General features: G+C 40.3%; 1 long non-coding RNA gene across 1 annotated transcript; it reads left to right on the top strand.

The window, feature by feature from the left end:
* The first annotated feature begins 26,840 nt into the window (after positions 1 to 26,840).
* On the top strand, positions 26,841 to 61,573 carry LOC124392647. Its single transcript, XR_006927187.1, has 3 exons — positions 26,841 to 26,948; positions 27,056 to 27,138; positions 61,488 to 61,573. It is a non-coding gene; the product is annotated as an uncharacterized LOC124392647 (long non-coding RNA).
* The last annotated feature ends 10,516 nt before the right edge of the window (positions 61,574 to 72,089 follow it).

Genomic DNA, 72,089 nt, shown 5'->3' with positions numbered 1-72,089 from the left:
CATGCACATTATCAACTTGTGCTGTTAATATCATGAACAGCAGCTACGCTAATTCCTCTCCACTGCTTCTCTTTCTCTCCCCATCCCGAGGCTTCCTGAGGTTTGGCCAGCTCCAGTCACGTCCCACCTCATGAAGATTATGGACTTTAAAGAAGTAGATGCCAAACTCGCAAACATCCTGAACCATCTAGAGAAGTACCAGTGCCAATTGGATCCCACTGCATGTGTGGAGTTTGACATTGGACTTCCTGGAGTGTTTAAAGGCTCTGGCATGGAAAAGCTGATACTGGATCTTTGATGATCACAAATGAGCTCAGTAGCTCCTATTTTATACCAAAGACTGTAGAAAGGACATTTACTTATAATCTTATACTCCAGCACTCATGTTAGTTCTCACTCTCCAGTGTTCTGTATTGTTGAAAGATTTATGATCAAACTCTTGATGTCACCCAAATGAGGATGGTTCCCCTTTTCAGTCTAGTTCCCCTCAAGGTTACTTCCTCATGACATCTAATGGAGTTTTTCCTTGCCACAGGCTTGCTCATCAGGGATAAATGCACACCATTCACCTTGACTGCTGATTTCTGTAAAGCTGCTTTGAGACAATGTCTGTTGTGAAAAGCGCTATTCAAATAAACTTGACTTGACTTGACATCTTAGCAAGTATATATATATATATATATATATATATATATATGTATTTTTTCACCAGGTTTGCACACACACTGCAGGAGGGATTTTGGCCCACTCCTCCACACAGATCTTCTCTAGATCAATCAGGTTTCTGGCCTGTCGCTGAGAAACACGGAGTTTGAGCTCCCTCCAAAGATTCTCTATTGGATTTAGGTCTGGAGACTGGCTAGGCCATGCCAGAACCTTGATATGCTTCTTACAGAGCTACTCCTTGGTTATCCTGGCTGTGTGCTTGTGGTCTGTCTGTCAGGAAGTTAGAGATCCATTGACACAGCGGCTGGCTGAGTCCCAGGACCTCCAATTTAGAGGTACGTGTGGATGGAATTATGGTGTTAAACTCTGAACTGTAGTCCACGAACAACATCTTTGCATAATTCCCGTTTCTTTGTTCCAGGTGGCTCATCGTGGTGTGGAGGAGATGAGCAATGGCGTCCTCAGTAGAGCGGTTCTGACGGTACGCAAACTGTAATGGGTCCAGTGTGTCTAGGGAAAGTATAATTCAAAGGAGAAGAGTAATCCTCGGAGACGGAGTCAGGAATCAAAACCAGCGGTGAAGGCTGGTGGTCGAGGATCCACGAGATCACCAGCATGACCTTCAAGAACCGATAGCATGTGACTCGAGAATGTGAGTTTATATAGTTGTATCCTTAACGAGGATCGGGAATCAAAGCCGGCAGCGGCAGAGCGAAGGCAGCGTGACAGCTACCGAGGGGGGGCGTGGCAGGTCGATCCCTGACAGATACAGATACAGATACACAATTAATATTAAATAAGTAATGGATGTCAAATGTGTAATTGCTCTCATGTCTGTGTTACCTTCTGGCTCTCTCTTTTAGTTATGCTGTGATAGATAGTCTTGCTAAAGTCCCTATTTGCATTCTGAACTTGCTCTTTTTCTCACTCTCTATTAACATTTACAGCATTTTCAAATGCCATTATCCAGAGTGACTCTATAACTGACCAAGTGAGGGTAAAAGCACTTCTTTGGTTGCACCAAGATTCGAACTCACAGCATTCCATACCACCTTAAACACTGAGCTACAACTTCGAATAAACAAGCCTCAGACTGACTCAAAAAAAAGAACCTAAACACAAACAGAGCTAACAGGATGCAGGAGGAAAAATTTTGAACTTACTATACTTTGGGAAAACAATGGTAACTTCTGGTGGGGAAAAACAGGAAACACTAGGTAAGTAAAAAACAAAAACCTAGAAACCGAGCCAGAACCCCCAACAAATCCTGACTGAGCCTCTCCCGTAATGTGTGGCTCCCGAAGTGCAAAAATTCGCTTCCGTGTGCCAAGGCGATTCATGAAGGATGTGCCACCATTTCCCGTGGGCCCTTCTGAGGAACGACGGCAATGAGGCCAGAGGGGGGTGCGATGATAGCAGCAACGCCAGATGGGAGCAACAACAACAACAAGCAACAACAACTATAGTTTACAGCTGTGAACAAAAAAAGCGGATCATCTGTCTCCATACCCCCCTGTCCTTTACATTTGCCTTAACTACCTGTTTCAAACAAACGACCTGCATGTCCTCCCGCACCACATTCATAAACCTCCTCCCTGATCCTCCTCTTTTCCTTTCTTCCTGGTGGCTTCCTCAGCATTCTTCTGCCCATATACCCAATGTCCCTCCTCTGCATATGTCCAAACCACCTCCCTTACCTTGTCTCTAAAACGTCCTACATGCGTGGTTCCTCTAATAAACTCTTATCTAATCCTGCCCATTGTCATCACTTCCAATAAAAATCAGCAACTTCAGCTCTGCTACCTCCAGCTCCACCTCCTGTCTTTTAGCAAATGCCACTGGTCTCATCATAGTGTTAAAAAAACCCTTCTATCACAAATCACTCCTGCTATTACTCTTTTCTACCCACTACACCCTGCCTGCACTCTTTTCTTTACTCCTTAAACACACTCTCCATTACTTTGCACTGTTGACCACCTTCTCCTCCTCTTTTCCCTGCAACCGCTTCACTCCACTGCCACATGTACTCACACATGTACTCTGTCTAACTCCTACTGACTTTCATTCTGTAGCTCACAGATGGTCACCTCTTCTTTTAGCCTGGCTTCCACTACTCTTTCTCATAACTTCATGGTGTGACTGATCAACTGTATCCCCCTGCAGGTCTGCACATCTCACTTATTCTTAAAGATTGGTAACAGCACACTCCTTCTCCATTCCTCAGGCATCCTTCCTCACCTTCCAGAATTTTTTTTTTAATAATCTGGTTAAAAACTCCACTCCTATCTCTCCTAAACATCTATACTCTTCCACTGGTATGTCATTTGGTTCTACCGAATTTCCACTCTTCATCCTCTTAATCGCTGCTCTCATTTCCTCCTCACTAATCCTATCCACTTCCTGCTTCTCCATCTCCACACCATCCAAACTTTTCTCTCTCTCATCTTCCACTGGTATGTCATTTGGTTCTACCGACTTTCCAGTCTTCATCCTCTTAATCGCTGCTCTCACTTCCTCCTTACTAATCCTATCCACTTCCTGCTTTACCATCTCCACACCATTTAATCTTTTCTCTCTCTCATTTTCCTCATTTATCATGAACAAGTTATGTATCATACTGATAATAATGTTTTGATACTAATCATACCTTCCTGGTATTTACTCTCTGGAATGCCCTCCTCACATCATGCTCCGAGACATGTTTACCTCTCTGGCTCTCTTAGTGTGCATGCTGTTTGTGCCGCTAGCGCTGCATCCACAGAGTAGCATCAATACCAACAGCATGCCATGCCTATGAGTCTGATGTTAAGGTTAGGCCACACAGCATAATTAAAGGCATTTTGGGCGGTGGCTGTAAGATAGATATATAGGGTATATAATATCCAGATTGACATAGAAATAAAGCAAATATAAGGATTGCGTAAAACAAAGTGTATACACCAACCAGGCATAACATTATGGCCACTGATCAGGCATAACATTATTATCAGCTGCACAATATTGTGTTGCTCCCCTTTTGCTGCCAAAACATTTCTGACCCGTGGCACATTAACAACATTTAGTTCTTCATCAATTTGAGCTACAGGAGCTGGTCTGTTGGATCACACGGACCAGCTCCTGTGATGATCTCACATGGGCATGACTTTATACAGTTGTGCCCATGTGACATCCTCTAGGCACGGCATCACTACTCTGAATGCAGAAAGACCTGGATTGGAAAACAAACTAGACATACAAAAAATACTTACAATACAATACCAGTGAAATGTCAAGGCAAGGCAGGAAGTCTGGGTGACACCCTCAGCAGAACATGAATGCAGAGCGATGTCCTCAGTGGAGAGTGGAGGCAGAGTAATGCCCTCAGCAATGTAGCAAGGCTTGGCGGCATCCCGAGCTAAGCACAGAGGCTGGCTGGCATCCTTAGCAGAGCAGGGAGGATGAGTGTCATCCGGGGGAGGTCTCGCAGGCATTGAGGGTGAGCAGAACCCTCAGGAGAGCAACATCCTCAGCAGAGAGTGGCGACAGAGCGAAGCCTTTAGCAAGGTCTTAAGGCTAGGCAGCAGAACTTGTGGGGTGCAGAGGCTGGGTGGCATCCACAGCAGAGCAGGGAGGCAGAGCAATGTCCTTAGCAGAGAGTGGAGGTGGAGCAATGCCCACAGCAAGGCAGGAAGGGCTGGCTGGCATTCCCAGTAAGGCACAAGGGCTGGGTGGCATGCTAGGAAGAACTTGGGAGGCTGGGTGGCATCCTCAGCAGAACTTTGCTGATAGGGTGGCCAAAAACTCTTTTTTCTGAGACAAAGGCTGAGTTGTTGGAGCAGCAGGCACTCTGGGACTTCCAAAAATTGAGGAAAGTGAGAGAAAACTGGGTGGCTAAGCCACGACAGCAAATCTGTACAATGAGCTACTGGATGGTTTTCCCAGAGCTGCTGATTGCTGCAAACCATGTTATCACTTTCCCAATCCTGAACCATGGTCATGGCGATTATGACTCAACAAGGGCATCTGCCAAATGTCACAAATGTAATGTAAATGTTCAATTTGCAGTCCAGTGTGACCAAATCTAACACAGTACAGGAACTGGAGCACAAAAATAAATCAGGGTGTCCACATTTTCTTAAAAAGTCTAAATTTCCCATTGTAAAAAAAAAAAACTTCTAGTTTTGCACATGGTACAAATCACGTGTCCTATAACGCCTACTAGTCTGTCAGGGATATTTTGCCAGCAATGATTCCCAACTCTGAAATTGCTTTTACATTTGCATATGGTTAAAAAAATATTGCATATATTGCCAGATTTGGACTGGCTTCAAACACAACCAAGTATACTGTCCAAGCCCACAAGAGCTGCAGTTTTGCAGATGATCCAGTCTTCTAAAAGTCACAATTTGGCCCTTGTCAAACTCACTCAAATCCTTACGCTTTCTCATTTCTATTGCTTCAAACACATCAACTTTGAGAACAAAATGTTCATTTGTTGCCTAATATATCCACCTATTAGAAGGTGACATTGTGAAGAGATAATCAGTGTTATTCAATTCACCGCTCATAATGTTATGCCTGGTCTCTGTATATTGGGGTATGTACATGCAGACCCAAAGACAGGCTTTAGGGTGGACCCAGGCCAAAATTACCCTAAACAAAAACAGGAAAGTAACCCACACCCAAAACAAATTCAGCCACACCCCCTACTACCATTGAACAAAGCAAAGTGTATACATATATTTACATATATTACAATAACACTGAGTATTTACAACCAACCATTTACATTTACATTTGTGGCATTTAGCAGATGCCTTGGTGCCAGAACAGAGAAGAGCCTTGAAGTATACTTCAAGTATACAGATTTCATCTGTGACGCTGCGGGTTGGTCCACCCCGCTGACCTTTGTCAGGTTCTATGGCCTCGACCTCGGAGCCACCCCGGGCTCCTCTGTCCTGCGTGCTGGTGCCGAGGCCCTCACTCTTTCGGCAGGGTCTGGTCAGTGTGGCGTGATTGGACACTCGTTCCCATAGCGTTTCGACGTAGCTCGAGTTCCTGAAGGGGAACATCTCAAGGTTACGAACGTAACCCTAGTTCCCCGAAGGAACGAGACGCTGCGTCTCTGTGCCACGTTTCCTGCATCCCTGCGGTGCTTACCTTCTCTCTTTGCAGAAGCTAATGTCGCTACCACCGCACAGCCATTTTGTAGCTTCCTGGTTTACGCGACGTCGCCTGTCTATGACGTCACGGCTTGCCTATTGGCTAGATTTCACACGTGGTTCAGAGCGTGGTCACGCAGGGGCGTTCCCATAGCGTTTCGACGCAGCGTCTCGTTCCTTCGGGGAACTAGGGTTACGTTCGTAACCTTGAGACGTTGTTCATCCATTTTCAGAATGGAAAAAAAAATCTCAGTTTACCATTAATTATGTTATTATTAATAATTAATGATATTTATCTACATCAGGGTCAAACTCAATTGCACAGGGGGCCAAAACTCAAAGCACTCAACTTAGGTTGCAGGCCGAACAGGATAAACATTTATTGAACACACTAAAACAATGTTTTTTGAACATAAATATGAATAAAAACAGACAGGTTTAAGTTTGTTTATTCCAGAATAAATAAACTTAAACTTTAAATAAATAGCTCTCCAAAAAAATATCTCATGTCCAAATTATACAAGTTAATATGAACTTGTACAATATAAACATGCTGCAAAAATAGATTTCTCCTCTGTTTTCACACCAGCTTCACTTTGTGATTTTGCTCTGGTTAAAAACATCTGCTGAAATGTCAGATTCATCTTTAACTCTTCTACTTTCTGTATCTGCTCTGCTCTGTGTTTACCGGCAGTGTCAGTAAACATCTACTCAGAATCCACTTTTCTCTTCATCACTGTGAGGGGCTGTTTCACAATAACTGTACAATAGAGTTAAATACATCAACAGAAGCTTCACTTGATTGACGCTGGAATGTTCCCAGGTAGTCTAGCGTTTGGTAAGGCAGCTGAAGCGCTGCATTATGGGATCTGTAGTTTGTGTTATCAGCGCTTCATATCGCCGGGACATTAATAACAATAATAATAGATCTTTATAAAATCATCTCGCAGGCCGGATATAATTGTACATCGGGCCGGATTTGACACTGAGTTTGACACCCCTGATCTATGTGAAGACACTGATCATGTTAATGATTTCTCACAATAATTATCAACAATGATTTAACAAGGTAGGCTTGCGGCTACTCATGTAGTCCTTGCGGGCGACCTGCCCACGGGCACCAAGTTGGTGACCCCTGATCTATGTGATATCAGTTTTCCTCAGTTGCGTTAGAGCGTTTCTCAGATCAGTAATGAATTTCTTAAAACTCCACAACATGACGCCATAAAAGCATTTCTTGCTTCTTTGATTGTGTAAAAGTGTCTGCTGTTTCCTACATTATCAGTTGTTTTTCCTGCTGATCTCGGCTGGCTGGATGGCGTGGTCCGGTACCGCTGGGTTCAGCCATGTCTTGGTGAAGCTTGCAGTCCCAAATGTCCCTCTGGAACTTGACCCTTGCCCTGATGTCGTCAAGCTTGTTTTCCAGAGACTGGGTGTTGGCTAACAGGGTAGGTAAGGGATGCCCTCAGCCTGTTTCTATGCTGGCTCGTTTCCCTTGCATCTGACCTCATTGGCGCCATTTTGAAAAGAAATTCTGCTGCATCCAGAGGTATTCTATACATCTGTGAGCTTCCAACTTTGTGTTTTTAGCTTGTAAAAGAACAACATATTTTTTAGAAAAGTCTATACATTTGTCCATATACTGTAAAACAGTATGCACTTGCATCTGCATCTGCTTATTTAATTATAAATTCACATATTGGTATTTTATTTTATAATATAATATATTGATCATATATGGCATATGAGGAGCTGTATTAGAAGTTGGATGTGGAAGTTGGACACTAAGGAAAGAGAAAAGGATTTGTACTTGCAGCTGGGAAGGATGTGCTGCAAGTTAGAGCAATAAAGGATGGAGATGGCAATGTGTTGACTAGTGAGGAGAGTGTGCTGAGAAGATGGAGGAAGTATTTTGAGCAACTGATGAACGAGGAAAATGAGAGATAGAGAAAGAAGTTTGATGGTATAGCGATGGTGGAGCAGGAAGTGGATAGGATTAGTAAGGAGGAAGTGAGAGCAGCGATTAAGAGGATAAAGAGTGAAAAGTCAGTTGGACCAGATGACATACTGGTAGAAGCATGGAGATGTTTAGGTGAGATGCAGTGGAGTTTTTAACAAGATTGTTTAACAGGATTTTGGAAGGTGAGAGGATGCCTAAAGAATGGAGAAGGAGTGTGCTGGTACCAATCTTTAAGAATAAGGGAGATGTGCAGACCTGCAGTAACTACAGGGGAATAAAGTTAATCAGTCACCATGAAGTTATTGGAAAGAGCAGTGGAAGCCAGGATGAGAGAAGAGGTGACCATCTGTAAGCTACAGAATGAAAGTCAGCTTGACCTTAGTGCTGCTTTTGACACCATTGCCTATAATATTTTTCTTTCTAGACAAGAAAATATTGTTGGAATAAAGGGAACGCAAGTTTGGTGTTCTGATAGGATCTGACTTAGACCCAATGCTTTTTTCTTGATATATCCTAGTAGGCAGAAGTGAAAAGTAATTAATAAAACTTACTTACGTTACATTACATTTGTGACATTTTGCAGATGCCCTTGTTGGGTCATCATCGCCATGACCATGGTTTAGGTTTGGGGAAGTGATTACATCAAAGAATGTGATTGCAGCAAAGAGTGGAGCACTACAAGGCACTCCTTTTAAAATCATTAGATCTTCAGTCTAATATTCAAGAACTGTGTAGACAGCTGTCCCTGAAACCCCAAGCTCCCCTGGGGACACTATCCAGAAACTCATTGTATGGCTTCCACCTGCCCCAGCACTGCTGTTGTGGCTTAGTCACCCAGTGCTTCCTCACTTACCTCACTATTTGGGAGGCCCAGAGTGCCTGCTGCTCCAACGACCCAGCCTTTGTCACAGAAATCAAACGAGTTTTTGACCACCCTATCAGCAAACCTTTTTTCCAGCCTCTAAGCCGCACCGGAGGCATCAACCAGCCTCCAAGTTCTGCTAAGGATGCCACCCAGTCTTTGTGCCTTGCTGAGGGCATCGCTTCACCTCCACACTCTGCTAAGGATGTTGCTCTGCCTCCCCGCTCTGCTGTGGATGCCAATGTATAAAGTCATGCCCATGTGACGCCGTCTAGGTGTGGCATCTTTTTAGCCCATGCCTGATTTCCCTTCATGATTTTGTTTCATTGTTCTGTAATAGTGTGGTAGACTGGATTTGCCTGGAATTGATATATGCTTTTTTTGTCTCTAAGGTTGCACTGTAACTTGTTAAGTGTGATTGGCAACTATGCTTCAGACCATCTCACAAGATCTCATGCCCTTTATCTTCATAATCATCAATGGGTCCTTAAAGTCAAGTCATGTCAAGTCAAGTTTATTTCTATTGCTCTTTTCACAACAGACATTGTCTCAAAGCAGCTTTACAGAATTTTAAAAGTTAAGGTGAATGGTGTGCATTTATCTCTGATGAGCAGCCATGGCAACTGTGGCAAGGAAAAACTCTCTTAGATGTTATGAGGAAGAAACCTTGAGAGGAACCAGACTCAAAAGCCCACCCCCATTTGGGTGACATCAAGAGTGTGATTATAGTCTTTAAACAATACAGAACACTGGAGAGTGAGAACTAACATGAGCACTGGAATAAAAGATTATGAGTGATGTTCTTTCTACAGTATTTTACTCATTAGTGTTTCTAAAACTAGGAGCTACTGAGGAACTCATAAAATAGCTCAACATTTGCAATCATCACAGATCTAACACCAGCTTCTCCATGCCAAAGCCTTTAAACACTCAAGGAGGTCCAATGTCCAAACTCCACATGAAGTGGGATCCAATTGCCACTGGTATGTCTCTAGATTGGTCGGGATCTTTGCGGAGTCGGCATCTACTTCTTTATATCCACAATCTTCATAAGAGGGACATAACTGGGGCTGGAGCAACCTCAGGATAAATCGGGATGGGTAGAGAAAGAAGCAGTGAAGAGAAATTAGCATAGCTGCTGTTTATGATATTAACAGCACAAGTTGATAATGTGCATTTGATCAGATGTTCTGGAGCACATGGTTATGATGTGAGACGTATGTTATGTGTAAACTTTGCTAAAAAAAAATATTTTTAATCTGCACTTAAACTGGGTAAGTGTGTCTGAGCCCCGAACATTGTCAGGAAGACTATTCCAAAGTTTAGGAGCTAAATGTGAGAATGCTCTACCACCTTTAGTGGACTTTGCTATTCTAGCAACTATTAGAAGTTTTGTAAGTAAGTAGCAGTAGTTTGTAGTCTATTCGAAACTTAACAGGAAGCCAGTGTAGGGATGAGAAGATTGGGGTTATATGGTCATATTTTCGCGACCTTGTGAGAACTCTGGCTGCTGCATTCTGGACAAACTGTAGCTTGTTTATTAATGATGCAGGACATCCACCTAGTAATGCATTACAGTAGTCCAGTCTGGAGGTCATGAATGCATGGTCAAACTTTTCTGCATCAGATTTAGATAACATGTTTCAAAATTACATATTAACCTGGATAGCTCTCCATTTAAGTCTACAAAATGTTAGACAGGTTAGACAATCAGACAGGTAGGATTTAAACCAGCTTAATGCCTGTCCCTGAATACCGATGTAATTTTGTAAACGATCTAGAAGAAGATCATGATATATAGTGTTGAATGCAGCACTAAGATCTAGTAAAACTAACAGAGAGCTGAGCCTTGGTCTGAAACTTAAACTAGGCCCCATCATAGCACAGAAACTGTTCTAGTTAAGATGAACTATTTTAACTAGAACAGTTTCTGTGCTATGATAGGGCCTAAATCCTGACTAAAACTCTTCAAAGATATTGTTCTCTTGTAAGTGGCAACATAACTGGGCAGCGACAATTTTTTCTAAAATCTTAGACATAAATGGGAGATTTGAAATGGGTCTGTAATTTGATAATGTGTTTGGATCCAAATTAGGTTTCGTAATGAGGGGCTTAATAACTGCTAACCTGAGGGGTTTAGGGACATGTCCTAAAGATAGTGAGGAGTTAATACTATTGAGAAGAGGCTCACCAGCTGTATGTAACACTTCTTTCAATAGTTTTGTTGGAATGGGATCTAACTGACATGTTGATTTAGCTTTGGTAATAACATCATACAGCTCTTCCTGTCCTGTACACGTAGCACTGTAGTTGTGGAGTTTTAGGTGAGATTGGTCTAATACTATAATTTTTTTCAGTGAAGAAATTCACTAAAATCCTCACTACTAAACTGTGGTGGAATACATTTTTTCAGATACCTGATTTGTTGTTAATTTAGCTGCTGTGCTGAAAAGGAACCTGGGATTGTTTTGGTTGTTTCCTACGAGTTTGCTCAGGTGCTCAGCTCTAGCAGCTTTTACCGCCTGTCTGTAGCTGAGAATACTGTCTTTATACGCAATTCTAAATCCATCCAATTTAGTTTTCCTCCATTTTTTTTTCCAGATTACAGGCTGTTCTCTTGAGGGCATGTGTATGACTATTATAACATGGTGCAGGTGCTAGTGAAGATAAGGTCTATGTTGTTAGCCATTTCATCAAGGAAACTGAGATAAATCAGGCAGGTTATTTATGAATCTGTCCTTAGTGGTCGGAACAATAGTCCTACCAGGTCGATAACATGGTGAAACACAGCTAATATCAAATAAAATAAAATAAAATTTTATTTGTCACATACACACAGATGTGGCGATGCCAACTTGTAATTTGTACCAACTACGCCAAATGTGGCGTTACCAACTAGTAATTTGTACCGACTACGCCACCTGGGGGCTATTTCCGGGACTGCCCTCAACCTTAAAGCACACAGGTTCGTCACGACTGGGTCAGGTATCAGACCAGAGTTGAGTGAATAACAACAAAAAGACAAACAACACTTCAGGGTGGGAGAAGGCCTGATGTCCTAAGCAGAGAGCACACAGGGTCCTAAGCAGAGAGAACACTCACACGTGCACACATGCACCACAGCAGACCACACCTCACTGTGAACACTGCACTGCAATCAGGTAAGGAACCCACCACCACAAGATGCTAATCTGCTGCCACTGGCCACCCCACTCCTGAAGGCAAAAGAAAAGACAGAAAAGTAATTTAAAACACATAAATTGAAACAAGCATCACATACAACAGCCTGGCTCTCGACACAGTCAACTGCCCAAAAACTGCTTTTTACTTAGGGCAATCAGGAAGGGCAATAAGGAAATCAGGCCCACCACAACAGTGTCAGCAGCAAACTTGATGATGGTGGTGGAGTTGGAAGTGGCCACACAGTCGTATGTGTACAGTGAGTACAGCAGTGGGCTCAGAACACAACACTGGGGAGCTCCAGTGCTGAGGGTGAGGGTGGATGAGGTGTGTTTTCCAACCCGTACGACTTGTGGTCTGTCTGTCAGGAAGTTAGAGATCCATTGACACAGGGGCAGGCTGAGTCCCAGGACCTCCATCTTAGAGATGAGTGTGGAGGGAATTATTGTGTTAAATGCTGAACTGTAGTCCACAAACAGCATCTTTGTATAATAATAATATGCTCTACCTGTAGTGTTTACAGTATGAGGTATTGGTTTGTGATGTCATCACTCTGAGGTAAAATATCTATATCAGTGATGTCTGCTCAATTGGATATTATTAAGTCTAGTGTGTGGTTAAAACGATGAGTTGGTCTGGTGATGTTTTGTTTAACCCCAAAAGAGTTTAATAAGTCCACAAATTATAGTTTTAGGGCATCGTTTGCTTCATCTACCTGAAAATTAAAATCCCCTACAAGCAGCACTTTAGCAAAATTGATCAAGAGGTCTGAAAGAAAACGAGCAAACTCTTGAAGAAAATCAGCATAGGGCCCTGGGGGTCTGTACATGGTGGCCAGAGTGAGAGATAGTAGGGGTTTCCTATGTTTGTCTAAAAGTACAACTTTAAGAACAAGCACTTCAAATTATTTAAACCTGAATCGTAAGCTTTGACTAACATTAAGAAGAGCACTATAAATGGTTGCTACACCACCCCCATGACAAGTCTGACAGGGCTCATGCCTATAAACATATCCTGATGCTGTAGACTCATTTAGACTCATATAATCATTTGGTTTAATCCAGGTCTCAGTGAGACAAAGTGCATCGAAATTATTATCTGTGATCATCTCTTTTATAATGAGTGCTTTGGGTGCAACTGATCTAATGTTTAGAAGACCAAGCTTTAGAACTTTTTTGTGTTTGCTTATCTGCCATTTTTCAGTTTTAACTGCAATAAGATTATTTCTGGATCATGTGTATTTATTTCTTGGTTTTACTACACGAGGAATAGACACGGTTTCTATAAATTGGGCTGTGTGTGTACTTGTAACTATTTGGTTTGTTGTATAAATGTGGTCATAGTTGTAAATTGCATGATATCTTACCAATCAGATGGTGTGAAGCATCCTAGAGATGTTTTTTTGTTATGACCTAGGATGCTCTAAGAAAAAAAATACCAATTAACAACAAAGAGAAGTTTGTGCTCTCGACACCATGACTGTAACCATTCATTTGGTGCAAAAAGTCTACTAAACTTCTCAATCCCTCGCTGATAAGTGGAAAGAGGTCCTGACACTATGATCCTCATTGTGGGCGATGTGCTCTGTACCGTCTCCTCCAGGATCCGGAAATCCCTTTTTAAGATCCCTGTTTGCCTCAGCCTGGTGTTGTTTGCTCTGGAATGGAGAACAACAGCTCTGAAGTTCTCGTTCAGCATTGCAGATACCTGCGCAGCAACATCGAGAACACAAGCACCAGGAAAACAGCAAATATGCACCTTACCTTTGGCTCCAGCAGCGCGGATATGCTGGATGATGGAATCTCCAAGAATCATTATCACGTTTGGTCTCACGAGGAGGGGCTCGAAGGGGAGATCTCGAAGGCCGGTGGTGGTGGCGGGTGAGACGTCCTCAACCGGGGCTTGGCTACCTTCAAGCAAGCAAGGGTCATTTCCATCTTAAAGAAACCTGCTCTGGACCCATCAGACATCAACATTTACAGACCGGTATAACTCCTTTCTAAATCTCTGGAACGCAATGTTTTTAACCAACTGTCTGTCTATCTCTCACAGAACAACCTCCATTATCCAAACCAGTCTGGGTTCAAAGCAGCACATTCCACAGAGTGTAAATTTAAATGTAAATGGTTGGTTGTAAATACTTAGTGTTATTGTAATGTATGTATACACTTGTTTGTTGTGTTCGATGGTAGTAGGGGTGTGGCTAAAATTCTGTTGGGTGTGGGTTACTTTCCTGTTTTTGTTTAGTGAGTTCACAGAATTTACTTTCTTTTTGTGTTTTCTGTGTAGGTAATTTAGTCTCAGGGTCTGCATGTACATAACACAATATACACAGACCAGACATAACCTTATGACATTATTACAATATGAGCAGTGAATTGAATAACACTGATTATCTCTTCATCATGGCACCTGTTGGTGGGTGGGATATATTAGGCAATAATTAAACATTTTGTTCTCAGAGTTAATGTCTTAGAAGCAATAAGCTTCTATGAGCGAGCGTAAGAATTTAAGTTTGACAGGGCCAAATTGTGATGTCTAGATGACTGAGTCGGAGCATTTCCAAATCTGCAGCTCTTGTGAGATGTTCCTTGTATGCAGTGGTCAGTATCTATCAAAAGTGGTCCAAGGAGGAAACAGAGGTGAACCAGTGACAGGGACATGTGCGGCTGAGGCTCACTAATGCACATGGGGAGCGAAGGCTGGTCTGTGTGATCCAACAGACGAGTTCCTATAGCTGAAATTGCTGAAGAACTAAATGTTATTAATGTGTCACGGGTCAGTATTGTTTGGTAGCAAAAGGGGAGCAACACAATATTGGGCAAGTGATCATAATGTTATGCCTGATCAGTGGCCATAAAGTTATACCTGGTTGGTGTATACACTTTGTTTTACACAATCCTCATTTTTGCTTTATTTCTATGTCTATCTGGGTATCACATACCTTATATATCTATCTTACAGCCACCGCCCAAAATGCCCTTAATCATGCTGTGTGGCCCAACCTTGACATCAGACTCATAGGCATGGCATGCTGTTGGTATTAATGCTACTCTCTGGATGTGGCGCTAGCTGCACAAACAGCATGCACACTGAGAGAGCCGGAGAAGTAAACACGTTCACCATCTTGGAGCATAATGTGAGCGCATTCAGGAGAGTAAATACCAGGAAGGTATGATTAGTATCAAAAGATCAGTATCACTATGTTACATAACTTGTTCATGATAAATGAGGAAAATAAGACACATGCTTGTTTGATTATAAACCTTACATTAAATCATTTTGAAATGAGCTCATATTTTGTGTGTTAAAAACACACCACAGTCCACTGTCCTTTGGTGAGTCATCCTTTTTTGAAAATTTCCTTACAATCTGATTTGTAAAGTAGGTAAAAAGAATTTGTAAAAAAAACTTGTAGTTTGCATAAGTGTGCGACACTAGAAGAAGTTTCTTAAAAAAACACAGAGGCATAACAGTTCCCAACACTCTTCAAAGTATGTTCAGGTATGTTTCAGTATTTTGCTGTTTATGTGTATATATATATATATATATATATATATATATATATATATATATATATATATATATATATATATATATATACACACAAACACTTGCTACGATGTCATTTTTGTTACTACGATGTTTACTGTAGCGCTTTTCTACAGTAAATATCTGAATAATATTTGAAAACTTCATGTGACTTCATTGTGTTATCTGTTTTGTTTTCCTTATTTTTTTATTATTATTTCTTCTGTCAGAGTACTGTAGTGACCTGTCCTATGGTTATCAGTATTTATAAACAGTCATCACACAGGTAACGCAGATGCTAAAAAATGAACAAAACCTTTATTCTTTGTCATTTGCTGCTATTACCACATAGTGAAAATGATTTTCACACCTAATTTTCAACTAAATATTACAGGGCATCTGGTTTGGAATTGTATTTAAGACATTTAAAATATTTTTAATACCATGTAAAATTAAATTTAGAGCACCCTATACCACCAATGACCATCCTAATTACACTGTAGTTAATATATAATATATAAAAAGAGCAAATAAACTAAAAAAAAAGGACTAAAGTTTTAAGTGCTATTCATGTAGAATTGTAGCTTTGCCAGAATTATGAGATCCCATCCTCGAGTTTAGTAGCTTGTTTTTCCTGACTGCATGCATGTACATGGTCAGTGATGGGTTGACTTTCGAATAAATAAAAAAAGTTAATAAAACTGTGTAATGTAAGGCTGAGTAATATTGAATATAATGAGATTAAATTTGGTAGGATTGCTCAATATAGCTCATGTGTAATACACTTTTACACAAAGCAAAGTTATATGTAAAAATAAAGATTTTCTGATAATTAGTTTTTCAAGTGATTAAATGATTTCTCAGACGACAAAAAAAAAAGGCTATTTAACATCAATTCATTTCAATCAATTCATGAATTGCTTGTTTTAGTACATTTCATCAAGTCTTTCTTGTTTCTTGACACATGTGACAAGGAACTCGGATGTATAATTAGTTGCTCCTAATCTGGCCATGTATTTAGTGTTGTTTTTACCATAACAATTTTCATAAAAATACAATGCCACCAACTGGCTCAAGTCAAGTCAAGTCAAGTGGCTTTTATTGTCATTTTTACTATACACAGTGGTACACAGTACACAGTAAAAACGAAACAACGTTCCTCCGGAACCCTGGTGCTACACTAAACAACAAAACAACATAAAGTGCATCGAGTGCAGCCTGGTGCAAACAGTGCAAACAAAAGAACAGTACAGACAGACAGAGTGCAGACAGACAACACAAGACAAGACAAAAGACAAAAACCAAGTATAGCGCCGACTAGTAAACCTACTGTATACTTACATATACAGTACTGTGTGAGGTGAATGTAAAAACTATACCCAGGAGAAAGTATAAACAGAACAGAGCAATGTAGTGCAAAAAAGACAGCAGCAAGGAGGTGCAAAGACAGCATGTAAACATTATACTGTAGTATAAAAGGTGCAAAACAGCATGTAAACATTGTACTGAATATAAGGTGCAAGTATAAATAATAATAAATATATAAATATAATATATAATAAATAAATATATAAATGGTGGTGGAGTGGATCTGGCTGTAACCAGAGTGCAAAACTAGACTTTTTGAAACCAAATTTCATTCAATTTGGACTTCATAGTTAAAGCTAGTTTTCTGTATTTAATTGCTAATGTCTGGTTCACGCAACTAGCGAGTACCTGCAAACATATAATTGCTGTAAGTTCTGTCTATTTCTGTCTGCTCATTTTGGTGATGACCCAACATATAAATAACTGCATGACTGGCTACGCTATAAAATAAAAAAAACAACATGCGTAGTATTAGTGAGTATTTGGACTTTTTTTATCAGGTTTAGTGTCTTGGATGGGTGGAAGACTAGGAATACTTAGGAACTGCAACTAATTGTTGGGAAGTGTTGAATAGCTGGTGGAGGAGTGATGAAGCACAGTTGTGAAAATGGATCACTTTGCTTCAATTTGATCCCTCATGAACCCGATTAAAACAGTCCTGGTCAAGTTGATATAAAAGTCTGTTTTGTATCAATTGATAACCTTGTTGTCTTTGTTTTTATTAAGAAATGCTCAAACTCTGCCTGCTTGTTTTTTGTGCTATGTGGTTTCTGAGGATCGTATACAAACAGTTCCAGCTAAATAGAGAATCCCAGATCACTAAGATTACAGGAGTTATAAGTTTAGCAGGGTGGCACTACTTTTTTTCCCCACACCTTTCTGAAAGAGCTGCAGTCCTGATATATGTACTGATATAGTCCTGTGCATTATTTTGTAGGCACAGACGTCTCTGTATTCAATTTTTACAATATTAGGTAAGAAATATTCCATACCCCAGGTTTTCAACCCAGTGAATCTACATAATGGGAACGATCCTATGAAACAAACCTCCACCAAATTTTTTTACATTCCACCTGTGATTTGAGGCAGGTTTAGAGGATCTGCTGTAGGCTTTGACGTCTCTGTATTTCTTAAGTAAACCTGGAGACAATGGCAGGGAGACCATCATGCAGTGGCGGGCTGTGCATTTGGTACCTGGGCCTTCAGTGGGGACTAACATGAATTAATCCACCTCTTAATACCACCACTATCACGTCGCAATTATAGAAACCATCAATACTATACAAAAATGCAATATAACAACTCGGGCATTACAGAGAGAGAGGCATTTCGCATATTTGGAGGGTCCATACCCTTTTTACTACAGCAAGCTTCAAACCTATACACTATAACCGCAACTGTTGGTGTAGATCATCTGGAGCAGTTCAGAGTCAATATTTGTCTAATGTTTTGATCAATACTTTCCTGTAAATTTTTTTAGAGACTAATAATTTTGCATGCTGCTTTGGTGTGATTTTGGAACTCTTCTGAGGTAACAAGAGGGTCCAAGAATTGGTAAATAATCATGTACTTCCTGCTTGAGCACAGTGCCACTTTTGGTACAATGTAGGACACTGTATATACTTGATACTTGACACAATGCAAACACTGACAACATTAATCAACATTGAGTTTAATCAACAATGGTCAAGAGACCACACACTCGTTAACACAAATCATGTTCAGGTGTGTGATCCTTATCATTTGGTTCCTCTTACTCTGCTTCCCATTCACAAAATGACAATTGGCCATGCACCCCCACCACCAGACACAGCCATCGGCGTCCATAGTCTGTGAAACACCTTGAACTTTGATAGATGAAGTGCCAGATACCACAAGTGATCTGCATATTGGTCTCTTTTAGCCCAAACAGAGATTGAAGACCCATTCCAGCAGACAGTATCGGAGTATGATGACCCCCATTTAATTGTCAGATATTCCTTTTAGATAAGGCTCTCCCATATCAAAAGCTTATAAATGATGTACAGCACAGGGTTATAGACATTCCTGTATATCTCCATGCACACACCTCACCTACACATGCTGAATTCAAAGTCCTGCACTGAACAAGGCTTTGATGTATGGTGGACACAGCTTAAATTTACCAAAGTACAGTGTGAATCCCCTTCAATAGAATTTCCTCCCATTGATGAGATGTAAGTATCAACGACCTGCAGGGGAGAGAGCACAAACACAGGGAGGAAAATGGAAGGAGGGGTAGAACCCGTGGCTGTGCGACCAGGTTTGGGGAATTGTTTCCCATTTCCACGGTTTGGGGACAAGAGACCGCATGATAGAATAGCTTAAGCAAAGCCTACGTGCTTCGACAAGAGGACAGACGACAAGTTCACCAGAAAACTAGCTTTATTTTGAGATTTCACATTTCAGTAATGTAATTCAATCGCACACATCTACACATACAGTAGCTCCACTTGTCTCTGGACAAAAGAACAGGAACCTTAGTCACTTAGTTTATGTTATTCTGCTAGTTTTGATATATTGTGGTGGCCAAACTGTATAATTTTTGATAATGTGATACATGCATTTTTTTACCAGTACCACTGTAGCTTTTGAATAAATTATTTTATTTTAATTTTTGTATTTTTATATTTACTTGGTTTTATATATACTTTTTAGTGAGTTTCCCAACAACATCTGTGATGGGTCAGCATCTTTTCATCATCCTGTTTTGCACAGGTAAGAGAAAAATATTTTTTTGCTTCAGTTTTATTGGAGCTGTTCAGTGGTGATCGATAGTTAAACTTTATTTTAAATGAAAAATTCTCCCTTAGCATGAACAACAGCTTTACACACTTTTTACCATCCAGACAGTTTGTTTCTCCAACATTCAGCTGAAATACTTTGCCATGCCTCTTGTAAAACGTACCAAAGTTGTTCTAGTTGGAGATTTCTGACTTTGTGATCCAGTTAATCTCAAAGCAGTAAAGCAGTAGGATTTAGGTGCAGCGACTGGGCACGCCATTCCATGAAAGATATCACTCCAACTCACTGTTTGCTCTCCGAATAATGCTTACAGAGCTCAGACGTACACTTCAGCTCATCGTCTTTTTGTATGGTGAAGTCGGTTACAGTGAGCCGCAGTCCAGACAGATTTGCATGGTGTTGAAGCATGGAATGATAGGAATCCTGAACCAACATGGCTATCACTTTCTGGAATAAGTCTCTAACTTTCCCTGCTCTGAAACAACCCCAAAAAATTAAGCTTTGACTGTTGGCAGTCTGTTAACATTTTGTCTCCTATTCTATATCTCACATAAGTTCTACTGTTAGAGACAAAAATAATCACATTTGAATTTATTTGTCCACAAACCTTTTTTCCAGTCATTCACTGTCCAATAGTGTGTGTTTTTGCCTTTTATCTAATATGTTACATACAAACAAAAGGAACATGTGTGTGTACAAAAAAACATAATTGACACGTTTATTGTTTCCAAACTTTTGACAGCCACTACACTAGAAGAAGTTTCTTAAAAAAACACAGAGGCATAACAGTTCCCAACACTCTTCAAAGTATGTTCAGGTATGTTTCAGTATTTTGCTGTTTATGTGTATATATATATATATATATATATATATATATATATATATATATATATATATATATATATATATATATATACACACAAACACTTGCTACGATGTCATTTTTGTTACTACGATGTTTACTGTAGCGCTTTTCTACAGTAAATATCTGAATAATATTTGAAAACTTCATGTGACTTCATTGTGTTATCTGTTTTTGTTTTTCCTTATTTTTTTATTATTATTTCTTCTGTCAGAGTACTGTAGTGACCTGTCCTATGGTTATCAGTATTTATAAACAGTCATCACACAGGTAACGCAGATGCTAAAAAATGAACAAAACTCCTTTATTCTTTGTCATTTGCTGCTATTACCACATAGTGAAAATGATTTTCACACCTAATTTTCAACTAAATATTACAGGGCATCTGGTTTGGAATTGTATTTAACACATTTAAAATATTTTTAATACCATGTAAAATTAAATTTAGAGCACCCTATACCACCAATGACCATCCTAATTACACTGTAGTTAATATATAATATATAAAAAGAGCAAATAAACTAAAAAAAAAGGACTAAAGTTTTAAGTGCTATTCATGTAGAATTGTAGCTTTGCCAGAATTATGAGATCCCATCCTCGAGTTTAGTAGCTTGTTTTTCCTGACTGCATGCATGTACATGGTCAGTGATGGGTTGACTTTCGAATAAATAAAAAAAGTTAATAAAACTGTGTAATGTAAGGCTGAGTAATATTGAATATAATGAGATTAAATTTGGTAGGATTGCTCAATATAGCTCATGTGTAATACACTTTTACACAAAGCAAAGTTATATGTAAAAATAAAGATTTTCTGATAATTAGTTTTTCAAGTGATTAAATGATTTCTCAGACGACAAAAAAAAAAGGCTATTTAACATCAATTCATTTCAATCAATTCATGAATTGCTTGTTTTAGTACATTTCATCAAGTCTTTCTTGTTTCTTGACACATGTGACAAGGAACTCGGATGTATAATTAGTTGCTCCTAATCTGGCCATGTATTTAGTGTTGTTTTTACCATAACAATTTTCATAAAAATACAATGCCACCAACTGGCTCAAGTCAAGTCAAGTCAAGTGGCTTTTATTGTCATTTTTACTATACACAGTGGTACACAGTACAGTAAAACGAAACAACGTTCCTCCGGAACCCTGGTGCTACACTAAACAACAAAACAACATAAAGTGCATCGAGTGCAGCCTGGTGCAAACAGTGCAAACAAAAGAACAGTACAGACAGACAGAGTGCAGACAGACAACACAAGACAAGACAAAAGACAAAACCAAGTATAGCGCCGACTAGTAAACCTACTGTATACTTAAATATACAGTACTGTGTGAGGTGAATGTAAAAACTATACCCAGGAGAAAGTATAAACAGAACAGAGCAATGGAGTGCAAAAAAGACAGCAGCAAGGAGGTGCAAAGACAGCATGTAAACATTATACTGTAGTATAAAGGTGCAAAACAGCATGTAAACATTGTACTGAATATAAGGTGCAGTATAAATAATAATAAATATATAAATATAATATATAATAAATAAATATATAAATGGTGGTGGAGTGGATCTGGCTGTAACCAGAGTGCAAAACTAGACTTTTTGAAACCAAATTTCATTCAATTTGGACTTCATAGTTAAAGCTAGTTTTCTGTATTTAATTGCTAATGTCTGGTTCACGCAACTAGCAGTACCTGCAAACATATAATTGCTGTAAGTTCTGTCTATTTCTGTCTGCTCATTTTGGTGATGACCCAACATATAAATAACTGCATGACTGGCTACGCTATAAAATAAAAAAAACAACATGCGTAGTATTAGTGAGTATTTGGACTTTTTTTTATCAGGTTTAGTGTCTTGGATGGGTGGAAGACTAGGAATACTTAGGAACTGCAACTAATTGTTGGGAAGTGTTGAATAGCTGGTGGAGGAGTGATGAAGCACAGTTGTGAAAATGGATCACTTTGCTTCAATTTGATCCCTCATGAACCCGATTAAAACAGTCCTGGTCAAGTTGATATAAAAGTCTGTTTTGTATCAATTGATAACCTTGTTGTCTTTGTTTTTATTAAGAAATGCTCAAACTCTGCCTGCTTGTTTTTTGTGCTATGTGGTTTCTGAGGATCGTATACAAACAGTTCCAGCTAAATAGAGAATCCCAGATCACTAAGATTACAGGAGTTATAAGTTTAGCAGGGTGGCACTACTTTTTTTCCCCACACCTTTCTGAAAGAGCTGCAGTCCTGATATATGTACTGATATAGTCCTGTGCATTATTTTTGTAGGCACAGACGTCTCTGTATTCAATTTTTTACAATATTAGGTAAGAAATATTCCATACCCCAGGTTTTCAACCCAGTGAATCTACATAATGGGAACGATCCCTATGAAACAAACCTCCACCAAATTTTTTTACATTCCACCTGTGATTTGAGGCAGGTTTAGAGGATCTGCTGTAGGCTTTGACGTCTCTGTATTTCTTAAGTAAACCTGGAGACAATGGCAGGGAGACCATCATGCAGTGGCGGGCTGTGCATTTGGTACCTGGGCCTTCAGTGGGGACTAACATGAATTAATCCACCTCTTAATACCACCACTATCACGTCGCAATTATAGAAACCATCAATACTATACAAAAATGCAATATAACAACTCGGGCATTACAGAGAGAGAGGCATTTCGCATATTTGGAGGGTCCATACCCTTTTTACTACAGCAAGCTTCAAACCTATACACTATAACCGCAACTGTTGGTGTAGATCATCTGGAGCAGTTCAGAGTCAATATTTGTCTAATAACATGACAAAAACATTAAAAAATTCACCATACACATACTACACTTTTACTGTACTCTTCATTCAGAATCACCCCTATACCATTTCTCTTTCCATCCACACCATGATAGAACAGTTTAAACCCACCTCCAACGTTCCTGGCCAACGTTCCCATTTTACTTGGTCTCCTGAAAACATAACATATCTACCTTTCTCCTCTTCATCATATGAGCTCCCTCTCTCCCTTTACCAGTCATAGTACCAACATTTAAAGTACCAACCCAAATCTTCACTATCCTACACTTCTCCTTTTCCTGCTGTCCCTATAGACGTCTTCCTCCTCTCCTTCTCTTCCTCCAGCTTAGTTTTGGCTGGAAAATGCCATAAATTAAAAAATATGTAAATCTTACTACTCATTGAGGAACCTGCAATAGAATTAAGGTTGTTATCCAACCAATGGAGCAAGCAAAAGTCTTTAACTTTTGCTTCTCTCTGTTTGCTCTTCAGGGAATGTGTGATTTGCATGTTATTTTCCTTCAATGCATATGTAAGTTTAGGTCCCTAATAAGTAAGCTAGAGGCAGCAGTAGCAAGGAAAATTTGCCTGAGTTGACATGCAGAAGAAAGCCTTAGAGGAACTCTAGGTGACACCAGATTAGTATTATTATAAATAGTTTTTCATTCACACCTGTATACTATTAAGTCAAACAGTACAAATTCAAAGAGTTTTGATCAATACTTTCCTGTTAATTTTTTTAGAGACTAATAATTTTGCATGCTGCTTTGGTGTGATTTTGGAACTCTTCTGAGGTAACAAGAGGGTCCAAGAATTGGTAAATAATCATGTACTTCCTGCTTGAGCACAGTGCCACTTTTGGTACAATGTAGGACACTGTATATACTTGATACTTGACACAATGCAAACACTGACAACATTAATCAACATTGAGTTTAATCAACAATGGTCAAGAGACCACACACTCGTTAACACAAATCATGTTCAGGTGTGTGATCCTTATCATTTGGTTCCTCTTACTCTGCTTCCCATTCACAAAATGACAATTGGCCATGCACCCCCACCACCAGACACAGCCATCGGCGTCCATAGTCTGTGAAACACCTTGAACTTTGATAGATGAAGTGCCAGATACCACAAGTGATCTGCATATTGGTCTCTTTTAGCCCAAACAGAGATTGAAGACCCATTCCAGCAGACAGTATCGAGTATGATGACCCCATTTAATTGTCAGATATTCCTTTTAGATAAGGCTCTCCCATATCAAAAGCTTATAAATGATGTACAGCACAGGGTTATAGACATTCCTGTATATCTCCATGCACACACCTCACCTACACATGCTGAATTCAAAGTCCTGCACTGAACAAGGCTTTGATGTATGGTGGACACAGCTTAAATTTACCAAAGTACAGTGTGAATCCCCTTCAATAGAATTTCCTCCCATTGATGAGATGTAAGTATCAACGACCTGCAGGGGAGAGAGCACAAACACAGGGAGGAAAATGGAAGGAGGGGTAGAACCCGTGGCTGTGCGACCAGGTTTGGGGAATTGTTTCCCATTTCCACGGTTTGGGGACAAGAGACCGCATGATAGAATAGCTTAAGCAAAGCCTACGTGCTTCGACAAGAGGACAGACGACAAGTTCACCAGAAAACTAGCTTTATTTTGAGATTTCACATTTCAGTAATGTAATTCAATCGCACACATCTACACACATACAGTAGCTCCACTTGTCTCTGGACAAAAGAACAGGAACCTTAGTCACTTAGTTTATGTTATTCTGCTAGTTTTGATATATTGTGGTGGCCAAACTGTATAATTTTTGATAATGTGATACATGCATTTTTTTACCAGTACCACTGTAGCTTTTGAATAAATTATTTTATTTTAATTTTGTATTTTTATATTTACTTGGTTTTATATATACTTTTTAGTGAGTTTCCCAACAACATCTGTGATGGGTCAGCATCTTTTCATCATCCTGTTTTGCACAGGTAAGAGAAAAATATTTTTTTGCTTCAGTTTTATTGGAGCTGTTCAGTGGTGATCGATAGTTAAACTTTATTTTAAATGAAAATTCTCCCTTAGCATGAACAACAGCTTTACACACTTTTTACCATCCAGACAGTTTGTTTCTCCAACATTCAGCTGAAATACTTTGCCATGCCTCTTGTAAAACGTACCAAAGTTGTTCTAGTTGGAGATTTCTGACTTTGTGATCCAGTTAATCTCAAAGCAGTTCAGTAGGATTTAGGTGCAGCGACTGGGCACGCCATTCCATGAAAGATATCACTCCAACTCACTGTTTGCTCTCCGAATAATGCTTACAGAGCTCAGACGTACACTTCAGCTCATCGTCTTTTTGTATGGTGAAGTCGGTTACAGTGAGCCGCAGTCCAGACAGATTTGCATGGTGTTGAAGCATGGAATGATAGGAATCCTGAACCAACATGGCTATCACTTTCTGGAATAAGTCTCTAACTTTCCCTGCTCTGAAACAACCCCAAAAATTAAGCTTTGACTGTTGGCAGTCTGTTAACATTTTGTCTCCTATTCTATATCTCACATAAGTTCTACTGTTAGAGACAAAAATAATCACATTTGAATTTATTTGTCCACAAACCTTTTTTCCAGTCATTCACTGTCCAATAGTGTGTGTTTTTGCCTTTTATCTAATATGTTACATACAAACAAAAGGAACATGTGTGTGTACAAAAAAACATAATTGACACGTTTATTGTTTCCAAACTTTTGACAGCCAATATATTTACATTAATTACAGAACTCGTAAGTTTAGGGAAATGTTTATAACACTGCATTAAAGTAATCAAATGAAACAGTTAATATGTTTCTCCCAGAGCTAACAGCACAAAACCATTAATACTTTTCTCCACAGGAATCGCCCCTTTCGTCTCGCCTGTCTCTAATTTCAGGTATTATGTAGTCAAAGAGCAGAAAACATGGAGTGATGCTCAGGCTTATTGCCAGGCCACACATACCGATCTGGCTATGATCAAAACTAACGACGACCTGATCCAAATTCAAGATGAAGCAAACAGACAACAATTCATTTCCAAAGCTTGGGTTGGAGTGTACAATGACAATAGTTGGCGCTGGTCACTTGGAAATAAGCCACTAGAAAATATGAAAATATGGGCTCCCGGCCAGCCTAATAACAACGGTGGAAAGCAAAACTGTGGTGTAATAATTCCTGCAGGTTGGGATGATAGAGACTGTACAGATATGAACCCATTTGTATGCTTTGATGGTGAGAGCAGGTCCTTTTTCAGGAGTGAATGTTGTCATTGATGTGCTAATACAGTAAATGGTAAAATTTCAAGTTGTTTATTGGTAAACTTTATCTAAACCAATGTGTGTGTGCTTTGCTCTATTTTTAGATATTCTTATTTCTGGGACTTACTTTTAATGGTGTTTTAATGGGTCTAATGGTGTAACTTGTTTTATTTAAATTCTCACAGAAACAAAAAGTGGCTTTGACAGATACATTTACAACTCCAAAAACACAACATGGATAGAAGCTCAGAGTTACTGTAGACTGTATTACACAGATCTGGCCAGCATAAGAGATGAAACAGAATACACACTGATACATGATTTGGCAACCCCTTTGCAATTTTACACCTGGATTGGTCTGTTCAGAAACCCCTGGATGTGGATCGACCAAACGCCTCTCTCCCTCGTCCCTTGGAAGACTGGAAAACCTGATAATTTCCAGCTAAAAGAAAATTGCGTGTTTTTGTATCAAAAACAAATTGATGATGCACTGTGCTCTGACTTAAGGCCTTTCTTCTGCTACGATGGTGAACAGATTTTTTTCTTTTTCATGTCTATAAACAAATTGACATTGCATTTAGTATATCTGTTTAATTGTTTCTTTGTGTGTGTTTCTATGTGTCGTTTGATTCAGTCATCAAAAAACAACAAACGGTAAAGGTGAAGATCCAGTCTAATGAGGACGTGAATGAATTCAAGACAGAAATCTTGGAGCAGGTGGGTCTCATCCAGACAGACATGGTTTAGCTAGCATCTTCCTCAGATCATGAAGCACTGTATTTACACTGTATTGTAATTAGAATCTGACTTCGGATCATCACATCCCAATTCGGAGCATTTCTACAATTTTTACATGAGATTATTGTTTTCTCCTGAAATATTATAGTAATAAAAGTTGTATTATTTAGATCAAGCTAAACCTGGTGGAAGATGGAATGGCAGGAAACATCACGGTGATATGGAGGGTGCAAACAAATGGAGCGGTGTTTCACAAGGAGGATGCAGAAAATAATAATGCCAGAGACAAAGATAAATGTATTCCATATGTGAGAAATCTGGGATAAACTAGGAAATTGGAATGACAGGAAAACTTCCACACGTTCTCTTTCTGATAATGCTGTAGACTATAGTTATATAGTTCTGTCTTAATGTCACCCAAATGAGGATGAGGTTCCCCTTTTGAGTCTGGTTCCTCTCAAAGTTTCTTCCTCATAACATCTAAGGGAGTTTTTCCTTGTCACAGTCGCCATGGTTGCTCATCAGGGATAAATACACACCATTCACCTTAACTGTTAAATTTTGTAAAGATGCTTTGAGACAATGTCTGTTGTGAAAAGCGCAATAGAAATAAACTTGACTTAACTATCGTTTGGTTTATACAGTTTATTTCTTTACTTAAATTGTAGTTAACAATCATTGGTTTTCAAACTATTGGACACACATTGGACAGTGTCGAAAATAGAAATACTCGCTGAATTGATGTCGCGTTAATAAAATTTAGTGCCGTTTAAAAGAATTTGTGTTTGAATTTTGACAGCTGTCAACTTGTCTGCCTTTTTTTGTAGAAGTACCTGGCTGAAAAGCCAGGTGCATTTGTGATGGAGGTGATTCGAAGAGTGGAAAGAGAAAAGAACACTGTTCACTGTCACCTCGGGAGCATCAAATTTCATTTGACAGAGAGGGAGAGAGAAGAAGAAGAGTAGATGGGTGACAGAAAACGCATTAAAGATTAAAAATTCTCTCCGTTTCATAAAAATTTAAGACACTGTACAGAGTGATCGGGGTGCAATTATTGACTCTGGCCAGATTAGTTATGGCAGCATAACTACAAATATCCTAGTTCACCAAAACACACTTCAGCCACCATCCATCCAGATCTGCTCCTTTACCGATGTTAGTGTTAAGATGGTCCTCACACTGGTTCACACACATTCCTTTGTCTGTTCAGTGTCTATAGAATATTTACGATGTTAGTATGTAAGGTATACAGGAAGTCTTTATCTGGGTTTACACATCTCCGACTATTATGTCTTCTTATCTAAACAGGAAACAACTTTAGGTCAGGCTTTCTTTCCAATATGTGTATATATACCTGTCTGTTGCTTGCAATAAACCGAAGAAGAACATTGCTCCATTCTGTGTGCTGTGTGATTCTTCCCTGATATCAGAAAAGGCACCACGGGCATCGCAGTTCATATAGAAAACCTCTTCAAGAATTAAGTTTTGTTTGGGCATGATAAAAATCTAACAGTTTTGGTGTCAGAAGTGGGATACTTTCCGGCAATATCTGAAGGGAAATCACGCATCAAGGTAAGTTTTAGGATACTTCCTTGCTTGCGGGGATTGTCCCATTTGCCAGCGAATGGGGCTGCGTGTGTGTTTGTGTCTTGGTTACACATTAATTGTTTAATTAATAATAACAATTTCCTTTGGTGGGATGATTCTGTTGCAATGTTTTCCTCACCTTTGATGTAAGATGCAAGATAAGAAGACGTTTTTTACAGTCTGTCTGTTAGGCGAGTGACTGAGGCGGAAGCCGAAGCACCAAAAAATAAGAAAGCTTTAATGGAGTACTGCAGCAAAAACACAAAGACACCAACGAAAACAATAACGGACGCTGAAGGGGGGTGAGAGAGGTGGTTTTATGGGCATGGTAAACAAGAGGCAGGTGTTCGGAATCAGTAGGATGGTGATGAGCTCCGAGCGGGCGGGGCACACGCAGGAGAAGAAGCAGGGTGTACCCTGTCACTGTCTAATGTAGGCGATATTGTCTGAACTATCCAAAAGAATCCACGATAATTTTTATATTCACGAAAAAAATTGATAAATAAATAAATTAATTCACTGATTAAAAAAAAAAGAAAAAGGAGAAAAGGAACAAAAGAAAAAGGAAACATTTTGAAAATACTTTTATTCTCCTAACTTACAAAATTTGTGATCCAATTGGAGAGACTGGATTACTTTTTGTTTGAAGACTACGATCCCCCTGGTGCCTAGCTCAGCTGTATTGTCTGAGTGTTAAGTGTTGTGTGTCTGTTCTTTGTTCTGTGTAAAGAAGATGGGTCATGACATCTCTCGCTTACTGCCAGAAGAAAATCCCAAAGATTGGATGTATAGGAATAGTGCTGGTTATTGGACTAATCCTTATTTAGATCATTTGGCAGGATGGAGAGAAAATGGTTTAACATCTAGATACTTTTTCCTAGAGATTTAGATGCTGCTAGAGGTTTCTGCTATGCTCCAGGTTAAGTAAACCCGTTATGCTCTGCACTGCAACAGGAAGTGGAGCATTCCAGCATTAGCACAAAACACAAGGAAGAGGTCCTGGAGAAAGAGGAAGTTAATGTATTAGGGAATAGATAGAGTTCCAATTTCATGTCCTGTAACTCACCTTTTGCCTGTGGTGACACAGACTGGTACAAATTTTTATCATAGCTTTACAATAATTCCAAACTCATCTTTAAAACTTTTAGTAAGAGATATGATGCATAAAATGGGAATGGAGATTCTGTTTTTTTTAAACCCATGATTCACTGTCTTTTCCTTCTTTCCTGATGCTCTCAACTGAGCCACAGCCACATTCGGAAGATTTTTTTCAGGGTAGTACAGAGGTCCTGCCTGATGAACCAAATTTAGGTGAAGTTGACCCTAAATTATGGGCCTCTCACAAAGATGAGGCAAGTTTAATCCAGGTAAAAATGTATCATGCACTCATGAAAACACACCATCCGGTTTTTATTAAACAATATCCATTGTCAAAAGAGAAGAATGTTGGCATTGCTCCAGTTAACAATTTATTGTCACAAGGTGTTTTGATCGAGACTTATTCACCTTATAACACACCAATTAATCCCATCTTGAAGGCAAATAAAAATGCTGAAGGTTAACACAAGATTTACAAGAGATTAATAAAATAGTTATTCCGTTAGCTCCTTTGGTGCCTGATGTAGCTACCATTGTGAACTCTATACCAGCGACTCACAGATTTTTTACTGTGATTGATCTTTGTTCTGCTTTTTTCAGTGTCCGTTTGGCCTCAGAGACGCAGCCGCTTTTTGCATTTACCTATAGGGGACTTCACCTGGACCCATCTTCCTCAGGGCTTTGTTGACTCACCAGCCGTATTCTCCGCTGTAGTGCACAAAACTCTGGCCGATATCCACCTTCCAGAAACAACCTTCATCCTTTAATATGCAGATGACATACTTGTCACAGGACTGACTGAGCAGGACTGCCACAAAGCATCAGTGGTTGTCTGCAATGTCCTGGCTCAGGCTGGATTTAAATATTCACACCATAAACTACAGTGGGTGAAGTGAAAGGTCTCATATCTGGGTCATGTGATCTCAAAAGGCCAACGTAAGATATCCTAGGACCGAGTTAAGCTTGTGACTAGGTTTTCAAGACCTCAGACTGTGAAACAGATGCAGAGCTTCTTAGGAGTGATCAACTACTGCCGAGCATGGATCCCTGACTGCACACAGCATGATAAAGTTTTGCGTATTGCTATTGATCACAAAGCTCCTCTATTACATCTGATTCTGTGGACTCGTAAAAATGACTGACAGCTTTGCTGCCCTCAAGAAGGCTATACAGTCTGCTCCAGCTCTAGGTCTTCCGAATTATGCTAAGCCTTTTCACCTCTATGTTCACGAACATTGTGGTACGGCTGCGGGGATCCTAGCCCAGGAACACGGTGACAGATATCTCCCTGTTGCGCATCTTTCCAAATCTTTAGACAACATAGCACAAGGGTTGCCCTCGTGCTTGCGTGCAGTGGCTGCTGCGGCTCTGATGGTCCGGGATGCTGAGAAAATGGTGCTGTCATATACTTTGATACTGTACACCTCACATCAGGTAACAGCTATTTTACACAACCTCAACACAACATATGACGGCACAACGTAGATCTGGTTATGAAACCACACTCTTGGTGACAGAAAACTTCACCATTAAACCTCTTCTCAGCCACATTCAGCTGTAGTAACGCTGCGTGATCTGCTAGACGATATTGACTTAGATGGTTTTGATGACGCACATGATTGCCTTAAACACATTGAACAAGAGACCTCTTGTAGGCCCGATCTTTTAGATACGGCCCTGGAAGAGGGGGATTGCCTATATGTAGATGGTTCATGTTCAAAACCTTCTGATGGTGTGTATTTATGTGGCTATGCGGTTGTAAGATTACCTGATGAAACCATCAACTGGAGTTCTGACTGATAATCAGCCACAGTGGATACACGCAAGCAGGATCAAAACAGCACCCCCTTAATCTGTGCATTAATTGGTCTGCTGCCCTAAGAAGCCCACCTAAGTGAGTACTCAGGGCTAAAACAGTTGAGAGCCCACGGAAAGATCCTTTCTTTTTAGTAGAAAGGGGGCCACCTCCGTGGTGAAGATCTGACTCACTCGACTGTTTTGTTTAGCTTACCCTGATACCTGCTCTAGGTCTAAATTCTATAACAATATGTGCATAGTTGTAATTACACTCCGAATATTTCTTATTCTCTTTGAACACATCATTCAGAGAAGAAACTGTTATGTATACCTGATAATACTAATAGACATATTGAACAAGCACTGAGAAACATCACTGAAGCCTCTCGATGTCTTGGAGAACATGAAACAACTGCTGAACAAAGTTTTTTTGAAAAGATTAAGAATTTGTTTTTACGAGTGTTGAACACTACTTTGTTTTAGGATTGATTCTTGTATTGATTGTTGGAATTGTACTTTGTATGTTGCCATGTTTGATGACTATGGTAAGACGGGCCATAAAGGCCTCGGTTGGAGTGGTGATGATGAAGGATTATATGCATGTAGGGATGGAATGGCTTTCATTTGCAGTATATGTCACCGATTCAGTTCCCATGAAGAACATCCTATTTTATTGGTCTGTGATGCTAAATCATAAATGATTTAAAGTGGCCATTGTTAGTGTTAAGATGATTCTCACACTGGTTCACACACATTCCTTTGTCTGTTCAGTGTCTATAGAATATTTACTATTGGCGGAATTGGTGATCCTCTGCCCATCTTGACTTCTAAAAGACACTGCCAATCTGAAAGGCTCTTTTTATACCCAACCATTTTGCCAATTGACCTAATAAGTTGCAAATTGGTCCTCCATCTGTTCCTTATATGTACATTTAACTTTTCCGGCCTCTTATTGCTACCTGTCCCAACTTTTTTGGAATGTGTAGCTCTCATGAAATCCAAAATGAGCCAATATTTGGCATGACATTTCAAAATGTTTCACTTTCAACATTTGATATGTTATATCTATCTATATATCTATATTCTATTGTGAATAAAATTTCTATCTAATCGATATTTCTATCTATCTATCCATCCATCCATCCATCCATCCATCCATCCATCCATCCATCCATCCATCCATCCATCCATCCATCCATCCATCCATCCATCCATTGAATTGGGCTTCAAAACGCTTCCCTTCTCATTTCATTAAACTTTGTTGAAGTGAGATGGAGTTGTAATATGCGTTCGTTCTCTTGCTCTTGCGTTCTGCCTTTAGCTAAACATTAAGGCAAAATTATCACATTTAACAGCACTGTGGTTAAAACAAATGATTTCAAGTTAATGTGGTTTCTGTGTATTAGGGGTGTAACGGTACACAATATTCGCGGTTTGGTACGTTACTATTTTTTATGTCATGGTTCGGTTCAATTTCGGTACAGTTAGGGGAAAGAAATGCAAAAAAAATATTTTTTATTGACATTGTTTAATTATTAGTAGCATTTGTGAACAACAGATTTAAGTTTTTTAAAACAATATTAAATAAAATGCCTGCTTGGTTTAAATAAAATAGAAAAGAAATTCAAATAGAATAAATCAAATAAATACAATGCAATTTTTTTTTTTTTTTTTATTAAGTACTCGATTAAATTAATTTAATTGATTAAATCATATTAAATAAATGGAAACATTTAATTAAATAGTTAATATTTGTTAGACCCCATTTGGGTCATACTAATATATATAAATAGAGATTTAAGTGTGTGTTAAATTTCCTAAAGATATGTTCTACTTATTTTAGCATACTTCGTCTTCATTTACAAACAAAAAAAACTTTGGGCTGGAAGTAAATGAGAGAAAACGTAGCAAAATATCAACCCATTTGTGTTTAAAGTGAGTCTTCATTGACCATAAAATGTGAGAAGATCACAGCTGTGTTTGAGGAGTGGCAGGGTGAGGAACCAAGACCCAGAGGTTCCTACTTATACACTTCATGGTTTAATGATAATTATTAGCGGTTGGAGAGACTAACAACCACGTAAAGATGGCGGCACAGAAAACACACACACACTAAACATTTATTAAGTGCGAAAAATATAAAGATTCTATAAAGATTCTATTATATAATATTATATATATATATATATATATATATATATATATATATATATATATATATATATATATATATATATAAAATATAACAAAAACTCGCAAGGTTTTGACTCTCCTTGTGATGGTTCCTTTTTCAAGGGGAATTGTACATGTACTGTAAACAACAAAAATTGTAAATTACTTGTCATAAATGTTTTATTTACTACTTTAAATAAATAATACAATAATGAAATAGTTTTTCAAACATTTATATGTAATTTATTAGTACAAACTGAAATGTTACTCCAAACTTTCTCACCAACTATCAGATTTTTCATGACTCTCAGTCCAGTTCCATATGAAAAGTCGTCAACTATCGAGGTCACGAGTATTGAGGTTCCACTGTAAAATATATATTTTACACCCTTAGCAGCAACAACTGCAGGCAAGCGTTTGCGATAACTTGCAATGAGTCTGTTACAGCGCTGTGGAGGAATTTTACTTCACTCATCAATGCAGAATTGTTGTAATTCAGCCACATTGAAGGGTTTTTGAGAATTAACCACCTTTTTAAGGTCATGCCACAGCATCTCAATAGGATTTAGGTCAGGACTTTGACTAGGCCACTCCAAAGTCTTCATTTTGTTTTTTTTCATCCATTCAGAGGTGGACTTGCTGGTGTGTTTTGGATCATCGTCCTGCTGCAGATCCCAAGTTCGCTTCAGCATTTCTTTTTCTGAAATTTTATGTTACTTTTGCGCCAGACGTAATGGAAACACACTTTCCAAAAAATTTTACTTTTGTCTTGTCAGTGTACAGAGTATTTTCCCATAAGTCTTGGGGCTCATCAAGATGTTTTCTGGCAAAACTGAGACGAGCCTTTATGTTCTTTCTGCTCAGCAGCAGTTTTCTTGGATATTGTTGTGGGGTCTTTTGTGACCTCTTGGATGAGTCATTGCTGTGCTTTTGGGGTAATTTTGGTCGGCCATCCACTCCTGGGAAGGTTCTCCACTGTTCCATGTTTTTGCCATTTGTGAATAATGGCTCTCACTGTGGTTCTCTGGAGTCCCAAAGCTTTAAAAATGGCTTTATAAACTTTTCCAGACTGATAGATCTCAATTACTGTCTTTTTTGTTTGTTTCTAAATTTCTTTGGATCTCAGCATGTTGTCTAGCTTTTGAGGATCTTTTGGTCTACTTAAATAGGTCCTGTCTGACAAAGTGAAAAGATTTCATAATTGCGAACAGGTGTGGCAGGAATCAGACCTGGGTGTGGTGAGAGAAATTCAACTCAGGTGTAATAAACCACAGTTTGGGCCATGCAGTTTTAGATTTAGTTTTCCTCAATAATAAAAACCTTCATTTAAAAAACTGCATGTTGTGTTATCTTTTACTAATATTTTGATTAGTTTTATGATCTGAAACATTAAAGTGTGAAAAACATGCAAAAAAAAGAAATCAGGAAGTGGCAAACACTTTTATGTGCAAACACAATTGCTACTGTTTGCAGTTATGGTAGAGTAGATGCTAAACTGCATTTTGTTGCTGTGTACCTGTATTATGCAATGACAATAAAGTTCTATCTATCTATCTATCTATCTATCTATCTATCTATCTATCTATCTATCTATCTATCTATCTATCTATCTATCTATATCATACCTGCATGTAGAATAAATATGTCCACTAGGGGGCAGAACAACACAATAAAAGGCTTTAGGGCGAAATTACCTGTCAGCACCCAAATTCATCAAGAACAACACGTGATATCTACTGACATGATCAGAGAAGAACTGTACAATTTTTTTTTTAACTGTGTTATGCAATATTTAAGCTCAGGGTCTTCAAAAGCTGCAAAGTAGCTGCAAATAAGTGTGTAAAAACATGAACACCTCCATGAAAGTGAGTTTTGTTAGGAACTAGTTAAGCAATCACAAACTCAATCACAAACTTTTGAGTGATATATAGGAAACTCTGGTACTGGTTAGTGGTTGCTTTGTGGTTCAGATGTTGGTCTTCTGTTTGGAAGGTCATTTGTTCAAATCCCAGCACTGCCCTCAGCTACTAAGTTGTGTGTGAGCGGTAGGGCTGGGTGATATGACCAAAATATAAGATCACAATGCTTGAGGACAGGTCTATTATACATCTATTATACACCTGAATTTTAGAGGTTTATGTATTATCTTAATTAGTCGAATTTGTTATTCATCTTGAAGACATTAGCCTTTCCAAATAGGGTTTTCACATCCTAATAGAGGTTGACCGATTAATCCGTTCTCCCGATTAAGCGACACCAATTGTTCCAGTTTCGGCTTCAGGTCCGCCGTCATTACAAGAGCGGCCTCTAAAGGTGAATGACTGACAGCACGTGCTAATAGAGATGGATCTGCTAAAACCACAGGAACGATAAGCCGACTCTGAAGAGAAAGCTTTATAAGCATTTATCCACCACGTGCTGGGTTTTTCTCAGAGAACACACGCTCGAGAGGCTCCTGTAAACACAAAGACGATCTAATCCCGTGTCAGGGACGTTTTCACTACGCTAATTGGGAGGGGCCGAGCATGAGTTCTCTTTAGCTGCCATACCATTATGTTGTTAGGCCGTCTCACTTAAAAGGAATAATCTAATGTTTGTTCGTTTGTTTGTTTGATCTTTGTTCACTGTGTAAGTACTGAATCTCTGATTTAACGATTCCATCATGTTTTTTCTAAACTAATGGAAAGCTATGGGCAGATATTGAGCTCAGTTCTGCCTTTGATGTTTTGGTGTTTTGGGAATTTTATCCAAATTTTCAAATTCCGGTTACTTTACTGAATGTGTCTCCTTATTCCAACATTCCCTCAGATACACCAACATATCTTCAGATACCCTCAGATACATCAACATACCTTCAGATACCCTCAGATACACCAACATACCTTCAGATACGCTTAGATACACCAACATACCCTCAGATACTTTCTTGTTTAAAAAAAAAAGGAGTTCCATTATACAGAGCTTCAGGTAGTTCATGATTCTTAAGAATTTATCAAAAAGACAGAGGTAAGACGTGTGTGTGTGTGTGTGTGTGTCCTTCAAACGTAATTCCATTCCAAAACCCAAGCAGGAATCAAGGTCTATTAAACAGAAAAGTGCAGAAAACAAAATTAACTTGAAAACCAGTCTACGTTCACAGTGTTTGGTTAGAGCCTTGCTTATATGCACAGCAATGGCAGCTTTGTGGTACTGAGATTGGAACTCATGACCTTCTGAGAAGATGGTTCTTCATCTCAACCACTGAGCTACCACTTTTAGAAATAATGGACTTTGTCTCAAATCAGCTGTACAGATTCAAATAGATTAAAGATATACATTTTTTAAATGAGCAGAAGATACAGAAAGTAGAAGAGTTAAAGAAGAATCCGACATTTCAGCAGACGTTTTTCACCAGAGCAAAATCACAAAGTGAAGCTGGTGTGAAAACAGAGGAGAAATCAGAGGCACATCAGCTGGTTATTTACTGAGGGAGAGTTTCTGAAGAGCTGCATGATGAAGCTGTGAGACGTCTGGTGTTTGACTGGAGATATTTTTATGGAGAGCAAAATATTTTAAGTTATTTAAAGTTTAAGATTATATTTTATAAAATGGCATAAGAGCAATGAAATCTGTTTGTTTTGATTTGTTGTTATTTTATTGTTTACTTAAAAGCACAATTTTTATTGATTTTTTCAGGGTTTTTTTGCAGCATGTTAATATTTCTAACTTGTATAATTTTGACAGGAGATATTTTTATGGAGAGCAAAATATTTTAAGTTATTTAACGTTTAAGTTGATTTATTCTGGAACAATGTTCCTGTCTGTTTTTATTCATATTTATGTTTAAAAAAACATTTAGTTTTAGTGTGTTCAATAAATGTTTATCCTGTTCGGCCCGTGACCTAAGGATGCTTTGAGTTTTGGCCCCCTGTGAAATTGAGTTTGACACCCCTGGTGTATGGTGATTCTGAAGGAAGAGTACAGTAAGAGTGTAGTGGAGGTGAAGAGAGTTTCTCATAGGGTGATGAACATGAAGCTGAAAGTTGAAGGGTTAATGATCATTGCCATCAGTGATTATGCTCCGCAAGTGGGCTTTGAGATGAAGGAGAAAGAAAAATTCTTAAGTGAATTAGATGAAGTGGTAGATGATGTACCTAGGAATGAACGATTGGTGATTGGGGCAGACTTTAATGGGCATGTAGGTGAAGGGAACAGAGGTGATGAGGAGGTGATGGTAGGTATGGCTTTAAGGAGAGGAATGTGGAAGGGCAGATGGTGGTAGGTTTTCCTAAAAGAATGGAAATGGCAGTGGTGAACACTTATTTTCAGAAGGAGGATCATAGGGTGACGTATAAAAGTGTAGGAAGGTGCACACAGGTGGACTATGTTCTATCTAGGAGATGCAACCTGAAGGAGATTGGAGACTGTAAGGTGTTGGCAGGGGACAGTGTAGCTAGACAGCATTGGATGGTGGTCTGTAGGATGGTTTTGGAGGTGAAGAAGAAGAGGAGGAGAGTGAGAAATTAAAGAAGAATAAGATGGTGGAAACTGAAGGAGGAAGACTGTTTTGTGAGATTCAGGGAAGACAGGGGCTCGGTGGTGGTAAAGAGGTGCTGGATAATTGAGCAACTACTGCAGGAGTGATAAGGGAGACAGATAGAAAGGTACTTGGTGTGACATCTGGAAATAGAAAGGAGGACAAAGAGACGTGGTGGTGGAATGAGGAAGTGCAGGACAGCATAAGGAGAAAGAGGTTGGAGAAACAGAATTGGGATCAACAGAGTGATGAGAAAAGTAGGCAGGAGAGATGCGGCAGCAGGTAAAGAGGAATGTGGCATAAGCCAAGGAAAAGGCATATGAGGAGCTGTATGAGAAGTTGAACATTAAGGAAGGAGAAAAGGATTTATACAGACTGGCCAGGCAGAGAGACCGAGCTGGGAAGGATGTGCTGCAAGTTAGAGCAATAAAGAGTGGAGTAGTGGAAGCCAGGCTGAGAGAAGAGTTGTGGTATTGTATGAGGAAGTCAGGGGTGTCAAAGAAGTATGTGAGGGTGGTGCAGGACATGTATGAGGACAGTTTGACAGCAGTGAATTATGCAGTAGGAACAACAGTCTGGTTCAAGGTGAAGTTTTGACTGCATCAAGAATCGGAGTCCTTTCCTATTTGCAGTGGTGATGGACAGGTTGACGGACGAGGTCAGACAGGAGTCTCCATGGACTATGATGTTTGCGGATGATATTGTAATTGTTGTGGTGAGAGTAGGGAGCAGGTGGAGAAGAGCCTGGAGAGGTGGAGGTACATGCTGGAGAGAAGAGGAATGAAAGCCAGTATGAGTAGGACAGAGGGAGGGCAGTGGAGTGGTGCGGTTGCAGGGAGAAGAGGTGGAGAAGGTGGAGGAGTTCAGGTACCTGAGATCAAAAGTGCTAAGTAATGGAGAGTGTGTTAGAGAAGTGAAGAAAAGAGTGCAGGCAGGGTGGAGTGGGTGGAGAAGAGTGATAGCAGGAGTGATTTGTGATAGAAGAGTATCTGCAAGAGTGAAAGGGAAAGTTTATAGGACTGTGGTGAGACCTGAGATGTTGTATGGTTTAGAGACAGTGGCATTGAGTAAAAGACAGGAGGTGGAGCTGGAGGTAGCAGAGCTGAAGATGTTGAGGTTTTTGTTGGGAGTGACGACGATGGACAGGATTATAAATGAGTTTATTAGAGGGACATCGCATGTAGGACATTTTGGAGACAAGGTGAGGGAGGCAAGATTGAGATGGTTTGGACATGTGCAGAGGAGGGACATGGGGTATTTTGGTAGCAGAATGCTGTGGATGAAGCTACCAAAAAGGAGGAAAAACGGAAGACCAAGGAGGAGGTTTATGGATGTGGTGAAGGAAGACACGCAGGTAGTTGGTGTGACAAAGGCAGATGTAGAGGACAGGGGGGTTATGGAGACGGAAGAGCCCCTGTGGCGATCCCTAATGGGAGAAGCCGAAAGAAAAAGAAGAAGTAGAATCTCCCTAATACAGAGTGTGTCTGATGGTGAGCATTGTTCCTCTTTCACGCTCCTGCACACCAAATCTGGAACTACTGACCTTCAAATGTAGCCCCTTCTATGCATTTCTGGAATTCAGCACAAAGTCATTGCCTTTTAGTACTTTCTTTTTTACAGATGAATTAAGGATTTTGAGAAAAGTTCAGGCCTTCGCAAGAAATCCAATGTGTTGTGCTGTTTGTACGCATTGTTTTGAGAAATGGTTTTGGAAATTTAAAGGATGATTCGAGAAGCACTCCAAAGCAACTGAAGAAAACGTTAACATATTTGGATCAGCAGGACAAGCAACTGATAATGTAGGAAACAGCAGACACTTGTACACAAATCATTTAAATGAATGTACCAAAGCGTTCACAATGCGATCAAAGCAGCGAGACATGCTTTTATGACGTCATGTTGTGGAGTTTTGAGAATTTCATTTCTGATCTCAACGCTCAAAAACGCTCAAAAACGCTCAAAAGCAACTGAGAAAAACTGTTATCACATAAATGTTAATTAAGAATAAAGCTGAATGTAACCACTAGATGTCAGTATTACAGCGCACAAAACCTTCAACGTTCCTTTCTTTCTTTGTTTCTTTGTTTCTTTCTGTCTGCCTGTCTGTCTTTCTCTGTCTTATACCTCACCCACATAGTGAGATATATCTAGTATGTCTTAATTCAAACCAAACATAACATTATTACAGTTTTTCTCAGTTGCTTTGGAGTGTTTCTCAGATCAGAAATGAAATTCTCAAAACTCCACAACATGATGTCATAAAATCATTTCTCGCTGCTTTGATCAAATTGCGAACGCTTTTCTACTTTCATTTAATAAATTGTGTACAAGTGTCTACTGTTTCCTACATTATCAGTTGTTTATGTTCATGTTGATCAAAATATATTATACTGATTTCACCTGAATCACTTAAAATGTATTTTTAACTTGTTTTGGTAAATGTGTTGAATTGATGAATTGTGCAGATGAATCTTGAATGTCACTAATGAAGCCGAGTGAACGGCATCAGATCAACTAATGATCAACCAGTTCTCTAAAACAGGTCAAAGGTGAATCTTGTGAAGAGTTGGAGAGTGAATACAGACAGAGAAAAACACAGAATTATACAATTTCTGAAAATGGATGAACAACTAAGAAATGAACGAACACTAATACAGTACAGTAAAAGTGTGAATCCTGTCCGGTTTCTTACAATCGATATAAATCACATATACAATCAAATAAATGAATTTGTGCTGCTAAGATTCATAGATACCAAACAGAAGGAAGTCAAATTTTGTGCATTTTCAGTCAATGTGATTCAAACCATAGTTTATATCAGGAAATACTGAAAAACATCCTACTGATAACACGACTAAACATTTTGATGATTTTGTTTGTGAACAATGAAGAAGGGACTTTTTATTCTCATTTCCATGAGATGTTCATTGACACAAATACTTAAATTTGAGAGATGAACTGAGGATTTTTTTAAAAAGTTCAGGCTTTTGCATGAAATCCAATGTGTTGTGCTGTTTGTACAAATTGTTTTGAGAAATGCACGCACTGCTTTGCAAATATTAAGGATGATTCGAGAAACACTCCAAAACAACTGAGAAAAACTGTAAACCTTTTAAAATAGACAGACAGACAGACAGAAATGCACATATTATAGCAGTATTGTAATTTGCATGACAGATAAAAGATAAATAAATATATAATAAATATATAGATATACCGTATACACTGAAGAAACAGATCCAGACACACACATACATACACACATATTATACAATATCAACAAAGACTTCAGACAACATCTGCATATTTTGCACACAAACATACACCCCTTTACAATACAATACAATCTTCCACTGCAGGACTTTTCACATGCATATCTGCACACTGTATACATGCACACACTTTTGTTTCATCATAAGTAAATTTGTAATTGTGTCTTTTTTCCTCCTTATAATTTGTCATAGGATTCACAGTGTAATAACTTCATTGTAGGTGGGTGTTTCCTGTACATATGACAAGAAACATATGTCAAGAATCTTGAATCTTTAAGTAAGTATTTAGGTTTGTCCTGGAAAAACATTTAATGGCTTTTAGTCTTCATCTTGATTGACTTAAACCCCTTAAGACTCTGTTATGACTATATTTTGGCTTGGTCTTGTGCCTGTGTTGGACTTGGCAATGGTGGTCTTAATGATCACCCTATGTGCATGAATAAAACCCTGTGATTTGTAGCTGCACTGCTGCTTGGCGTTTTTATGGCTCTTCCCTTTCAAGAATAACCTGATGTTTATTTATTGTTGTCCAGTTTGAAGTGTTTACGCAAATGAATGTCATTTTTGGTCGTTTCTCCATAAAGGTGCAGAATGCAGCATGGAGTCTATGCATGAATTTGCATGTATGTAAAAATCCTAAATTCTTACATTTGTAAAATAAAAGTGTTGATTTAGTGTCATTCATTTTTTTGGTAAATTCTTTTTTTTCTTTATGAACTGTTATTTTTATGTAAAAAAAAAAAAAAAAAAAAAAAAAAACCTTTCTAATAATCAATAAGTAATATTTCAGTGTACTTTTTCTTTCCTACTTTACATGGGCATTATTTATGCAAAACTTTCTTAATAGCTGATTTTAAATGTTTTCGCACTGGGGAAAGAAGGTAAAGAAACTAGAAAATCAGTTGCTTATCAGCAGCTGGGTTTAGTTCAGTTCAGTTTGTTTTGTTTTGCTTAGCTCCCTTCTCTGGATTCACAGAGAGCATTGCTTGCCCAATGGAACTCCAATGGGACTCCTTAAGTAAACATAACCCATAGGAAAGTGCCCATAACACTCACTAGACATGAAAAAAGGGCCCCACCCAACACAGACGAAATTAACACAAAAACAGCATGAATCATGAGTGAGGAAGTTTATTATAAAGGCCATAAAAAGGATGGAGAACATGTCTTTCGTGAAGCTTGCCCCAAGCGCAGGCCAAAAACGGGAATAATACCTCTTCAGTGAAATCTACCACATTTGTGGAAAGCCTAAGCAGCCTACTAAAACTATCAAAGTAATAAAATTAAGAATATATTTAAAAATACTAATAAGCTTATGCAAAGTAATAAAATTGCTAACAAAAAAATAATATAGTATAATCTATGAAATAAGGAAAAAGCAAAGTACTTACACATAATCAAATTGCACGGGCAAGCGCTGTCCACCAAGCGAAGTAAAATAATGAAGTGAAACAATGGTATACTTCCCACTTCTTGTGGTCCAACCCTCTCGAAGAATCTCGAAGACAATGGTAATCAGAATTGTTTTTTGCCACTTCTTGTGGTCCAACCCTCTCGAAGAATCTCGAAGACAATGGTAATCAGAATTGATTTTTTTGAATGTTGGAATATTTGAATGTTAATGATAGTTAAAAATACTTGGGGAAAGGCAACATCCAAAGATTTCCAATAATGGTAATAACTGATGGTAACTGAGGAGGACCCAGGTTTGGGGAGTTTTCAATGTTAAGGGTCAAAATCCCACGTGTGGTCAGGCCATCAATGTCATGACATGCGGATGCTCTCGAGGTTGATTGTGGTTTGCCACAATAAACTCTACCTTTGCTCTACTCATCCTAGTGTCTTGGCTTCTTTTGAAGAGACTATTTTACATTTTATTTTGAAAGTCCCAACCAACGTAGGAAGCAACTCAGTCTGAGAGACAAAAAATTTTCGACACTCCTCAGGGACTCCCTTTGTTTTAAACATAGTTCCTCTGTGAGTTTTTTGTAGAGGCTGTCACCAGATTCTCAATTCTTTACCAAATCCAAAATCATTGAACCTGTTCTAAAAATAATATGTACTTCCAGTAGCACTGGTTGTGTAGCTCAATCTTTCAAACTGCCAGTTCAAGTCAAGAAGCTTTTATTGTCATTTCAACCATATGAAACGTGACGCAGTACACAGTGAAATGAAACAACATTCCTCCTGAACCCTGGTGCTACATAAAGCATCATAGAGCTACATCACAGAAAACACACAGCTAAGGACTAGTAAGTGTCCTCGCCACATAAAGTGCATTGTGTGCAACCTGGTGCAAACAGTGCAAAGACAACACAGGACAGTGCAAGGCAATACTTGACAGTGTAGGACAAATACACAAAACACAAAATTGTGCCGCCAGTAAACCTGTTGTATACTGCACACTGTGTGTAAAAGAGTGCAGTGAACATTGTAATTAAACAAAATGTTGTGCAAAAAAGGCATGTAAACAGTTTATGGTAATATGAGTGGTGCTGAAGACATGGATGTGTGAAGTGAGTACAATTGTGTGTTTGAGTCTGGGTTGTACAGATCAGTCACACAGTTTTGTGTGTGTGTGTGTGTGTGTGTGTGTGTGTGTGTGTGTGTTGAGAAGCCTGATGGCTTGAGTACGGTGCCCGAGAGATGCAAAACAAATCCGAAAAAAAAATAACATATGCAAAAACAAAACAACAAATCCGAAAACAAAATAACAAATCCGAAAACACAACAACAAGTCAGATAAACCGGAAAAGGTAGGTATAGATTGTGAATGGAACACTTATTGATCATTGGACGAGACACCTGTCATTCAAGAAATACAGGTATAAAATCTTATAACTTTGACTCTTGTACATGTGTAAAGTTCTCTGTTTTCTTAAAACTTTTTTTTTATTTCGATAAGTGCATCTTTAAATATAAAAAAAATAACAAAAGTAAACATTGGCAAGCAAAGAGAAACTGTTGTAGTTCCTGTATATCTTGAATGACAGGTGTCTTGTCCAATGATCAGTAAGTTTCCATTCACAAACTATACCTACCTTTTCCTTTCCGAAAGGGGAACCTCATCCTCATTTGGGTGACATCAAGAGTGTGATTATAGTCTTTAAACAATACAGACCACTGGAGAGAGAGAACTAATATGAGCACTGGGATAAAAGATTATGAGTAATGTTCTTTCTACAGTCTTTTACTTATTTGTGTTATAAAACTAGGAGCTACTGAGCAACTCATAAAATAGCTCAACATTTGCGATCATCACAGATCCAACACCAGCTTCTCCATGCCAGAGCCTTTAAACACTCCAGGATGTCCAGTGTCCAAACTCCACATGAAGTGGGATCCAAATGGCGCTGATACGTCTCTAGATGGGTTAGGATGTTTGTGGCCGGCATCTACTTCTTTAAAGGTCCATAATCTTCATAAGATTAGATTAGATTAGATTCGATTCAACTTTATTGTCATTACACATGTACAAGTACAAGGCAACGAAATGCAACGAAATGGGATGTGACTGGGGCTGGAGCAACCTCAGGATGCCTCAGGATGGATAGAGAAAGAGAAGCAGTGGAGAGGAATTAGCGTAGCTGCTGTTCATTATATTAACAGCACAAATTGATAATGTGCATGTGATCAGATGTTCTGGAGCACAAGGTTATGATGTGTTATGTGTAGGCTTTGCTAAAAAAAATACATTTTAATCTGCACTTAAACTGGGAGAGTGTGTCTGATCTCCGAACACTGTCAGGAAGACTATTCCAAAGTTTAGGAGCTAAATGTGAGAATTTTCTACCACCTTTAGTGGACTTTGCTATTCTAGGAACTACTAGAAGTTTTGTAAGTAAGTAGCGGTAGTTTGTAGTGAATTTATAACTTAACAGGAAGCCAGTGTAGGGACGATAAGATTGGGGTTATATGATAATATTTTCTCGACCTTGTGAGAACTCTGGCTGCTGCATTCTGGACAAACTGTAGCTTGTTTATTAATGATGCAGGACAACCACCTGGTAATGCATTACAATAGTCCAGTCTGGAGGTCATGAATGCATGGACGAGCTTCTCTGCATCAGATATAGATAACATGTTTCTTAGCTTAGCAATATTTCTAAGGTGGAAGAAGCTGTTTTTGTAATATGGTTAATATGATTTTTAAAAGACAAGTTGGTGTCTAAAATAACTCCCAGGTCCTTTACTGTTTAACTAATAGTTACAGAACATCCATGTAAAAATGCTGGAGCTTCTGTGTGCTGTGTGCTTGGGCAGAAGAGCAAAATCTCTGTCTTATAAGAATTTAATAATAGAATGTTGAGTCATCCAGTCTTTCAATTTTTTAACACACAGTTATCCAAACCAATTCAGCCATTTCATTTGGTTTCAATGAGATATATAGCTTGGTATTATCAGCGTAACAGTGGAAGCTAATACCATGCCTTCTAATAATATTTCCTAAGGAAAGCATGTATATTGTGAAAAGCAGGGGTCCTAGAACAAAACCTTGTGGCATGCCGTAATTTACTTGCATTAACCTGGATAGCTCTTCATTTAAGTCAGACAGGTAGGATTTAAACCAGCTTAATGCCTGTCCCTGAATGCCAATGTAATTTTGTAAGCGATCTAGGAGAAGATAATGATCTATAGTGAATGCAGCACTAAGATCTAGTAAAACTAACAGAGAGATGTAGCCTTGGTCTGAAGCTAAAAACAGGTCATTTTAACTAGAGCAGTTTCTGTGCTATGATAGGGCTTAAAACCTGACTAAAACTCTTCAAAGATATTGTTCGCTTGTAAGTGGGAACATAACTGGGCAGCGACAATCTTTTCTAAAATCTTCGACATAAATGGGAGATTTAAAATGGGTATGTAATTTGATAGTGTGTTTGGATCCAAATTAGGTTTCTTAATGAGGGGCTTAATAACTGCTAACTTGAGGGGTTAAGGGACATGACCTAAAGATATTGAGGAGTTAATAATATTCAAAAGACGCTCACCAGCTGTATGTAACACTTCCTTCAATAGTTTAGTTGGAATGGGATCTAATTGACATGTTGTTGATTTAGCTTTAGTAATAACATCATACAGCTCTTCCTGTCCTATACATGAAAACAGCATTGTTGTGGAATTTTAGGTGAGATTGTGTCAGGAGATGCTGTCAGAGGTTGAACCTCCACAATTGTTTTTCTAATACTATCAATTTTTTCAGTGAAGAAAATTCATAAAATACTCACTACTAAACTGTGATGGAACATATTGTTTTTCAGATTCCTGATTTGTTGTTAATTTAGCTGCTGTACTGAAATGGAACCTGAGACTGTTTTGGTTGTTTCCTATGAGATTGCTCAGGTGCTCAGCTCTAGCAGCTTTTAACGCCTGTCTGTAGCAGAGCATACTGTCTTTATACGCAATTCTAAATACCTCCAATTTAGTTTTCCTACATTTCTTTTCCAGAATATGGGCTGTTCTCTTGAGGGCATGCGTATGACTATTATACCATGGTGTAGGTGTTTTTCTCTAACCTTTTTTAACCAGATGGAGGCAACGTTGTCGAATGAGCTAGTGAGGATAAGGTCTATGTTGTTAGCCATTTCATCAAGGTGGTTAGCATTTATGGGTTTAGTGAGAAATTGAGATAAATCAGGCAGGTTTTTTATGAATTTTTTATGTGGTTGGAATAATAGTCCTACCAAGTCGATAACGTGGTGAAACACGGCTAATATGCTTTACCGGTAGTGTGTACAGTATGAGGTAATGGTCTGTAATGTCATCACTCTGAGGTAAAATATCTATATCAGTGACGTCTGCTTAGTGGGATATTATTAAGTCTAGTGTGTGATTAAAACGATTGGTTTGTCTGGTGATGTTTTGTATAACCCCAAAAGAGTTTAATAAGTCCACAAATGATAGTCCTAGGGCAAAGTTTGCATCATCTACATGAATATTAAAATCTCCTACAGGAAGCACTTTATCAAAATTGATCAACAGGTCTAAAAGAAAACGAGCAAACTCAAAAGAAAATCAGCGTAAGGCCATGGGGGTCTGTACAAGGTGGCCAGAGCGAGAGACAGTAGGGGTTTCCTATGTACGTCTAAAAGTACCGTTCTTTTTTTACTACACGAGGAATAGACACGGTTTCTATAAATTGGGCTGTGCGTGTACTTGTAACTATTTGGTTTGTTGTATAAATGTTGTCATTGTCGTAAATTGCATGATGTCTTACCAGTCAGATGGTGTGAAGCATCCTAGAGATGTTGTCTGATAGCACTACTGTTTCAACTCTGCTGGGGTGCAGGCCATCAGGGCGGAAGAACCTAGGATGTTCCCAGAAAAAAATTCCAATAATCAACAAAGAGAAGTTTGTGCTCTCGACACCATGACTGTAACCATTCATTTAGTTAAACTTCAACCTTCCGACATTCATGCAAACAAGGGTCATTCCCATCTCAAAGAAACCTGCTCTGGACCCATCAGACATCAACATCTACAGACCGGTATCACTTCTTTCTAAATCTCTGGAATGCACTATTTTTAACCAACTGTCTGTCTATCTCTCACAGAACAACCTCCATGATCCAAACCAGTCTGGGTTCAAAGCAGCACATTCCACAGAGTGTTAATTTAAATGTAAATGGTTGGTTGTAAATACTCAGTGTTATTGTAATATATGTATACACTTTATTGTTTGTTGTGTTCAATGGTAGTAGGGGTGTGGCTAAAATTGTTTTGGGTGTGGGTTGTTTTCCTGGTTTTGTCCATTCTTTTTGTGTTTTCTGTGTAGGTAATTTAGTCTCAGGGTCTGCATGTACATACCACAATATACACAGACCAGACATAATATTATGACCTTATTACATTATGAGCAGTGAATTGAATGACACTGATTATCTCTTCATCATGGCACCTGTTGGTGGGTGGGATATATTTGGCAACAATTAAACATTTTGTTGTCAAAGTTAATGTGTTAAAAGTAATAAGATTCTATGAGCGAGCATAAGGATTTTAGTAAGTTTGACATGGCCAAATTGTGATGTCTGGATGACTGGGTCGGAGCATTTCCAAATCTGCAGCTCTTGTGTGAAGTTCCTGGACTGCAGTGGTCAGTATCTATCAAAAGTGGTCCAAGGAGGAAACAGAGGTGAATCAGTGACAGGGTCATGTCGGCCAAGGCTCACTAATGCACGTGAGAAGCGAAGGCTGGTCCGTGTGATCCAACAGACGAGCTCCTGTAGCTCAAATTGCTGAAGAATTAAATGTTGTTAATGTGCCACAGGTCAGGATTGTTTTGGCAGCAAAAGGGGAGCAACACAATATTAGGCGGGTGACCATAATGTTATGCCTGATCAGTGGCCATAAAATTATGCCTGGTTGGTGTATACACTTTGTTTTACACAATCCTCATTTTTGCTTTATTTCTATGTGAATCTGGATATCACATACCTTATATATTTATCTTACAGCCACCGCCCAAAATGTCTTTAATCATGCTGTGTGACCCAACCTTAACATCAGACTCATAGGCATGGCATGCTGTTGGTATTGATGCTCTGAATGTGGTGCTTCAGTTTTGTGGTTTAGTTTTTGCCTTTTTCTGCTCTTTGTCTTTTGGTGCTCCTATTTAAGGGAGGTGCATAAGTTTGAATTATTACTTTGTTTTTTCTCATTGAAAGACAATTTTTTTTTTTATTTATCCTGCGTTCTGCATTTGGGTCCTTCCTCTCACGCCTCCTAACAGAACAATCTGGCCAAATATGGACCCTACGGACGCAGAGGAATTAAGGGGAAGTGTAGACTCCCTGAAGCAGATCTGCCTCACCCATGACCAGCAGCTGCATGAGATTAGTTTAACACTTTGAGATTTCATGCAGCCCCCCCCTTCCTGGGGTTCGCCAACTTTTTTCGGCGGTTTACAGTTCAGTCTCGAGGCGGAGCAAGCTTTTATCAGACTCAAAGACCTCTTCACCTCTGCCCCAGTCCTGTTTTTTCCCGATCCCTCTCGCCATTTTATTATGAAAGTCGATGCCTCTGACCTAGGTAGATGCTGTACTGTCCCAGAGGGACACTACTGATAGTAAGTTGCACCCTTGCACCTTCTTCTCCTGCCATCTTAACCAAGCAGTCCATAATTACTCCATTGGAGAGCGTGAGCTCCTGCCCATCAAGCTTGCCCTGGAAGAATGGCATCACTGGTTAGAGGGGGCAGAGACCTATATCTTGGTCTGTACAGATCACCGCAACCTGGAGTATCTGCGCACTGCCAAACGCCTCAACCCTCACCAGGCTCGCTGGGGACTCCTACCGCCCAGGATCTAAGAATGGTGAGCCTGACGCTCTTTTGTGGTTACACTCACCTGTGGAGGAAGGAGACCCCACCTTCACATACATACCTCCTCCTTCCATTACCATGCATGCCCTGGACCTAGACCTTGAGGCTGGGGTCAAACTTGCCACTGTGGATTAGCCGTTTCCTGAGGGTCGTCCTGCTAAGAGACTTTTTGTTCCTAAGCAGCTGCGGTCCTAAATCCTCCAGTGGTGTCACGGCTCACCTGTTTTGCCAACCCGGGGTTCCCCATACTCTGTCCCTCCTCCGGTAGCGTTTCTGATGGCCCACTGTCCAGAGAGATGTCCGTGAATTTGTAGCCGCCTGTCCTACCTGCACGCAACACAAGAACCCTAAGGGCCATTTGGAGTGTTTACCACGTCCACTCCCTTTTAAACGCCCCTGGTCTCACATTGCCCTAAATTTTGGTACCGGACTCCCTCCCTCTGCCGGATGCACCGTCATTCTTACCGTGGTGGACCGGTTCTACAAAATGCTACATTTCATTACCCTAGCCAAACCGTCTTCGGGTAAGAAAACCGCTGCACTCCTTCTCCTGCACGTTTTCCGTCTGCACGGTTTCCCTCGTAACATCCTCTCTGACTGGGGCCCTCAATTCATGGCCAAATTTTGGAAGGAGTTATTTTGCCTTCTAGGGGTCTCGATCAGCCTCTCCTCTCAGCCTCTACCTGCAAACCAATGGCCAGACTGAGAGGCTTAATCAAGACCTAGAGACTGGACTCCGTATCCTTTGTGCCCAAGATGCCTCCTCATGGTCCTCCTAACTGTTGTGGTTTGAGTACGCCCATAAATCAGTGCCTACTGCCACCACTGGGCTATGAGGCTTCCCTCTCTTCTGCATTGGCTTAGTTCCGATGCTGCCGACTCAGTTGGAGGAGGGCCTACACAGCTCTTTTTAAAGTTTTTTAGAGCTATGCTCGCTGGGTCAACCAGAGGCGCCGTCCAGCACCCCATTACCGGGTTGGTCAAAAGGCTTGGCTTTCCACTCAGGACCTTCCACTCAAGGTCTCGTAAACTCGCCCCACGGTTTCTGGGACCCTTCCCCATCTCCAAGGTCATTAACCCGGTTGCTGTGTGCTTCAAACTACCCAAGGCCATTTGGATCCACTCTACATTCCACATTTTTTGGCTTAGACCTGTCCAAGCATGGTGCTTGTTTTTTCTTTTGCCGGTTCTCGGACGTTTGTTTTTAGAGTCAGCTTCCGGTGTGTACTGCCCTGGGTTTTCTGGTTTGTGTTTTAGTTTTTGCCTTTTTCTGCTCTCTGTCTTTGGTGCTCCTATTTAAGGGCATAAGTTTTCAGACAGTTTGTATCATTACTTTGTTTTTTTTTACATTAAAGATAAGATAAGATGAGATGAGATGAGATGAGATGAGATGAGATGAGATGAGATAAGATAAGATAAGATAAACCTTTATTCGTCCCACAGTGGGGAAATTTCTATGTTACAGCAGCAAGACAAAGAAATAAAAATAGACGCAAATATATAAAAAAGAATATACAAAAAATTAAAACAGAGAAATAAAAACAGTTAATAATAATAATAATAATAATAATAACAAACAAAGAAATAAAAATAAATGCAAATATATGAAAAAGAAAATACATATACTACAATAACAGTATATACACAGTATATACACAGTACAATGTATAAATAAAGACTGCCTTTTGAAATTCCTCCTTCGTCCTGCATTTGGGTCCTTCCTCTTACGCCTCCTGACAAGCCCCTTTTTTCATGGAGTTTACTCCAGGCTTGGCCAGTGCCTTCCTCTTACCTAAATCAGGGTATTTTTCAAAAGTACCCTCGGTTGTCCCACAACCTCCCTCGCTCCAGGCATCCTCTCCTCCTCCCTTTGAGGCCCCAGACCAGGAGAAACATAACTGACTGTGTCCAGTGCGAGCACTGGACATTTACTTCCACAGAACAGAACTGTGAAGGAAGTCAGAGCACCTGTTTGTCTGCTATGGAACTCCTAGGAAAGGTCTCCCTGCAAATAAGCAGATGCTCAGTGGGTGGATTGTGGATGCTATTTCTTTCTTTTATGAGTCCTCTGGTCTCCCCTTCAATCGAAATGTGGCTGCCTCTAAGGCCTTGTACTTTTGCGTTTCACTCCAGGACATTTGCATTGCTGCAGTCCAGTCAGGTTCTTTAGCCTTGACATCAGCACCACTCCTGGCCCCTCTGTCCTTCACCCTAGCTGTGCCGGTCCACAATAGGCAGGGACTGGTCAGTCTGGTTTAATTGGGCTCTCAATCCCAAAGCGTTTCTGACGCAGCTCGAGTTCCTGAAGAGGAATGTCTCCAGGCTACATATGTAACCATGGGTCCTCGAGGGAGCGAGATGCTGCATCTCTACGCAACACTGCCTGCATCCCTGCAGCACTTCCCTCCCTTTTCAAAAGCTGCCACTGGTTTCACTCCATGTGCTTTTAAGCTTCCTGGTCGTGACGTCACCCCGCAGGTAATGCCGCACTCAGTGTTCCAATTAATTTTAAAGGTTTTAAATAGGGTTGAGATCCGATCTCTATAGCAGGAGATCTTCCACTTCAACCCATGTATGGACAGGGGCATTGTCATGCTGGAACAAGCAAAGGGAAAATTCAGTGCATCCAAAAGTATCCAATACAACTGTGAGCCTCCAACTATGCACTAGCTTGAAAAAGAACTATATAAAGAATATGGCTGGATGTCTCTACTGTTGTCTATATAATGTTTTAAATTGTCTGCACTTGTATACCATCTGCTTGTTTGATTATAAACCTTACATTTAGTCATTTGGGGATTAGCTCATATTTTGTGTGTTAAAAACACACCACAGTCCACTGTCCTTTTTTGAGTCATTCTTTTTAAATTTCCATACAATTTGATTTGTAAAGTAGGTAAAAAGAATTTGTAAAAAAAAAAAAAATTTAGTTTGCAGAAGTGTGCGACACTAGAAACTAAGTTTCTTAAGAACACAGAGGCATAACAGTTCCCAACACTCTTCAAAATTCAGGTATGTTTCAGTATTTTGCTGTTTATATATATATATATATATATATATATATATATATATATATATATATATATATATATATATATATAATAAACCAATAAACCATAAATCCAATGTATTGGAAATAATCTGTTTTTATGCAGCATGTTGATTTCAACTTTCTATTGTGTTACATCTGTTTTTGATTTGCATTTTTTTTATTATTATTTCTTATGTCAGAGTACTGTAGGGACCTGTCCTATGGTTATCAGTATTTATAACATAATCAATCATAATATTAAATATAATGAGATTAAATTTGGTAGGATTTCTCAATATAGCTCATGTGTAATACACTTTAACAAAAAGCAATGTTATATGTAAAAATAAAGATTTTCTGATATTTAGTTTTTCAAGTGATTAAATGATTTCTTAGACGACAAAAAAAAACCCAGGCTATTTTTTATCAATTTATACGGATTGTTTGTTTAGGACATTTTATCAAGTCTTTCTTGTTTCTTGACACATGTGACAAGGAACTCGGTTGTATAATGAGTTGCTCCTAATCTGGCAATGTATTCAGTGTTGTTTTTGCCATAAACATGTTCATAAAAATACAATGCCACCAATTGGCTGTAACCAAAGTGCAAAACTAGATATTTTAAAACCAAATATAATTCAATTTGGACTTCATAGTTAAAGCTAGTTTTCTCAATTCAAATGCTAATGTCTGGTTCATGCAACTTGCAATTACCTGCAAACATATAATTGCTGTAAGTTCTGTCTACTTCTGTTTGGTCATTTTGGTGATGACCCAACATATAAAGCACTGCTTGACTGGCTACGCTAGAAAATAAAAAAACAGCAGGCATAGTATTAGTGAGTATTTGGAATTTCTTTTATCAGGTTTAGTGTCTTGGATGGGTGGAAGACTAGGAATACTTAGAAACTGCAACTAATGGTTGGGAAGAGCTGGTGGAGGAGTGATGAAGCACAGTTGTGAAGATTGATCACTTTGTTTTAAAGTGATCCCTCAAGAATGGGATAAAGACAGTCCTGGGCAAGTTAATATAAAAGTCTGTTTTGTATCAATTGATAACCTTGTTGTCTTTGTTTTTATTAAGAAATGCTTAAACTCTGCCTGCTTGTTTTTTGTGCTGTGTGGTTTCCGGGGATCGTATACAAACAGTTCAATCGAAATAGAGAATCCCAGATCACTAAGATTCCAGGAGTTTTAAGTTTAGCAGGGTGGCACTACTTTTCCCCACACCTTTCTGAAAGAGCTGCAGTCCTGATATATATATGTACTGAAATAGTCCTGTGCATTATTTCATTAGGCACAGACGTCTCTGTATTAAATTTTTTCAAATATTAGGTAAGAAATATTCCATACCCCAGCTTTTTAACCCAGTACATCTACATAATGGGAATGATCCCTATGAAACAAACCTCCAGCTAATTCTTTTACATTCTGCCTGTGATTTGAGACAGGCCCAGAGGATCTGAGGTAGGCTTTGAAGTCTCTGTATTTCTTAAGTCAGCCTGGAGACAATGGCAGGGAGACCACCATGCAGTGGCGGGCCGTGCATTTGGAACCTTGGCCTTCAGTGGGGACTAACACGAATTAATCCACCTCTTAATACCACCACTATCACGTCGCAATTATAGAAACCATCAATACTATACAAAAGCGCAATATAACAACGTGTGGCATTACAGAGAGAGAGGCATTTTGCATATTTGGAGGGTCAATACCATTTTTTACTAAAGCAAGCTCCAAACCTCTACACTACAAACGCAACTGTAGGTGCATATCATCTGGAGCAGTTCAGAGTAAATATTTGTCTAATAACATGACAAAAACATTAAAATTCACCATACACATACTTCACTCTTACTGTATTCTTCCTTCAGAATCACCCCTATACCATTTATCTTTCCATCCAAACCATGATAGAAGAGTTTAAACCCACCTCCAACATTCCTGGCCTTACTCCCATTTTACGTGGTCTCCTGAACACACAATATATCTCCCTCTCTCCTCTCCATCATATCAGCTCCCCCTCTCCCTTTACCAGTCATAGTACCAACATTTAAAGTACCAACCCGAACCTCCACTCTCCTACACTTCTCCTTTTCCTGCTGTCCCTGTAGATGCCTTTCTCCTCTCCTTCTCCTCCTCCAGCTTAGTTGTGGCTGAAAAATGCCATAAATTAAAAAATATGTAAATCTAACTACTCATTGAGGAACCTGCAATAGAATTAAGGTTATTATCCAACCAATGAAGCAAGCAAACGTCTTTTACATTTGCTTCTCTGTTTGCTCATCAGGGAATGTGTGATTTGCATGTTATTTAAGTTCAATGCATATGTATGTTTGAATGCCTAATAAGTAAGCTAGAGGCAGCAGTAGCAAGGGAAATTTGCCTGAGTTGACATGCAGAAGAAAGCCTGAGAGGAACTCTAGACACCAGATTAGTATCATTATGAACAGTTTCTCCTTCACAACTGTATACTATAAAGTCAAACAGTACAGTTTTGATCAGTTTCTTTCTGTTAATTTTCCTCTCAGAGACTAATAATTTTGATATTCCTGTATATCTTCATGCACAGACCTCACCTACACATGCTGAATTCAAAGTCTCGCACTGAACAAGGCTTTGATGTATGGTGGACACACCCTGAATCCACCAAAGAACAGTGTCTACCCTCTTCAAGCCTGTAGTACACACAGGCTGGCCTGGGATTTCCTCCCATTAATGAGATATAAGTATCAACGACCTGCAGGGGAGAGAGCACAGACACAGGGAGGAAAATGGAAGTGGGGGGTAGGACCCGTGGCTGTGCGACAAGGTTTGGGGAATTGGTCCCCATTTCCACGGTGTGGGGACAGGAGGCTGCATGATAGAAGAACTTAAACAAAGCCTACGTGCTTTCACAAGAAGACAGATGACAAGTTCGCTAGAGAACTAGCTTTATTTTGAGACTTCACTTTTCAGTAATGAAATTCAATCGCACACATCGACACACATACAGTAGCTCTACTTGTCTCTGCTCTTACATAACCTTTATCATCTCACCACACACTGCAAGAGAGCACACACTTGTTAATAGTTGTTTTTTATGTTAATCATGTTAACATGATTTGGTGCTTTGCAAACCCCTGCTTACCTTTTCAGAAAGGGTATTGCAGATACCAGGGGACAAAAGGACAGGACCCTTAGCCACTTAGTTTATGTTATTCTGGTAGTTTTGATATTATGGTTGCCAAACTGTATAATTATGGATAATGTTATACATGCAGTTTTTACCAGTACAACTGTAACTTTTAAATAAATTATTTTATTTTATTTTAATTTTTGTATTTTTATATTTACTTGTTTGTATATATATTTTTAGTGAGTTTCCCAACAACCTCTGTGATGGGTCAGCATCTTTTCATCATCCTGTTTTGCACAGGTAAGAGAAAAATATTTTTGTTTATATTTGTGTGTGTGTGTGTGTGTGTGTGTGTGTGTGTGTGTGTGTGTGTGTGTGTGTGCATAATAGCTTACCACATTAAATAAACAACTTAAGTTTTATTTGAGCTGTTTAGTGGTGATTGTTAGTTAAACGTTATTTTGATTAACAATTTCTCCCTTAGAAAGTTGTTCTAGTTGGAGATTTCTGACCAATTAATCTCAAAGCGGTTCAATGGCATTTAGGTGCAGCGACTGGGCAGGCCATTTCATGAAAGATATCACTCCAACTCACCGTTTGCTCTCTAAATAATGCTTACAGAGCTCAGACGTACACTTCAGCTCATCGTCTTTTTGTATGGTGAATTCGGTTACAATGAGCCACAGTCCAGACAGAATTGCATGGTGTTGAAGCATGGGATGGTAGCCATGATGGTTCAGGATTACTTTCATTTTACGGAATAAGTCTCTAACTTTCCCTGCTCCGAAACAACCCCAAACCATTAAGCTTTGACTGCTGGCAGTCTGTTAACATTTTGTCTCCTATTCTATATCTTACATAAGTTCTACTGTTAGAGACAATAATAATCATATTTGTATTCATTTGTCCCCAAACCTTTTTTCCAGTCAATCACTGTCCAATCTTGTGTGTTTTTGCCTTTTATCTTATATTTAACTTTAGGGAAATGTTTTTATAACACTGCATTAAAGTAATCTAATGAAACAGTTAATATGTTTCTCCCAGAGCTAACAACACAAAACCATTAATACTTTTCCCCACAGGAATCGCCCCTTTGGTCTCAACTGTCTCTAATTTCAGGTATTATGTAGTCCAGGAGCAAAAAACATGGAGTGATGCTCAGGCTTACTGCCAGGCCACACATACCGATTTGGCTATCATCAAAACTAACGACGACCTAAACCAAATTCAAGATGAAGCAAACAGACAACAATTCATTTCCAAAGCTTGGGTTGGACTGTACAATGACAATAGTTGGCGCTGGTCACTTGGAAATAAGTCACTAGGAAATATGAAAATATGGGCTCCCGGCCAGCCTAATAACTATGGTGGAAATCAAAACTGTGGTGTAATAATTCCTGCAGGTTGGGATGATAGAGACTGTACAGATATGAACCCATTTGTATGCTTTGATGGTAAGAGCAGGTCCTTTTCAAGAGTGAATGTTGTTAATAATGTGCTAATACAGTAAATGGTAACATTTCAAGTTGTTTATTGGTAAACTTTATCTAAACCAATGTGTGTGTGCTTTGCTCTATTTTTAGATATTCTTATTTATAAGACTTACTTTTAATGGTGTTTTAATGGGTCTAATGGTGTAACTTGTTTTATTTAAATTCTCACAGAAACGAAAAATGGCTCTGACAGATACATTTACAATTCCAAAAAGATAACATGGATAGAAGCTCAGAGTTACTGTAGACAGTATTACACAGATCTGGCCAGCACAAGAGATGAAACAGAATACACACTTATACATGATATTGCAACCCCTTTGCAATTTTACACCTGGATTGGTCTGATCAGAAACCCCTGGAAGTGGATCGACCAAACGTCTCTCTCCCTCATCCCTTGGAAGACTGGAAAACCTGATAATATCCAGCTAAAAGAAAATTGCGGGTTTTTGTATCAAAATCAACTCGATGATACACTGTGCTCTGACTTAAGGCCTTTTTTCTGCTACGATGGTGAACAGAATTTTTTGTTTTTTATGTCTATAAACAAATTGACATTGCATTTAGTATATCTGTAACTGTGTGTGTTTCTATGTGCCGTTTGATTCAGTCATCAAAAAACAACAAACGCTAAAGGTGAAGGTCCAGTCTAATCAGGACGTGAAGGAATTCAAGACAGGACTCTTGGAGCAGGTGGGTCTCATCCTCCACAAGATCGTCTCTAGGTTACGAACGTAACCCTAGTTCCCAGATGGAACGAGACGCTGCATCGAAACGCTATCTAGCCAATAGGCAAGCCGTGACGTCATAGACAGGCGACGTCACGTAAACCAGGAAGCTACAAGATGGCTGTGCGGTGGTAGCGACATTAGCTTCTGCAAAGATAGAAGGTAAGCGCTGCAGGGATGCAGGGAGCGTGGCACTGAGACGCAGCGTCTCGTTCCCTCTGGGAACTAGAGTTACGTTCGTAACCTAAAGACGTTCCCCTTCAGGAACTCGAGCTGCGTCGAAACGCTATGGGAACGAGTGTCCAATCACGCCACACTGACCAGACCCTGCCGAAAGAGTGAGGGCCTTGGCACCAGCACGTGTAAAGAAACACACTGGCCATGCCAGGGGGCAACTCAAGGCGGGACGAGGCAACTGCCAAGTCCCAGACAGGCACCCTGAGTCGCGTCCCGGGCCACAGCCTCCGGGCGGCCGGAGGAAACGCGTCACCAATGGGACCTACCCGGTGAACACAGAAACCCTCAGGGTCGAAGGGGTTAACCCTGCGGCAAACTGTGCCTGCAAAAACACCAGAACTGAACCGACTGGGCAGTGAACTGGGTCCAAGTCATGGTGCTCACACCATGAAGCGAACAGTCGCCATCGTACGGCATACGACCTCCTCGTGGAGGAAGTTCTGGAGTGGAGAAGGGCCTCTACTACCTCGGTAGAGAGAACAGCCGCTATGAACCGTGCCCCCTTAGGGGCCACAGCCTCCACAACCCCGGGCGGGAGGCTGTGTTGGAAGTGTTGTAACCCCAACAACACTGCCAGCATCTCCCGGCAACCTATGTGCCACAAGAGACGTGGGCCAATCCACAGACCCTGGGCGGAGTGGCCACTCATGACCGCTCCCCAGCCCGTGAGGGAAGCGTCCGTCGTTAGCATTATGCGACGACAAGGAGTCCCTAAAACGGGGCTTGGGACAGAACGTAGGGTCCTACCATGCAACCAAGGCTCAAAGGGCACACCGTGAGACCTTGATGGTACAATACAGACTCCCTCAGGGAGAGAACCCTCCTGCCCTAGAGCCACCACTGGAGGGGCCACATGCGGACAAGGCCGAGTGGAAATACACTGGACGCTGCCGACATGAGACCCAGCAGCCTCTGGAACTGCCTCACAGTGACTAGCTGGCCTGCCCCTACCCTCCTGACTGCAGTGAGGATGACTACAAACCGGGCGGGAGACAACCGTGCCCGCAACTCGGCCGAGTCCCATACCACGCCGAGAAAGTGGCTCTCCGCGCTGGGAAAAGTACACACTACCCGGCGTTCCAGTCTGAACCCCAGTACCTTCATGCAGGCGAGAACAGCATCTCAATGCCGAACTGCCTGGCGCTCTAACGAGCCAACATCAACCAATCGTTGATATAATACAAAATGCGGATGCCCTGAAGCCGCAGCTGGGTCAGTGCCACATTCACGCACTCTGTGAAGGCACGGGGTGAGAGCGCTAGGCCGAACAGAAGGACCGATATTGGTAAGCTTCGCCCCGAAAGCAACCTCAGGAACCTCCCGTGCGCGGTGAAGGACGGCTGCATGGGAGCATGCAACCTCCAGATCTAGCGTATGACAAATCAGTCCTCGGACTTGACCTGAGACACGACCTCTCTAAACGAGAAACCTGAACCCGAGCCTCAAAAACGAGTGGTTCAAGTAGTGGAGATCCAGAATGGGATGCAACCCACCGTCCTTCTTTGGAACAACGAAGCATGGGCTGTAGCAGCCTGACTCTACAGGCAGAGTCACACCCCGTTGAAACGGGGAGGAGACGACGCGAACTGAATCGCGCAGCCCTTCTCCACAGTACGCAGGACCCCCGAGAGACTCCAGGCAGCCCTCCAGACTGACAGAAAGTCTCCACAGGGAGAACCGACCCCTCGGGGCTGGACCCCTGTCCGCAGCGATCATACGGGCGGAATACGGGGAGCAAACCGCTGGAGAAGCTGTGCCCTGAACACGACCCGTGGCAGGGCTAGCAGACAGTCCTCCTGAACCCGAACGGCAGGAGCAACATACTGCAGCCGTTGAAGCCCAGACACCTCGGTGTGCAGTTGAGGGAAGGCGCTAAGGCTGTGACACAGGGCGCAGGAAACACTCAACCAGCTCACTGGGTGCGCGCTGCTTCTGCCACACAACCGGCCAAGCTAAATCCAGCCCGGATGGCCAGCCACGACCTCAACGAGCTCCACATACAGCACAGGCTGTGAGGAGTCCGCAGGCTCGCTAGCATCCATCATCTCATCCTCCTTGGAGAGAGAGACATGCAATGCTGCACCGGGAGAAGAAGCAGCCGGCAGGCATGCTTCCCCTAAGTAGCCGAAATTTCATCCACCTCGGAGAAAGAAATACGGAGCACCGCGTCACATACACCGGGAAAAGAACCGTTTCCAAAAGAGCACAATCCCCGGGGGACGGGAGCTCGGCTAGCAGCCGGGAGCGCATAGCCACACGGCTAAAATGCTAACAGCCGACACCATCGAGAGCCAAAGCCGCGAGGGAGAGCGCTCACCTCGGAATATGGAGCACCGCGTCACACGCACCGGAGAAGGAACCACCAAACGAGCGCAATCCCCGGGGAACGGGAGCTCGCCTTGCAGCCAGGAGCGCATAACCGCACAGCTAAAATGCTAACAACGGATACCCTCGAGAGCCGACTAAGCACGCTCCTAAGCTAAGCAAACAACACATCGGCTTTCACATGGAATTCTGCCTGCATATAAGCTCATGACTGCACAGATAACACACTCAAAGCGCTTACCTGAACGAGCAGAAGCTGATGTCGCTACCACCGCACAGCATCTTGTAGCTTCCTGGTTTACGAGACGTCGCCTGTCTATGACGTCACGGCTTGCCTATTGGCTAGATTTCACATGTGGTTCAGAGCATGGTCACTCAGGGGCGTTCCCATAGCGTTTCGACGCAGCTCGAGTTCCTGAAGGGGAACCCCTCTTACAATTATCTTCATTACTACACCCAGAACCAGACAGACATGGTTCAGCTAGCGTCTTCCTCAGATCATGAAGCATTTACACTGTATTGTAATTAGAATCTGTCTTCAGATCATCACATCCCGATTCGGAGCATTTCAACAATTTTTACATGAGATTATTGTTTTCTCCTGAAATATTATAGTAATACAAGTTGTATTATTTAGATCAAGCTAAACCTGGTGGAAGATGGGATGGCAGGAAACATCACGGTGAAATGGAGGGTGCAAACAGATGGAGCGGTGTTTCACAAGGAGGATGCAGAAAATAATAATGCCGGAGACAAGGATAAATGTATTCCATATGTGAGAAATCTGGAATAAACTGGGAAATTGGAATTGGAAACTTCTACACTTTCTCTTTATGATAATGCTGTAGACTATAGTTATATAGTTCTGGCTTAATGTCACCCAAATGAGGATGGGTTCCCCTTTTGAGTCTGGTTCCTCTCAAAGTTTCTTCCTCATAACATCTAAGGGAGTTTTTCCTTGTCACAGCCGCCATGGCTGTTGATCAGGGATAAATACACACCATCCACCTTAACTGTTAAATTCTGTAAAGATGCTTTGAGACGATGTCTGTTGTGAAAAGTGCAATAGAAATAAACTTGACTATAGTTTGCTTTATACAGTTTATTTCTTTACTTGAATTGTAGTTAACGATCATTGGTTTTCAAACTATTGGACACACATTGGACAGTGTCACAATTGGACAAGCCGTGGTGATGATGGTGAAACTTGTGATTGCATGCGAAATAATTTTTCAGAGAACCAGACTCAAAATGCAACTTTTGTTCATCTCTGTGTAGGTTGTTAATAGAATTTTGAATAATTATAGAATAATTTAAATGATTACCTGAATAGATTGTTGTTTACTACCACTGCTTCGTTTTATTTATTATATATTAGAGTTTGACATCTTAAGTTCAACACTGTTTCTTATAAGTGTCCAGTGCCTTTCAAAACTGTGAAAACTACTAGTCTTGATTTTTAAGAAATGCATACATGTTCCTTTTGTTTATCTGCCACAATTTAGGTTGCATTTAACAGTAGGATGATTCCCTTTGACCAAACAAATATATAAATGTCTGGATGTTCCACTTTATTTTATTTAAAAAATCCTCCCTTAACATGAATAACAACTTCACACACTCTCAGCATCCGAACAGTTCATTTCTCCAAAGAAATACTTTATGCCTCTTGTAATGTTTGCCAAATGTTTTTACCTTGTTTGTCGCACTGAAACAACATTTTATGTGTATATAAAAACACAAAAAAAGTAGCAGGATTTATTTGAGATAATGTGGATGATAAAAAATTACTGGTTAAACCCATTAGCATGTCTCTGTCTTTGTGTTTGTAGTAAAAACCTGATTCCAAAAAAGTTTCGACACTGTACAAATTGTGAATGAAGGAATGCAATAATTTACAAATCTCATAAACTTATATTTTATTCACAATAGAATATAAATAACATATCAAATGTTGAAAGTGAGACATTTTGAAATGCCATGCCAAATATTAGATTATTTTGGATTTCATGAGAGCTACACATTCCAAAAATTGGGACAGGTAGCAACATTCAATGTACATATAAGGAACAGCTGGAGGACAAATTTGGGCAGAGGATCACCAATTCCCCAATGATGCGGTGAAAAATAGTGCAGCAATATCAGAATGGAGTTTCTCAGAGATAAATTGCAAAGAGTTTGAAGATATTATCATCTACATAATATCATTCAAAGATTCAGAGAATCTGGAACAATCTCTGTGAAAAACCATACTGGATGCCCGTGATCTTTGGGCCCTTAGACGGCACTGCATCACATACATGAATATTACTGTAATGGAAATCACAACATGGGCTCAGGAATACTTCCAGAAAACATTGTCGGTGAACACAATCTACCGTGCCATTCGCCGTCGCCAGCTAAAACTCTATAGGTCAAAGAAGAAGCCATATCTTAACATGATCCAGAAGCGCAGGTGTTTTCTCTGGGCTAAGGCTCATTTAAAATGGACTGTGGCAAAGTGGAAAACTGTTCTGTGGTCAGATGAATCAAAATTGAAAGTTCTTTTTGGAAAACTGGGACGCCATGTCATCCGGACTAAAGAGGATAAGGACAACCCAAGTTGTTATCAGCGCTCAGTTCAGAAGCCTGCATCTCTGATGGTATGGGGTTGCATGAGTGTGTGTGGCATAGGCAGCTTACACATCTGGAAAGGCACCATTAATGCTGAAAGGTATATCCAAGTTCTAGAACAGGGGTCACCAACGTGGTGCCCGCGGTCGCCCGCAAGGACCACATGAGTCGCCCACGGGCCTTTTCTAAAAATAGCTGTTTCCTACCTTGTTAAATCATTGTTGATAATTATTGTGAGAAAACATTAACATGATCAGTGTCTTCACATAGATTAGGGGTGTCAAACTCAGTGTCAAATCCGGCCCGATGTACAATTATATCCGGCCTGCGAGATGATTTTATAAAGATATATTATTAGTGTTATTAATGTCCCGGCGATATGAAGCGCTGATAGCACAAACTACAGATCCCATAATGCAGCGCTTCAGCTGCCATACCGAACACTAGACTACCTGGGAACATTCCAGCGTCAATCAAGTCGAGCTTCTGTTGATGTATTTAACCCTATTGTAAAGTTATTGTGAAACAGCGCCTCACAGTGGTGAAAAGAAAAGTTGACTGTGTATATGTTTACTGACACTGGCGGTAAACACGTGTGTCTTATTAGTGGAGCGAATGTGGTTGTAATTAAGGAATTGAATCTAAGACGGACTACGAGACAAAACATCAGGAGAAGCTGAGAAACCTGAATGCAGAGCAGAAGATACAGAAAGTAGAAGAGTTAAAGAAGAATCTGACTTTTCAGCAGATGTTTTTCACCAGAGCAAAATCACAAAGTGAAGCTGGTGTGAAAACAGAGGAGAAATCAGAGTCACATCAGCAGGTTATTTACTGAGGGAGAGTTTCTGAAGAGCTGCATGATGAAGCTGTGAGACCTCTGGTGTTTGACAGGAGATATTTTTATGGAGAGCAAAATATTTTGTTATATAAAGTTTAAGATTATTTTTTTATAAAATGCACAATTTTTATTTATTTTTTCAGGGTTTTTTTTTTTTGCAGCATGTTCATATTTACTTGTATAATTATAACAGGATATATTTTTGTGGAGAGCTATTTATTTAATTAATTTATTATTTAAGTTTAAGTTTATTTATTCTGAAATAATATTCTTGTCTGTTTTTATTCATATTTATGTTCAAAAAAAATTATAATAATATATAATTAAAGGTAAATTGAGCAATTTGTTATTTCATAAGTGTGTATCAAACTGGTAGCTCTTCACATTAGTCGGTACTCAAGAAGTAGCTCTCGGTGTCAAAAAGTTTGGTGACCCCTGTTCTAGAACAACATATGCTCCCATCCAGATGTCGTCTCTTTCAGGGAAGACCTTGCATTTTCCAACATGACAATGCCAGACCACATACTGTATCAATTACAACATCATGGCTGCGTAGAAGAAAATGTTTTCACCCATAGAAAACATTTGGCGCATCATAAAGAAGAAGATGCGACAAAGAAGACCTAAGACAGTTGAGCATCTAGAAGCCTGTATTAGACAAGAATGGAACAACGTTCCTATTCCTAAACTTGAGCAACTTGTCTCCTCAGTCCCGAGACATTTGCAGACTGTTATAAAAAGGAGAGGGGACGCCACACAGTGGTACACATGGCCTTCTCCCAACTTTTATGCCATGAAATTTAAAATCAACTTATTTTTTCCTTACAATTATACATTTTCTCAGTTTAAACATTTGATATGTCATCTATGTTGTATTGTGAAAACAATTTTACAATTTGAAACTTCCACATCATTGCATTCTGTTTTTATTCACAATTTGTACAGTGTCGCAACTTTTTTGGAATTGGGTTTGTGGACAGAACAATGGAGTCGGGGAAGTCAAGGGGAGTTGGAGTGTGTCTGATGGTAAACAACAACTGGTGCAACAGTTTGAGCATTGTTCCTCTTTCACACCAAATCTGGAACTACTGACCATCAAATGTAGCCCCTTCTATGTACCCCTGGAATTCAGCACGGTCAAAGTCAGTACCTTTTAGTACTTTCGTTTTAAAGAGGAATTAAGGATTTTGAGAAAAGTTCAGGCTTTTGCAAAAAATCCAATGTGTTGTGCTGTTCGTACACATTGTTTTGAGAAATGGTTTTGCAAATTTAAAGGATAATTCGAGAAACGCTCCAAAGTAACTGTGAGAAAAACTGTAACATATTGTGATCAGCAGGATAACAACTGATAATGTAGGAAACAGCAGACACTTGTACATAAATAATTAAAATGAATGTACCAAAGCGTTCACAATTTGATCAAATGAAATGCTTTTATGACGTCATGTTGTGGAGTTTTGAGAATTTCATTTCTGATCTGAGAAACGCACCAAAGCAACTGAGGAAAACTTAAATCACATAAATGTTAATTGAGAATAATGCTGAATATAACCACTAGATGGCAGTATTACAGCGCACAAAACCTTCAACGTGCCTTCCTATCTTTTTTTTTTTTCTTTCTTTCTTTCTTTCTTTCTTTCTTTCTTTCTTTCTTTCTGTCTGTCTGTCGGTCCTTTTTATACCTCACCTACAGAGTCAGATGTATCTAGTATATCGTAATACAAACCAAACATAAGATTATTAAATTTTTTCTCAGTTGCTTTGGAGTGTTTCTCAGATCAGTAATGAAATTCTCAAAATTTCCTCCACATCATTGAGTCATTTTTGCTCATCATAAAAACATTTCTTGTTGTTTTGATCAAATTGCGAACGCTTTTGTACATTCATTTAATAAATTGTGTACGAGTGTCTGCTGTTTCTACATTATCAGTTGTTTATGTTCATGTTGATCAAAATATATTATAATGATTTCAGCTGAATAGTTTTAACCCTCAAAACATATCAGCATCAGTTCATTGTATACGTCATTAAATGCAAAATGGTTAAAGCAGTTGTCTGAATCTGTCACTTAAAATGTATATTAAACTTGTTTTTGTAAATGTGTTGAATTGATGAATTGTGCAGATGAATCCTGAATGTCACTAATGAAGGCGAGTGAACGTCATCAGATCAACCAATAATCAACTCGTTCTCTAAAACAGTTTAAAGGTGAATCTTGTAAAACCTTCAGTTGGAGAGTGAATACAGACAGAGAAAAACACAGAATTACAATTTATGAAAATAAATGAACAACAAAGAAATAAACGAACACTAATACAGTACAGTAAAAGTTTGAATAATGTTCGGTCTTTTACAATCGATATAAATCACATATACAATCAAATACATGAATTTGTGCTGCTAAAATTCATAGATACCAAACAGAAGGAAGTCAAATTTTGTGCATTTTCAGTCAATGTGATTCAAACCATAGTTTAGATCATGAATTTCAGGAAAACATCATAATGAAAACACAACTAAACTAATATATAGATATACCGTATACACTGAAGAAACAGATAAACAGATCAGACTCAAACATACACACATATTATACAATATTAACAAAGACTTCAGACAACATTTGCATATTTTGCACACAAACATACACCCCTTTACAATACAATACAATCTTCCACTGCAGGACTTTTCACATGCATATCTGCAGACTGCATATATGCACACACTTTTCTTTCATCATAAGTACATTTGTAATTGTATAGTTATATTACATATAACCCAGCCATTAGGGAGGCACTAGCCAGTGCACTCTTAGTGCCGGTCCCAAGCCCGGGTAAATGGGGAGGGTTGCGTTAGGAAGGGCATCCAGCGTAAAAACATGTGCCAAATCAAATATGCGGATCACAAATGAGAATTTCATACCGGATCGGTTGAGGCCCGGGTTAACAATGACCGCCACAGGTATCGTTAGCCGACAGGGTACCAGTGGAAATTGGGCTACTGTTGGCCAAAGGAGCAGAAGGAGAGGAGGAAGACATCTACAGAGACAGCAGGGAAAGGAGCAGTGTAGGAGAGTGGAGGTTCGGGTTGGTACTTTAAATGTTGGTACTATGACTGGTAAAGGGAGAGAGGTAGCTGATATGATGGAGAGGAGAAAGGTAGATATGCTGTGTGTTCAGGAGACCAAGTGGGAGTAAGGCCAGGAACATTGGAGGTGGATTTAAACTGGTGTGGATTAAAAGAGAAATGGTGTAGGGGTGATTCTGAAGGAAGAGTACAGTAAGAGTGTAGTGGAGGTGAAGAGAGTTTCTGATAGGGTGATGATCGTGAAGGTGGAAGTTAAAGGGATGATGATAAATGTCATCAGTGCCTATGCTTCACAAGTTGGCTGTGAGATGGAGGATAAGAAAAAAGTCAATTAGATGAAGTGGTAGATGGTGTACCTAGGAAAGAACGGTTGGTGATTGGGGCAGATTTTAATGGGCATGTAGGTGAAGGGAACAGAGGTGATGAGGAGGTGATGGGTAGGTATGGTTTTAAGGAGAGGAATGTGGAAGGGCAAATGGTGGTAGATTTTGCTAAAAGGATAGAAATCTCAGTGGTGAACACTTATTTTAAGAAGAAGACGGATCATAGGGTGACGTATAAGAGTGGAGGAAGGTGCACACAGGTGGACTATGTGCTATGCAGGAGATGCAACCTGAAGGAGATTGGAGACTGTAAGGTGTTGGCAGGGGACAGTGTAGCTAGACAGCATCGGATGGTGGTCTGTAGGATGGTTTTGGAGGCGAAGAAGAAGAGAAGGAGAGTGAGGACTGAAAGAAGAATAAGATGGTGGAAACTTAAGGAGGAAGAGTGTAGTGTGAGGTTCAGGGAAGAGGTCAGATAGAGGCTCTGTGGTGTTGAGGAGGTGTTGGATGATTGGGCAACTACTGCGTGAGTGATGAGGGAGGCAGCTAGAAAAGTACTTGATGTGACATATGGAAATAGAAAGCAAGACAAGGAGACGTGGTGGTGGAATGAGGAAGTGCAGGAGAGCATAAGGAGAAAGAGGTTGGCAAAACAGAAGTGGGATAGACAGAGTGATGAGAAAAGTAGGCAGGAGTACAAGGAGATGCGGCAGCAGGTAAAGAGGGATGTGGAGAAAGCCAAGGAAAAGGCATATGAGGAGCGGTATGAGAGGTTGGACACCAAGGAAGGAGAAAAGGATTTATACCGATTGGCCAGGCAGAGTGACCGATCTAGGAAGGATGTACTGCAAGTTAGAGCAGTAAAGGATGGAGAGGGAAATGTGTTGACTAGTGAGGAGAGTGTGTTGAGAAAGTGGAGGGAGTATTTTGAGCAGCTGATGAATGAGGAAAATCACAGAGAGAGAAGGTTGGACGATGTGGAGTTGGTGAAGCAGGATGTAGATAGGATTAGTAAGGAGGAAGTGAGAGCAGTGATTAAGAGGATGAAGAGTGGAAGTCGGTTGGACCAGATGACATACCGGTAGAAGCGTGGAGATGTTTAGGAGAGATGGCAGTGGAGTTTTTGACCAGGTTGTTTAACAGGATTTTGGAAGGTAAGAAGATGCCCGAGGAATGGAGAAGGAGTGTGCTGGTACCGATCTTTAAGCATAAAGGAGATGTGCAGTCTTGCAGTAACTACAGGGGAATTAAGTTGATCAGTCACACCATGAAGTTATGGGAAAGAGTAGTGGAAGCCAGGCTGAGAGAATAGGTGACCATCTGTGAGCAACAGTATGGTTTCATGCAGAGGAAGAGCACCACAGATGCCTTATTGTGTATTTGTGGATTTAGAGAAAGCGTATGACAGAGTGCCAAGAGAGGAGTTGTGGTATTGTATGAGGAAGTCAGGTGTGTCAGAGAAGTATGTGAGGGTGGTGCAGGACATGTATGAGGACAGTGTGACGGCAGTGAAGTGTGCAGTAGGTACGACAGACTGGTTCAGGGTGAAGGTTGGACTGCATCAAGGATCGGCCCTGAGCCCTTTCCTGTTTGCAGTGGTGATGGACAGGTTGACGGATGAGGTCAGAGAGGAGTCTGATGTTTGCGGATGATATTGTGATTTGTGGTGAGAGTAGGGAGCAGGTTGAGAAGAGCCTGGAGAGGTGGAGATATGTGTTGGAGAGAAGGGGAATGAGAGTCAGTAGGAGTAAGACAGAGTACATGTGTGTGAATGAGAGGGAGGGCAGTGGAGTGATTCGGTTGCAGGGAGAAGAGCTGGAAAAGGTGGTTTCACCTTTTCCATTCCTTCTCCATTACTTTGCAACAGTGCAAAGTAATGGAGAGTGTGTTAGAGAAGTAAAGAAAAGAGTGCAGGCAGGGTGGAGTGGGTGGAGAAGAGTGACAGGAGTGATTTGTGATAGTAGGGTATATGCAAGAATGAAAGGGAAAGTTTATAGGACTGTGGTAAGACCTGCGATGTTGTATGGATTAGAGACAGTGGCATTGAGTAAAAGACAGGAGATGGAGCTGGAGGTAGCAGAGCTGAAGATGTTAAGGTTTTCTTTGGGAGTGACGAGGATGGACAAGATTAGAAATGAGTTTATTAGAGGGACAGCGCATGTAGGATGTGTTGGTGACAAGGTGAGAGAGGCGAGATTGAGATGTTTTGGACATGTGCAAAGGAGGGACATGAATTATATTGGTAGAAGAATGCTAAGGATGGAGCCACCAGGTAGGAGGAAAAGAGGAAGGCCAAGGAGGAGGTTCATGGATGTGGTGAGGGAAGACATGCAGGTAGTTGGTGTGAAAGAGGCAGATGTAGAGGACAGGGTGGTACGGAGACGGATGATCCGCTGTGGCGACCCCTAATGGAAGCAGCTGAAAGAAGAAGAAGAAGAAGATAGTTACATTACATACAACAGCATAGAGCTACATCACAGAAAACACAGGGTTAAGGACTTGTAAGTGTCCTCACCATATAAAGTGCATTGTGTGCAACCTGGTGCAAGCAGTGCAAAGACAACACAAGACAGTGCAAGACAACACAAGACAGTGTAGGACAAATACACACACCAATAGGTTACTTTCGTAATCCCAGTTCTCTGAAACATCGAGTGGAGAGATCCACCTATAGGAAAGGCATCCGTACCTGACCTCTGCAGAAGCATCCAATTGCAACAAGTCTGGCTTGACAGACAGCAGCTAACTTTTCTCAGTAAACATATATTCGCTTCTCGTGCAGCAAGAGGGGCAAACTTGGTGGATCTTTTCACTAGATGTTTCACTGAACCGGGATTACGAAAGTAACCTATTGTTCTCTTTCATCATCTCTTGTTCGAGATCCACCTATGGGCGATATAGACAACTTCCCTGGTTGCCCAATACACTCACAGCGAGGCCCTGTAAGCTCAAGGATGGCCCACAAGGTGGTGCTCGGCACGTCACAAATGAGCAGACCTCACACACTGCAAGGGAGAAAAAACCCAGCCATGAGAAAACACGACATGTGGTAACATGCATGCTCAAACCCTGATGATATCCAACAAGCGGGCCGCATGCAGAAAGAAGAACATGTTTATAAACATGTGAATGGACCAAACCGGGTGTCAGGAAAGGGGACAGACTATATGTTCGAAACATGCATAACTGGGCCGGGAAGACAGGGTTAAAAGGAGTACAAGCCTAGTAGCACGCGGCTATGAAGAGCCCACACTTATGACCGCATGAGCCACCGGGGTCCGGGTAACATCAAACCGGTAGTACCTGACAAAGGTGTGCAGAGAGGACCAGATCGCAGCTGCACAAATGTCCTGCAAGGGAACCCCACCAGACAGAGCACAAGAAGCTGCCATGCCTCTAGTGAAGTGAGCTTTGAGGCCACCTGGAGACTGCATGATCCTAGATTTATACGCTAAGGAGATAGCTGCCACAAACCAGCGAGAGAAGCGTTGCCTAGAGATGGGATTCCCCGTGTTCGGCAGGGCCGAGTTAGGCCGGGTTAGGACTAAGCAAAACCTTATCTCCATTGAGCAAGAATTTGGTGCACAAGAAATGGTGACCGGTAAGGAGAAGCACGCGCCCTTCATAAATCTACTGATAAGGGGGTGTTGCCCCATGGTAGTGTCGCCAAACCAAGCAATACAGGAAATGAAAGCCGCCGAATAGAGCTTAATCGTCGAAAAGGTTTTGCAAACGATCGATAAGGTCCTGCAGGAAGCCCAGAATATCAGCGACTAAGCACAGATATAAAACTAGCTGGTGCTTCTCGCACCACTCCTTAAACACACGCTACTTGCAATCATAGAGGGAAGAGGCCCTGGCATTCTGAATAGTTGCAATAACACATGGGGAAAACCCCAGTGTTTAAATTCACCCTCTCACGTGCCAGGCCCAGAGAGCCACCCTGTCTGGGTGAGGAGGATAGATCTCCCCGTTCGCTTGGGCCAGGAGGTCCGAGTGCAATGGGAGGGGCCAAGGCTCCGCATTTAGAAGAGGGGTTATCTCCGCTAGCCATGGTCCCTTGGGCCACCTGGGTGCTATAAAGATCAGAGACAAACCCTGTACTAACACCCTGGCCAGGGTTCGGGGTTATCAGGCAGAGCGGAGGAAAAGCGTAAAGCAGCACGCTGGGCCATGGATGAGCCAGTGCATCCATGCTGGGGAAGTCCTCGTCCCGAAGCAAAAAGAACATAGGACAGTGGGCGTTTTCGCACGAGGTAAAGAGATCAATGGCTGCCTGGGCAAACCTCTCCTATAGCAGCCCAACAATCTGAGGGTGGAGCTGTCACTCTCCGTAGAGCAGGTTCCCCCTCGACAAAAGGTCTGCGCCCCTGTTCAA

Source organism: Silurus meridionalis, chromosome 1, assembly GCF_014805685.1.
Source record: "Silurus meridionalis isolate SWU-2019-XX chromosome 1, ASM1480568v1, whole genome shotgun sequence".
NCBI lineage: Eukaryota > Metazoa > Chordata > Actinopteri > Siluriformes > Siluridae > Silurus > Silurus meridionalis.
The sequence above is the reverse complement of the archived record's forward strand: the minus strand, read 5'-3'. Positions and strand labels throughout refer to the sequence as shown.